Source organism: Hordeum vulgare, chromosome 2H, assembly GCF_904849725.1.
Source record: "Hordeum vulgare subsp. vulgare chromosome 2H, MorexV3_pseudomolecules_assembly, whole genome shotgun sequence".
In the NCBI taxonomy this organism is placed as follows: Eukaryota; Viridiplantae; Streptophyta; class Magnoliopsida; order Poales; family Poaceae; genus Hordeum; species Hordeum vulgare.
In genome coordinates, this window is record NC_058519.1 from 96,852,918 (window position 1) to 96,925,006 (window position 72,089).

At 43.6% G+C, this 72,089-nt stretch overlaps 2 protein-coding genes across 2 annotated transcripts; one reads left to right on the forward strand and one right to left on the reverse strand.

The window, feature by feature from the left end:
• Window positions 1-28,045: 28,045 nt before the first annotated feature.
• On the forward strand, window positions 28,046-33,661 carry LOC123425293 (alanine aminotransferase 2-like). Its single transcript, XM_045108975.1, has 15 exons — window positions 28,046-28,389; window positions 28,703-28,753; window positions 28,960-29,010; window positions 29,110-29,175; window positions 29,256-29,317; window positions 30,979-31,057; window positions 31,129-31,233; window positions 31,384-31,494; window positions 31,582-31,719; window positions 31,934-32,008; window positions 32,099-32,219; window positions 32,303-32,457; window positions 32,533-32,607; window positions 32,778-32,981; window positions 33,089-33,661. The coding sequence occupies exons 1-15, from the start codon at window positions 28,171-28,173 to the stop codon at window positions 33,248-33,250; spliced, it is 1,674 nt and encodes a 557-aa protein (XP_044964910.1). The 5' UTR covers window positions 28,046-28,170; the 3' UTR covers window positions 33,251-33,661.
• Window positions 33,662-36,004: 2,343 nt separating this feature from the next.
• On the reverse strand, window positions 36,005-37,938 carry LOC123425294 (F-box only protein 13-like). Its single transcript, XM_045108976.1, has one exon. It carries the CDS (start codon window positions 37,557-37,559, stop codon window positions 36,300-36,302), a length of 1,260 nt encoding a protein of 419 aa, XP_044964911.1. The 5' UTR covers window positions 37,560-37,938; the 3' UTR covers window positions 36,005-36,299.
• Between the last annotated feature and the right edge of the window lie 34,151 nt (window positions 37,939-72,089).

The following is a 72,089-nucleotide window of genomic DNA, read 5'->3' on the forward strand; positions in this document are numbered from 1 at the left end:
GTAGTTTAGAGCGGTCATTTGTATTTTTGCGTGTGGGGAATTGCCGCTAATTTATTTTCCCGCGTATAGGTTATTTTCTCGCATTTTTTGTGTGGCATTATTTTATGTTGCAACCCACATATTTTATATGTTCCCGGGGTAGAAAAATCCATGGGATTTTTCTGTGCAATTAGTTTTAGCTTTTGAGTAAGTTAGTTCGCGCGATATATTGCCGTGATGCCCTTTTGTTTAATTCGTAGGATTTATTCCGTGCTTCATTTGAAGGAGTTGTCAACTAGGAAGTTGTTCTTGGATGTTTTGTCTAGCTCCTGGTATTTTTGGTTGCAATAGAAATGCATGTTTAGGTGTGTTTTGCTTGCTCTCAAGTTGCTAGGAATAGTGCTGTTTTAGAGGAGCTGAAATATTTCTAAGTCTGGAATCTGTTATATTTTGTTGTTGTCTTGTCTTGCTTGCATCTTGTGATCTGTAGCTCTTTTGAGGTTGGTCCAATGGAGTTAGTTGTACCCCTTGTGTTTCTCTAGCATGCTGTAAATTTGCTTGCCATTTGGAGTTCTGTAGCTATAGGTTTTGCTGCTTTCAATATGCCTTCAGATCGAAAACTGCACTTTCATGAGGTGTAATTTTCACCAAGTCTGAAATAGAGTGTGGGATGCCATTTTGTGACTTCTTTTCCTAGTGTTCCTTGCTGCCATGCTAGATGATGTTAGTTGTTTGTAGTAGTGCTTCTTGCCCTCTTCCGTGCCATGCCTTGCTTGAGCATATCGGAGTTGTGTAGCTCGTAGTTGTGGGGCGTAGAATATGCTATGTGGCTGATTTTGGCAGATTGTAGTCATGTCTTGTTTTGCTCGTAGTTTTTGAACCGTAGCTCCGTTTTGATCGTGTCCTACATGAAACTTGCTTAGAATCTCGTGTAGTTTCATTTTCTCTTGCTGGTTGTGTGTTTCGAAGTGCTCGTGACCGTCGTTGCACACATATTGCATTCATGCCATCATATCTTGCGGTGCTTGTATCTTTTGATCCGTAGCTCCGTTGGAGATGTTCTTTATGTGTAGATTGCTTGTCTTGACTCGTAGAATCACGTGAACCTATTTGTTTTTTTGTTTAACAACCAATTAAATGTGTTAGTTCAGATCTGGACAGAATTGTAAATTAACATGTGAGGTCGTTTCGGAGGTGCTATATGACATTTCCGACCTCATTTAAAATGCCTAGATAGGTAGTTTAATTACGCTTCACCTCTTGCCATGTTTAACCACATTTAATATTGCCGTGTATCTAATCGGGACAGAACTAAATAAATAAATGTGGAGTTTCGTCAATATGCAACTTGTTGCATATTGAACTTCACTTAATGTGTAGTGATTGACTGCGTGAATTGTCATGCCGTGACTTGCAGGTATTCAGCCGCTCATGCATCATTTGTGTTGTGCATCGTGTGGTGAATTTCGGGTGTTGATTTGTGTTTCCGGTTTGCTTCGTCTCGATAGAGTTCCGCAAGCGTGTCGGATGTGAGGACCCGTTCGACTACATCGGTTCGTCTGTTTCGCGGAGGCATTCTTCTTCCAAGCGGGATCTCAGGCAAGATGGTCATTTCCCCAGATACCATTACTATCATTGCCATGCTTGTTTTATTGCTTCTATCGTTTATGTCTCGTTGCCTACCACATGTTAAATATTAGCCTCTCAACAATGCCATGAAACCTTCAACCTGTTCAACCTAGCAAACCACTGATTGGCTATGTTACCGCTTGCTTAACCCTGTGTTAGCGTTGCTAGTTGCAGGTGCATTGCTTCCATGCGAAAGCATGGGTTCCTTGTTATATCATCATATTAATGCTATTTAACTTAATGGACCTATATACTTGGTAAAAGGTGGAAGGCTCGGCCTTTCTAGCCTGGTGTTTTGTTCCACCTTTGCCCCCTTAGTTTCGGCTACCGGTGTTATGTTCCATAATTGAGCGCTCCTAACACGATCGGGGTTGTTATGGGGACCCCCTTGATAATTCGTTTTAGATTAAAGCTGGTTTGGCAAGGCCCAACATTGGTTTTACATTTGCCCAACATAATAATTTGATAATACTGAAATGCATAGGGAGTTAGCGCTACCCAAGGAGTAATTTTACATCAACAGGAGGGGCCAGTGCTGATGGTGTTGGTCCCAAACGGTCTGCGTGCGGGGCCACCACGGGGAAACTCGAGATTTGGCACCGTAGCTAGTTCCATCCGTCGTGTCCTGAGAACGGGATACGCGGCTCCTATCGGGATCGTCGACACGTCGGGCGGCCTTGCTGGATTAGTTTTACCTTTGACGAGATATCTTGTGCATCGGGATTCCGGTGATGCTTTGGGTAATCTCAGAGTTGAGGTTTTCCACTAGGGAATCCGACGAGATCGCGAGCTTCGTGATTGAGGATTTCTATGCGGCTTGTGGTAATTTGTGATGGACTAGTTGGAGCACCCCTGCAGCGTTAAATCTTTCGGAAAGTCGTGCCCGCGGTTATGTGGCAACGTGGAAGCTTTGTTTTAACACTGGTTCTAGATAACTTGAAGTTAACTTAATTAAAATATGCCAACTGTGTGCGTAACCGTGACTGTCTCTTTCGTGAGTTCTTACTCCGGTCGAGGACACGGTGGGGTTATGTCTGACGTAGGTAGGTGATTAGGACCATTCATTTGATCATCTGTTGTTCACGTCCGCTATGTGTAGGTCTTCCCCCTCTTATTTCTTGTACTCGTAAGTTTAGCCACCAAATATATGCTTAGCCGCTGCTGCAACCTCACCACTTAACCTTGCCTCACCTAATAAGCTTTGCTAGTCTTGATACCTTTGGAAATGAGATTGCTGAGTCCCCTGTGGCTCACAGATTACTACAACACCAGTTGCAGGTACATGTAAAGGTTACTTGACGCGAGCGCGTTGATTGTTCATTTGGAGTTGCTTCATCTTCTTCTTCGTCGTCGATCTAGGATGGGTTCCAGGCCGGCAGCCTGGGATAGCAAGGATGGACGTCGTTCTTATTTTCTCGTTTGTTTTCGTCCGTAGCCGGACCCTGCTCTTACTCTTGATGAATATGTAATGTACTGATGTGACTCTGATGTAGCTTGTGGTGAGTGTAAGCCAATTATCTATATATATATATCTTCTTTTAAGTACATGTACTTGTAACAATATCCATTCTTGCGACACGACGAGATGCGCTTCTATCCCTGACGAGGCCCCCGTGCCAAATTGAGGATAGGGTCGCATCTTGGGCGTGACATCTATCCGATGTAATCCTCTTTGGCGGTGTGTTTCTCAAGATCTGATGAACTGTAGATTTGTGATCAGATTATCTATGAATTATATTTGAGTCTTTGCTGATTTCTTATATGCATGATTTTATATCCTTGTAAGTCTCTCTGAGTCTTGGGTTTTGTTTGGCCAACTAGATCTATGATTCTTGCAATGGGAGAAGTGCTTGGTTTTGGGTTCATACCGTGTGGTGACCTTTCCCAGTGACAGAAGGGGCAGCAAGGCACGCATCATGTTGTTGCCATCAAGGGTAACAAGATGGGCTTTCATCATAGATTTGAGATTTTCCATCTACATCATGTCATCTTGCTTAAGGCGTTACTCTGTTCTTATGAACTCAATATACTAGATGCATGCTGGATAGCGGTCGACGTGTGGAGTAATAGTAGTAGATGCAGAAAGTATCGGTCTACTTGTTTTGGACGTGATGCCTATAGATATGATCATTGCCATAGATAACGTCATGACTTTGCGCGGTTCTATCAATTGCTCGACAGTAATTCGTTCACCCACCGTCTACTTGCTTTCACGAGAGAAGCCACTAGTGAACACTACGGCCCCCAGGTCTATTCACAACTATCATCTCAGCTTTTACTTTTACTTTGCTTTGTTTACTTTTTTGCTTTCAGTTCTCACTTCGCAAACAATCTATAAGGGATTGGCAACCCCTTCATAGCGTTGGGTGCAAGCTCTTTGTGTTTGTGCAGGTACTTGTGACTTGACGCGATCCTCCTACTGGATTGATACCTTGGTTCTCAAACTGAGCGAAATACTTACCGCCGCTGTGCTACATCACCCTTTCCTCTTCAAGGGAACACCAACGCAAGGCTCCAAGGCGGTGGGGGAATCCTTTGCATATTTGCCAAGGAAATCCCTATAGGTGTAGCCAAGCAGCAGAAGGATTTCTGGCGCCGTTGCCGGGGAAGGTCTTTTGTTGCAGTAGCAGAAGGATTTCTGGCGCCATTGCCGGGGAGAGATCAAGTCAAGATCTATCCAAGTAAGTGTCACAAACTCATCTCTTGCATTTACCTTTTTTACCAGTTGCCTCTCGTTTTCCTCTCCCCCACTTCACATTTGTCATTTTCATTTTCCTTTCTCCTTTGCCGTTTTCTCTTGCCTTTTGCCATTTTCCTTTGCCAGTTTTCTTGCTTGCTTTTGTTCTTGTTTGTTTGTTGAAGTCATCATGGCTGAAAACACCAAACTTTGCGACTTCTCGAATACTAATAATAATGATATTATTAGTACTCCGATTGCTCCCACCACTAGTGCGGAATCTTATGAAATCAACGCTGCCTTGCTGAGTCTTGTTATGAAAGACCAATTTTCTGGCCTTCCTAGTGAAGATGCCACATCCCATCTCAATACTTTCATTGCACTTTGCGATATGCAAAAGAAGAAAGATGTGGATAATGATGTTGTTAAATTGAAGCTTTTTCCGTTCTCTTTGCGAGATCGTGCGAAAACTTGGTTTTCTTCTTTGCCTAAAAATAGTATCGATTCTTGGAATAAGTGCAAAGATGCTTACATATCCAAGTATTTTCCGCCGGCTAAGATTATCTCTCTCTCTAACGATATCATGAATTTCAAGCAACTTGATCATGAACACGCTGCACAATCTTGGGAGAGGATGAAGTTAATGATTAGAAATTGTCCCGCTCATGGTTTGAGTTTGTGGATGATTATACAAATCTTTTACGCTGGTTTGAATTTTGCTTCTTGCAATATCTTGGACTTCGCCTCAGGTGCAACGTTCATGGAAATCACGTTAGCAGAAGCTACAAAACTCCTAGACAATATCATGACCAACTACTCTTAGTGGCACACTGAAAGGTCACCTGCTAGCAAAAAGGTATACGCTATAGAAGAAATTAACTCGCTTAGTGCTAAGATGGGCGAGTTGATGAATTTGGTTGCTAGTAGAAATGCTCCTTTAGATCCTAATGACATGCCACTATCTTCCTTGATTGAGAGTAGCAACGCTAGTTTGGACGTTAATTTTGTTGGTAGGAACAATTTTGGCAACAACAATGCTTTTAGAGGAAACTATGTTCCTAGGCCTTTTCCTAGTAACTCCTCTAACAACTATGGCAATTCCTACAACAACACTTATGGAAATCATAACAAATTACCCTCTGATCTAGAGAGTAATATCAAAGAGTTCATCAACTCTCAAAAGATTTTCAATGCGTCCATAGAGGAAAAACTACTCAAAATAGACGATTTGGCTAAGAGCGTTGATAGGATGCCTTGTGATATTGATGCTTTGAAAGTTAGATGTGTTCCTCCCAAGGTCAACTTGGATGAAACTTTAAAAGCTATGTGTGTCTCCATGAATGATAGCAAAGAAAGAACCGCCCAAATCCGCGCTAGGCATGAATGGTTTAAGAGGGTGCGTTCTAGTGATGCAAATCATGAAGATCTTAAAGTGCTTGGTGTGACCCCTCCTGAATCTTTGCTTTCGCGTGCCAAACCTATTGATGAAGGGGTTGGATATGAATCCACTTTGGTTGAAAAACGCCCCAATGATTCAGAGTCCACATATCTTGATGATAAAGGTGTGGAGAGTGGAGTAGAAGAAATCAAAATTTTGGGTAGTAATGAAACTCCCACTTTGGATTTCAAGGAATTCAATTATGATAATTGCTCCTTGTTTGAATGCATTTCCTTGATGCAATCCATTGCAAACTCTCCACATGCTTATAGCCAAAGCAAAGCCTTTACCGCACATATCGTAGATGTGATACGTCTACATCGTATCTACTTTTCCAAACTCTTTTGCCCTTGTGTTTGGACTCTAATTTGCATGATTTGAATGGAACTAACCTGGACTGACGCTGTTTTCAGCAGAATTGCCTTGGTGTTATTTTTGTGCAGAAATCAAAGTTCTCCAAACGTCCTGAAAATTTACGTGGAGCAGTTTTGGAAAATATCAAAAATATCTGCGCCAAGTTCCACCTCAGGGGGTGGGCTAGTGGGCCACAAGCCCCTGCTCCGCCACCACCCCCTGGTGGTGGTGGGCAGGCTTGTGGGGCCCACAGGCACCTGCTGCCCCCAACTCCGGCTCTATAAGTTGCCTTTCGTCCCAGAAAAAATAAAGAGAGAAGTTTTCGTCGCGTTTTTGATACGGAGGCGCCACCACCACCTGTTCTTCATCTGGAGGGCAGATCTAGAGTGTGTCTTGGGCTCCGGAGAGGGGAAATTGTCGCCATTGTCATCATCAACCTTCTTCCCTCTCCAATGCCATGAAGCTCTTCGTCATTCGTGAGTAATCTATTCGTAAGCTCGCTGGGCGGTGATGAGTAGGATTAGATCTATCATGTAATCGAGTTAGTTTTGATGGGGATTGATCCCTAGTATCCACTATGTTCTGAGATTGATGTTGCTACTACTTTGCCATGCTTAATGCTTGTCACTAGGGCCCATGTGCCATGATTTCAGATCTGAAATTATTATGTTGTCACCAATATATGTGTGTTTTAGATCCGATCTTGCAAGTTGTAGTTACCTACTATGTGTTATGGTCCGGCAACCCCGGAGTGACAATAACTGGAACCACTCCCGGTGATGACCATAGTTTGAGGAGTTCATGTGTTCACCAAGTGCTAATGCGTTAGTCCGGTTCTTTATTAAAAGGAGAACCTTAATATCCCGTAGTTTCCTTTTGGACCCCGCTGCCACGGGAGGGATGGACAATAGATGGCATGCAAGTTCTTTTCCCTAAGCACGTATGACGACACACGGAATGCATGCCTACATCACATTGACGAACGGGAGCTAGCCACTTATCTCTCCGTGTTATAGCTGTTGCGTGATGAATATCATCCAAACAAATCACCGACCCATTGCCTACGAGTTTGTCCTACTGTTGCTAATGTTGTTACTTGTCTTGCTCTGCTGCTGCTACCACTGTTGCTACTGCTGTTACTTGTCTTGCTCTGCTGCTGCTACTACTGTTGCCACTGTTGTTACTTGTCTTGCTCTCCTGTTGCTACTACTGTCGCTTGCTACTGTTTCTACTTGCTACTGTTGTCACTACTGCTGTTCCTTGCCGCTGCTATTGCTCGTTACACTGCCATTACTCGTTACTTTGTTGTTACTACTGTGCTTGCAGATACTAATCTTTCAGGTGTGGTTGAATCCGACAAATTCAGCTGCTAATACTTGAGAGTATACTCTCACCTCCTGACGGGCTTATCAACAAATTGGGTCAAATACTCTACCCTCGAAAACTGTTGTGAACCCACGCGTTGGTGGGCCATCAACAACATTCTTCCAGTTTCATTACCGGGGAGTGCTATCAGCATTCTTCTGGTGCCGTTGCAGGAGAAGGTTTGTTGTTATAAGCATTCGTCTAGTTAACGCCAGAGATTGCAATCAACATTTTTCTGGTGCCGTTGCCGGGGAGGTATTGCTATATTCTCTGAGTTACTTGGGATTTATATCTGCTGATCACTATGAAGAATCTGAAGGATCCGAAGACCAAAGTCTTGCCCTCAACTATGAGGGGAGGTAAGGAATTGCCATCTAGCTCTGCACTTGATTCACCTTCAGTTATGAGTAAGTTTGCGACATCACCTACTGCTAGAGATGCTATGCTTGATACTATGCCTGATACTGCTAGAGATACTATGCGTGATACTGCTTTGCCTGATGATGCTAGAGATGCTATTTTGGCGATGATACTATGCTTGATGCTATGCTTGATACTGCTAGAGATATTATGCCTGATACTGCTTTGCCTGATGATGCTAGAGATGCTATTTTGCCTGATGATGCTATGCTTGATACTGCTAGAGATACTCCTTTGCCTGATGTTCCACTAGGAGTGTTCCTTGATGCTCATATTGCTAGAGTTACTGCCAATGCTCGTGATGCTTCTGAAACTACCGATACTATTGAGATAGAACCTGCTTTTGCTCCTGCTAGATCTAGCTCTCCTAGATATGAATTGCCTGACATACCTGAGGGTTACGTTATGGAGGGAGAGATAGCTGAGGATTTTCTTGCGTGTAAGGATGCCTATGACGCTGAGAAATTAATTCTCAAGTGGAAGGAAAAATCTCGTGAAGCTAGGATGAAAAATGACCCGAAGTTTGCCACTTCGCCTATCTTTGTCACCGATAAGGATTATGAATTCTCTGTCGACCCTGAGATAATCTCTCTAGTCGAATTTGATCCTTTTCACAGTTATGAGTCTGAGACGGTCATAGCCCATCTTGCCAAACTATCCGAAATAGCCAACCTCTTCACTAATGAGGAGAAGATCTGCCACTACTAAATCCTTAAGTTGTTTCCTTTCTCTCTAAAGGATGACGCTAAAGCCTGGTTCACCTCTCTTGCTCCTGGATGTGTGAGTAGTCCCCAGGAGATGGTATATTACTTCTGTGAGAAATATTTCCCTGCCCATAAGAAGCAAGTTGCCTTGCAGGAAATATACAACTTTGCTCAACTCCAAGAAGAGAGTCTTCCACAAGCTTGGGGGAGGCTCTTCCAGCTACAGAATGCTTTGCCTGATCACCCTCTTAAGAAGAACGAGATACTTGATATCCTCTATAACGGACTTACCGATGCCTCCAGAGACCACCTAGATAGTTGTGTTGGTTGTGTTTTTAGGGAACGAACTGTAGAACAAGCTGAGACCCTGCTGAATAATCTCTTGATCAACGATAATGCTTGGACTATTCCCGAACCACCTCCTAAGCCAACTCCTAAGAAAAGAGGTATTCTATTCCTCTGTCCCGAAGATATGCAAGAAGCCCAGAAATCTATGCAAGAGAAAGGCATTAGATCTGAAGATGTCAAAAATCTACCACCTATCGAAGAGATCCACGGTCTCGACAACCCGACACAGGTAGTAGAAGTGAATTCTCTGCGTAGGTTTGATGAGAGAGATATTCCTTTTGATAAACCTGCTAGCCTATGCTTTGATGAATTTGACAACTTTGTTGCCAAACAACAGAGTTTCAATGATTATGTTAGCAGACATTTGGAACAAAGTACTCGTATGCTTAGCCATTTAAGTGCTTGTGTAGACAGAAATGTCAATGCTCTGAAGCTCCTGAGTAAACATGCCTCTATGATTACTACTCAGGTAGAACAAGTACTTAAAGCTCAGAATGACCTGCTCAATGAACTAAATGACAACTCTGTCAGAGTCATTACTAGAGGAGGCAAAATGACTCAGGAACCTTTGTATCCTAAAGGTCATCCTAAGAGAATTGATCAAGATTCTCAAGGAATCAATGCTGATACACCTAGTCATCCTAAGGAGAAGAAGAAGGATGATAGAAACCTGCACGCCAGTTCGCCAAATACTGTCACACCTGAAGAACCTAATGATATTTCTGCGTCTGATGCGGAAACAGAATCTAGTGATGAACATGAACCTGGTGACAATATGGACAGTGATGTTCATAATAATGCTCAACCTAGCAATGATGAAGATGTGGAGATTGAACCTATGGTTAATCCTGATAATCCACAACCTAAGAGATACGACAAGAATGACTCCACTGCTAGGAAGCATGGTAAAGAAAGAGAGCCATGGGTTCAGAGACCTATGCCCTTTCCTCCTAAGCCATCCAAGAAAAAGGATGAGGAGGATTTTGAGCGCTTCGTTGAGATGATAAGACTCGTCTTTCTGCAGATGCGGTTAACTGGTATGCTCAAGATGTCTCCGTATGCCAAGTACATGAAAGATATCGTGACTAATAAACGGAAGATACCAGATCTTGAGATCTCCACCATGCTTGCCAATTACACTTTCAAAGGTGGAACTCCTAAGAAACTTGGTGATCCCGGAGTGCCCACTATACCTTGCTCCATTAAAGGAAACTACGTAAGAACTTCCTTATGTGACCTTGGAGCCGTTTTAGTGTTATGCCACTCTCTCTTTATCGTAGACTTGAGTTGGATAAGTTGACACCCACTGAAATTTCTCTGCAAATGGCCGACAAGTCAACTGCTTTCCCTATCGGCATTTGCGAGGATGTGCCTATTGTGGTTAATAATACCACTATCTTAACAGACTTTGTCATCTTGGATATCCCCGAGGATGATGCCATGGCTATTATCCTCGGAAGACCCTTTTTAAACACTGCAGGGGCTGTTATAGATCGCAACAAAGGCAATGTCACTTTCCACGTCAACGGTAATGAGCACACAGTGCACTTTCCAAAGAAACGATATCCAGTACATTGCATCAATGCTATCGAAAAGACTTCATCGATTGTCATTGGGAGCTTTGAATGCCCTATTCCTCGTGTCAAGATGAACTATGATTTGCTTGTTGGGGAGATACATATCCCATTGAGGTGACTTAGTGGCTATTCGAAAATTCTCCGTTCTCTCTTGCAATTCGAGAAGGTTTTGTCATAAGGACTTGATCAATCCCATTGACGGATTTCTTTCGATGACCATGAAATGGATGAATCAGAGAGTCACATACATCTGTTTTAAGCTTTCTTTTTCTGTTGCTTAGAAGAAAAATGATAGAATTAGTTTAGCTTTTCCTGTTTTCTGTTTTAGCGTCCCGGAGAAAATTACCTCGAAAATAAAAGTTCTCCGATGGTCCTGAAAATTTAGTATGATTTTTTCTGGAATTTTTGAAAATTTCTGGGCCTGAGAGCTGGCCACGGGGCCTGACCAGTGGTCCACAAGCCCCCCCCACCACCTACCCCCCTGGTGGCGGGGTGCAAGCTTGTGGAGCCCACAGGCACCCCCTCCACTCATTCCAGCTCCCAGCCTCTTCTTCCACCTCCAGAAAAATTGTTTCGTAGCTCAAACCCGTGTTCTTGCTCATTTGGCTGTGATTTTCGATCTCCTTGCTCAAAGCACCATTCTCCGAACTGTTTTGGGGAAATTGCTCCTTGGTAAGTGACTCCTCCATTGGTCCAATTAGTTTTTGCTCTAGTGCTTTATCCTTCGCGAATTCTTGCTACCTTGGTGACCCTGTTCTTGAGCTATAAATGTTGATTTTAGCTGGTTCCAAGTAGTTTTAGCGCATGATACGGTCTCTAGGCACTAGTAGGAGTAGTTGCTACAAGTTGGGTTGATCCTTGTTCACTTTTCTTTCGAAGTCTCTAAAAATTTCAGAATTTTTCAGAGCTAGAAAAAGGAAAAGATGAGGAGGTTCTTAAGAGGCTCTTCAAGCCGTAACCACAAGGAGGATGAGAAGAACCACCCCAAGTACATAGTCCCTCGAGTCACAGAAGTACGAGCGTGCGAGTGGCCAAGTGATGAATTTTTGCGCGCCGCCGGACTTTATGCAGACTTTTATTACTTGATGGAGAACGCAGGTATTACTGCGTTCGTTGAAGATAAGTGCCCACAATATCTCCTCCTCGCCAATATTTTCGTTCGAAGCTTCAACTTTTATCCGAGGAAGAATCCTCCCATGGTTGAGTTCATGATATACGATGTTCCCCAGTGCATGACGCTACAGGATTTTTGCAATGTATGCAAATTACCTTATGTTGGGGATATCCGTGACCCTCGTCCATGGGACTTGGAGGATTTCATTGGTTCTATTGCTGTTGGAGAGGATAGAGGAGTGTATCGCGCTAGAATTGCTAGCATACATTTTCCTGTGCTTCGGTACTTCTCACTATTTGTGGGAAAATGTTTGATTGGCCATGGGGAGGCTGGATCACTTAGTTCTCCAGACCTTGCGGTTTTGCGCGAAGGCCTTTATAACGATAAGACCTATAGCCTGGGCGCTATAGTAGCTCAATGGTTGAACCTGAACCGTTCCAAGGGTGTCGTCTATGGAGGTATCTATGCTACCCGTCATGCCAGACACTTTGAGATACCCATTAGACTGGGAGAGGAAGGAGAGATGCTCCTCCCTGAGAGATATCTGTATTATGATAGCATGGTTCGCCATGATTTTCTGGATAGAGATGCTAGTAGACGGATGATTTATAACCTGGTATTTAGTCAGGGTACTCGAGAGACTATTACTTTGCCTGCTCCTTCTTTGTTTGATCTTCATGCAGGTAGGTACACTATTATGCCCGCGGACATCTACGCATATTGGGGCTTGGCCCAACCACAGGCACCCGTGCCCGAGCCGCCAGTCGAGTACCAGACGCCAGTTTATCAGTGGGAGCCAGAGGAGCTCGCACAGCAGTGGCATCTGCAGTCTGCTCCGGAGTATCCTGGAGCTGGTTATTTCCCACCATGGGAGTAGACCAAGCTAGGCCAAAAGCCTAAGCTTGGGGGAGTACGTGTTCTCACCGACTTTACATTCATGCTTATGCTTTCACTTTGTTAGTCGGTGTTTACACTTTTCCACTGTATTATCCATGTTAGTTTCTTTTCGTTTTCTTGTTTTTGTGTCCTTTTGAGAAAACCCAAAAAGAATTTTCTTTTTTCTTTTGCTTATTGGGAGCTTTCCCGTGTAAATAGCTTTCTTTTTCTTTGTGTCAAGGTAGAAGATATTGGTCACAATGTTTATTGGTTCTTGCATGCTTACCTGTTTAGCTTTCAAAGAGCCATATTATTTTGTCTTCTCCTTTGTGTTTGTCTGCAGATTCAGCTTAGTCCAATGCGCTTATTATCGTTTTCATCGTTCGATCGTGCAAATGAAAGGCAACAATGATGGTATATGATGAAGTGACTGAGACTGAAAAGCTGGTATGAACTCTATCTATTTTGTTTTTGTAAATATGACTAGCTTGTCGACCCAGATTTAGCTTTGTTGTGAGAAAACCATGTTTGCAATGACAACTTAGAGATCATAGTTTCTGATGCCATGCTTATTTAGCTGAGAGCTTATAACGGTTTGTCTTGATTGCCAACATAGATTTTGAGATGACTGTGATGTAGTATGATAGGATGGTATTCTCCTTTGAATGTTTCAAGTGGCTTGACTTGGCGCATGTTCATGCATGTAGTTGAAACAAAATCAACATAGCCTCTATGATGTTCATGTTCATGGTGATTTATATCCTGTTCATGCTTGCATCTAATGTTAGTCAAACTCATTGCATCTTGATGACTGTTGTCGCTCTCTAGTTGGTCGCTTCCCGATCTTTTGCTATCCTTCGCTTGTACTAAGCGGGAATACTGTTTGTGCATCCACTTCCATAAACCCAAAAGTCTTTCCATGAGAGTCCACCATACCTACCTATTTGTGGTATCTACCTGCCGTCCCAAGTAAATTTGCATGTGCCACTCTCTAAACCTTCAAGAAATAAATCTGTTTTGCATGCCCGAACCGCTCATGTGGTGACAGAGGGCTATTGGTATCTTCCATGCTAGGAGTGTTATCCTCGACATGTGTTTATTCACAGTCATTCATGAGAAAGGAGCCGGTATTTGGGATGCCCAGTTCCATGCTTAAATCGAAAACAAAACAGTAAAACAAGACTCCCCCCGGATTGATGTTAGTATGGACAGTACCCGAGGATTCGGCTAGCCGTGGAGTGTGATTGATTGGTGGTGGGGGAGTTAAAACTTTACTTTTCTGTTTGGGAACCGCCTATAGCATGAGTAGCATGGAAGATATTGCGAACTCTTGGTCATTGCGTTGACAATGAAAGCATGCCACCCAAAATTATTCTCTGTTTTCAAAGCTTGAGCTCTAGCACCTCTGCAAATCAATGCTTCCCTCTGCGAAGGGCCTGTCTATTTATTTTCCTGTCGAGTCATCCTCCTATTATATAAGCACCAATTAGAGAGCACCTCTGTCATTTTTATGCTTCGCTTTTGATTGATATTGAGTATGACTATGACTGGATCTTCGTTGCTATCAATTACAATGTTTAGTCAGCCCTTGATCTTTGAAAGTGCTCTGCATTTATGTTTTGCGGTCTCACAAAGAGCTAGCGAGATTCCACCTATTCATATTGCTTCATGCTTGTTTTGATTGAAGTGTTGGTATTTGAAACTCATTATTATTTGCTCGTTAGCTGATTATGCCATTGATATTAGTTTACCGTGAGACCTTCGTGTCATTTGCTTATGTGGTTAACTTGTGATCTTGCTGAAACTCTGGTTATGAGTTAGACATAGTTGCAACAACAAGATCAAACAGAGTTTGTCAAAGTTTTTATTTCTCTCTTAGTTTGTCAGCTGAGTTGCTTGGGGACAAGCAAGGTTTTAAGCTTGGGGAGTTGATACGTATCCATCGTATCTACTTTTCCAAACTCTTTTGCCCTTGTTTTGGACTCTAATTTGCATGATTTGAATGGAACTAACCTGGACTGACGCTATTTTTAGCAGAATTGCCTTGGTGTAATTTTTGTGCAGAAATCAAAGTTCTCCAAACGTACTGAAAATTTACGCGGGGCAGTTTTGGAAAATATCAAAAATATCTGTGCCAAGTTCCACCTCAGGGGGTGGGCCAGTGGGCCACAAGCCCCTGCTCCGCCACCACCCCCTGGTGGCGGTGGGCAGGCTTGTGGGGCCCACAGGCACCTGGCGCCCCCAACTCTAGCTCTATAAGTTGCCTTTCGTCCCAGAAAAAACAAAGAGAGAAGTTTTCGTCGCGTTTTCGATACTAAGGCGCCGCCACCACCTGTTCTTCATCTGGAGGTCAGATCTGGAGTCCGTCTTGGGCTCCGGAGAGGGGAAATCGTCGCCATCGTCATCATCAACCTTCTTCCCTCTCCAATTCCATGAAGCTCTTCATCGTTCGTGAGTAATCTACTCGTAGGCTCGCTGGGCGGTGATGAGTAGGATGAGATCTATCATGTAATCGAGTTAGTTTTGATGGGGATTGATCCCTAGTATCCACTATGTTCCGAGATTGATGTTGCTACTACTTTGCCATGCTTAATGCTTGTCACTAGGGCCCGAGTGCCATGATTTCAGATCTGAAATTATTATGTTGTCACCAATATATGTGTGTTTTAGATCCGATCTTGCAAGTTGTAGTTATCTACTATGTGTTATGATCCGGCAACCCCGGAGTGACAATAACCGGAACCACTCCCGGTGATGACCATAGTTTGAGGAGTTCATGTGTTCACCAAGTGCTAATGCGTTGGTCCGGTTCTTTATTAAAAGGAGAACCTTAATATCCCGTAGTTTCCTTTTGGACCCCGCTGCCACGGGAGGGATGTACAATAGATGTCATGCAAGTTCTTTTCCCTAAGCACGTATGACGACACACGGAATGCATGCCTACATCACATTGACGAACGGGAGCTAGCCACTTATCTCTCCGTGTTATAGCTGTTGCATGATGAATATCATCCAAACAAATCACCGACCCATTGCCTACGAGTTTGTCCTACTGTTGCTGCTGTTGTTACTTGTCTTGCTCTGCTGCTACTACCACTGTTGCTACTGTTGTTATTTGTCTTGCTCTGTTGCTGCTACTACTGTTGCTACTGCTGTTACTTGTCTTGCTCTGTTGTTGCTACTACTGTCGCTTGCTACTATTTCTACTTGCTATTGCTGTCACTACTGCTGTTCCTTGCCGCTGCTATTGCTCGTTACACTGCCATTACTCGTTACTTTGTTGTTACTACTGTGCTTGCAGATACTAATCTTTCAGGTGTGGTTGAATCCGACAAATTCAGCTGCTAATACTTGAGAGTATACTCTCACCTCCTGACGGGCTTATCAACAAATTGGGTCGAATACTCTACCCTCGAAAACTGCTGCGAACCCACGCACTGGTGGGCCATCAACAACATTCTTCCAGTTTCATTACCGGGGAGTGCTATCAGCATTCTTCTGGTGCCATTGCAGGAGAAGGTTTGTTGTTATAAGCATTCGTCTAGTTAACGCCAGAGATTGCAATCAAGATGCTATGATTAAATCTCTTGAAGAGAAACTAGAATTAGAAGTCTCTATACCTAGAAAACTTCATGATGAGTGGGAACCTACTATAAAAATCAAAATCAAAAACTATGAATGCAATGCTTTGTGTGATTTGGGTGCTGGTGTTTCCGCGATTCCAAAGTCTTTATGTGATATTCTTGGTTTTCATGAGATTGAAGAGTGTTCTCTTAATTTGCATCTTGCAGATTCTACTGTCAAGAAACCCATGGGAGGATCAATGATGTTCTTATTGTTGCAAATAAGAACTATGTACCCGTGGATTTCATTGTACTTGACATAGATTGCAATCCTTCATGTCCCATTATTCTTGGTAGACCTTTCCTAAGGACTATTGGTGCTATCATCAATATGAAGGAAGGGAATATTAGATTTCAATTTCCTCTAAAGAAGGGCATGGAGCATTTTCCTAGAAAGAAAATAAGATTGCCTTATGAATCTATGATGAGGGGTACTTATGGTTTGAGCACCAAAGATGACTATACGTGATTCCATCACCTTATACCTAGCTAAGGGCGTTAAACAATAGCGCTTGTTGGGAGGCAACCCAACGAATCTATCATTTTTCTTTCTGTTTTGTGTTTTACACACTTTCATAATTCTGTTATGATTGTGTTTTTTGTGTTTCTTTTGCGTTTGTGCCAAGTGAAACCGTTATGATTAGTCTTGGGGATGATCGTTTGGTCATGCTGGAAAAGACAGAAACTTTCTGCTCACGAAAAGAATTTTCATTTTTTTTCTGTGAGAGATTTTGAGTTGATTCTTTTTTCTGCTGATTGCTATGCAAATTCTTCAGTCTGTCGTAATTTTTCAGAATTTTTGAAGTACCAGAAGTATACAGATTGCTACAGACTAGTCTGTTGTTAACAGATTCTGTTTTTGTTGAGTTGGTTGCTTATTTTGATGAAACTATGGATAGTATCGGGGGTATTAGCCATGGAAGATTAAAAATACAGTTACCCAACATCAACATAAGTAGAATTTAAGTTTGCTACAGTACCTAAGGAAGTGGTGGTTTGCTTTCTTTTACTAATGTTATCACGAGTTTCTGTTTAAGTTTCGTGTTGTGAAGTTTTCAAGTTTTGGGTGAAGTTCTTATGGACAAAGAGATAAAGAGAGGGAAGAGCTCAAGCTTGGGGATGCCCAAGGCACCCCAAGTAGATTCAAGGATGCCGAAAAAGCCTAAGCTTGGGGATGCCCCGGGAAGGCATCCCCTCTTTCGTCTTCAATCAATCGGTAACATTACTTGGGGCTATATTTTTATTCACCACATGTTATGTGTTTTGCTTGGAGCGTCTTGTATCGTAGGAGTCTTTTTTTTGTCACAATCTTCCTTTCTGCACACCTAGAGAGAGATACATGCACTCACCGTGATTTTGTCGAGCTTCACTTATATCCTTTGATTAGGCAATTCAGCTCACATGTGTTTCACTTATATCTTTTGAGCTAGTTGATTTTGCTCTATGTGTTTCACTTCTATCTTTTAGAGCACGGAAGTGCGTGGCGTGGTAGTTGATCTATGCTATGAAAGTAGTCTCAAAGGGGGTACTTATCCAAAGGGATATGAAAACTTCCACCTTCATGTGCATTGAATAGTTAGAGAAGTTTGATTCATCTCAATTAGTTTTGAGTTGTGGTTGTGGTAATATTGAAGTTATATTAGTAAGGTGTTGTGGATCTAGAAATACTTGTGTTGAAGTTAGTGATTCCCGTAGCATGCACGTATGGTGAACCGCTATGTGATGAAGTCTGAGCATGATTAGTTTATTGATTGTCATCCTTTGTGTAGCGGTCGGGATCGCGCGATGGTTTATACCTACCAACCCTTCCCCTAGGAGTATGCGTTGAATGCTTTGTTTCGATTACTACTAAAACTTTTGCAACAAGTATATGAGTTCTTCATGACTAATGTTGAGTCCATGGTTTAGATGCACTTTCACCTTCCACCATCACTATCTTCTTTAGTGTCGTGCAACTTTCACCGGTGCATAAAACCACCATTAGCCTCCCTCAAAACAGCCACCATACCTACCTACTATGGCTTTTTCAAAGCCATTCTGAGATATATTGCCATGCAACTACCACCATGACATGTGCCACCACTCCTACATTGCCATTGCATGATCATCAGATAGCTAGCATGATGTTTCCCTTGATGTCTATGCCATGCTAGATCATTGTCGTGGTACACTACCCAAGGCATTCCTTATAGAGTCATCATTGCTCTAAGTTCTGAGTTGTAAGTGTGATGATCATCATTGATGGAGCATTGTCCCATGTGAGGAAATAAAAGAGGCCAGCGAAGCCCATTTACAAAAAGAGGCCAAAGATGCCCACAAAAATAATATATATATATATATATATATATATATATAAAGAGGCCAAAGAGACCACCAAAAAATGAGAGAAAAGGAGAGAAGGGACAGTGCTACTATCTTTCCACACTTGTGCTTATTAAGCACCATGATCTTCATGATTGAGAGTCTCTCGTTTTGTCACCACCATATAGCTAGTGGGAAATTTTCATTATATAACTTGGCTTGTATATTCCAATGTAGGCTTCCTCAAAATTGCCTTAGGTCTTCGTGAGCAAGCAAGTTGGATGCACACCCACTAGTTTTCTTTAAGAGCTTTCACATACTCTTAGCTCTAGTGCATCATTTGTATGGCAATCCCTACTCATTCACGTTGATATCTATTGATGAGCATCTCCATAGCTCGTTGATATGCCTAGTCAATGTGACCATCTTCTCCTTGTTTGCCTTGCAACCTCCACCACACTCCATTCCACTTATAGTGCTAAAACCATGGCTCACGCTCATGTATTGCGTGAGAGTTGAAAAGGTTTGAGAAAGTAAAGGTGTGAAAACAATTACTTGGCCAATACCGAGGTTGTGCGTGATTTAAATTCGTTGTGCAAGGATGATAGAGCATAGCCAGACTATATGATTTTGTAGGGATAACTTTCTTTTGGCCTTGTTATTTTGAAAGTTCATGATTACCTTGCTAGTTTGCTTGAAGTATTATTGTCTCCACGTCAATAGCAAACTATTGTTTTGAATCTAATGGATCTGAACATTCACGTCACATAAGAGGAGTTACAAAGGACATCTATGCTAGGTAGCATGAAAGCATCAAAAATTCATTATTTATCACTTCCCTACTCGAGGACGAGCACGAGTTAAGCTTGGGGATGCTTGATACGTCTCAAACGTATCTATAATTTTTTATGGTTTCATGTTGTTATCTTGTCAACTTTGGATGTTTTATATACCTTTTATATCTTTTTTGGGACTAACTTATTGATTCAGTGCCAAGTGCCAGTTCCTATTTTTTTGGTGTGTTTTTGACTCGTTTCAGATCTAATTTTGGAACGGAGTCCAAACGGAATAAAATCCCCGAAATAAATTTTTCCAGAACGGAAGAAGATCGGGGGACTTGAGGGACAAGGCAGGGGGCCCACACGGAGCCCACAAGCCCTGTCGTCGCGGCCAGGGGGGCCGCGGCCACCAGGCTTGTGGCCTCCCTAGCGCTCCCCTGCCCTAGCTCTTTGGCCTATATATTCCCTAAAATCCCAGAAAAATTCAGGGTCCACGAAACCACTTTTCCGCTGCCGCAAGCTTCCGTTTCCGCGAGATCTCATCTGGAGACCCTTCCCGGTGCCCTGCCGGAGGATACTTTGGAGCTGGAGGGCTTCTACATCAACATCATTGCCTCTCCAATGACTCGTGAGTAGTCCACTTCAGACCTATGGGTCCGTAGTTAGTAGCTAGATGGCTTCTTCTCTCTCTTGGATCTTCAATACAAAGTTCTCCATGATCTTCATGGAGATCTATCCGATGTAATCCTCTTTGGCGGCGTGTTTGTCGAGATCCGATGAATTGTGGATTTGTGATCAGATTATCTATGAATTATATTTGAGTCTTTGCTGATTTCTTATATGCATGATTTGATATCCTTGTAAGTCCCTCCGAGTCTTGGGTTTTGTTTGGCCAACTAGTTCTATGATTCTTGTAATGGGAGAAGTGCTTGGTTTTGGGTTCATACCGTGCGGTGACCTTTCCCAGTGACAGAAGGGGCAGCAAGGCATGCATCGTGTTGTTGCCATCAAGGGTAACAAGATGGGCTTTCATCATAGATTTGAGATTGTCCATCTACATCATGTCATCTTTCTTAAGGCGTTACTCTGTTCTTATGAACTCAATACACTAGATGCATGCTGGATAGCGATCGACGTGTGGAGTAATAGTAGTAGATGCAGAAAGTATCGGTCTACTTGTTTTGGACGTGATGCCTATAGATATGATAATTGCCATAGATAACGTCATGACTTTGCGCGGTTCTATCAATTGCTCGGCAGTAATTTGTTCACCCACCGTCTACTTGCTTTCACGAGAGAAGCCACTAGTGAACACTACGGCCCCCGGGTCTATTCACAACTATCATCTCAGCTTTTACTTTTACTTTGCTTTGTTTACTTTTTGCTTTCAGTTCTCACTTCGCAAACAATCTATAAGGGATTGACAACCCCTTCATAGCGTTGGGTGCAAGCTCTTTGTGTTTGTGCACGTACTTGTGACTTGACGCGATCCTCCTACTGGATTGATACCTTGGTTCTCAAACCGAGGGAAATACTTACTGCCGCTGTGCTACATCACCCTTTCCTCTTCAAGGGAACACCAATGCAAGGCTCCAAGGCCGCGGGGGAATCCTTTGCATATTTTCCAAGGAAATCCCTATAGGCGTAGCCAAGCACCAGAAGGATTTTTGGCGCCGTTGCCGGGGAAGGTCTTTTGTTGCAGTAGCATTATTCCACCGATAAAAGAAAAGAGCACTATGTTCTTGGGCTGCTTTGGGCCGAAAGTGGCCGTTGTTGCCGCGAGCACTGCTACTGCTGTCCACTTGGCCGGCCCACTCGTACCCCCATCGCTTAAAAAATGGAGGGAGGGTACCAAGTCGCTGCCAGATCGGGCCCGCTCGCAGGGCCTTCGTCCTCCTCCCGCGTCTGCATGGCAGAGGAGAGGAGTGGCTCCCGACGACGATTGCCGGAGCCACAAGCCTTCCCCGGTGACGCTCGACCTAGGGATGGGTTCCTCGCAGGGAGGCGGATCCAGTGGCGTAGGACTCAGATACCAAGGAGCTCGAACTTGAGTAGAGCATGGGCGGCAGCGGACGGCGGTACTAGCCAGATCAAGCCTGAGTCCATGGAACTTCCAGGAGAAAAATTGAGGCAGGGTTCTCGTCGTGGTGGTGGTGAGGGTCTACGGTGGTGGTGGGAGAGAGAGAGAAGAGGCGGGGTTCGCCGGAATTTAGCTGGAACCGAGCGACGGCCCCGACAGCCATTGGAGGCTAGGAGAGGCGGTGGCAATGGGTTGAGGGGTCGGGGAGGACCATAGGGGAGTGGCGAGGCTGGTGGTGAAGACGAGAGGGACTAGGGGGCTTTTATAGGCGGGGCGACACAGGTGGCCGAGCACGGGCACAGTGGCGCAATAAGCACGACCGCGGTGGCGGTTTTAGCCGTGCACTCACGCTCCAGGGCGACGTGGCTGGCTGGTAGCGGCGTCGGGAGGCTTCATGGAGGGTTGGAGGGGTCTCAGGGGTGCTCCGGAAGGCTCGGGGAGGAAAACGACGATGGCGGACACACGCAGAACAGGGCGGAGCTCGTCGCGGCGTGGCGAGGAAGAAGATGGAGGGGGAGAGGGGTCTAGGAGGAAGGAAACAACAAGGGGAAGCTGCTGGACATGCCTAGGGGGCGAAGGAGAGGAGGAAACCGACGACCCCGAGGGCCCCAATGCACAGAGCGCGCGAATGGCATGCCAAAGGCGTGGTCACCACGTGAATTGGTGCACACGGTGCACCCTTGCATGCAGCACCATGTCTAGCAGATAGTCCTTGCAAGGAGGGGTCCTACTGAGGTGATAGATCACCATTAGACACCAAGAGATGATGGGAGGCTTCACTGGAAGTTGGTTGTAGCAAACTTGGTCCTATTACTGAGATCAACAGGGAGGAGATAAGGGCCAAATAAGATGTCTGGGAGGTTTAGGGTGGGAAGGACTACTATTCTGTGGAGTTTGAGGAGCACAGGACCAAGATTTAATAGGGTTGCTTTGCAACTCACTAATTTGGTCGAGAATAAAGATTTTGATGTGGCACTCACATACTGGCTTGGATGGAGCTGAAACTTGGAGGATATGAATTATTTTGGATTATGAAGACACTATATAAATTTCATACCATCTGGATACACCAAAGTGGTACTTCCTTCACACAGTATCCCACTGGACAAAATCTTAGGAAAATTACTAGGAAGAAATGGCTAGATAAAATGAGCTCAAATTTGGTGGAGAGATGTTTTATAGATAGGAGAATGTCCTGGTATAATTTCAGAAATTATGGAGCAACATAAAGCATAGTTGCTCCACAATCCAAAATAATGACCAGAGACAAAGATTTGATACTATGGTTACATGGTTGAAGGGGTGATGCTCAAATTTGGTGGAGAGTCATTATTTGAGCATATTGAGATGATGGCAAAGTTTCAACTCATTTGCATACTCTTAACTAGCACTTGCTTCACAAAGCTTGCTCTGGATCAGAAACTTTGGAAATTTGCCAAGAATTATTTACTAGCCAAATTGAGTTGAATTTTGGCATGAGGCAATGATATGGATAGGAAAGAGTTCCCACAAATTGTGAGAGCAAGCAAGCACATATAAAGGGTACTTGCTTCACAACTTGACAACTAGGGCAGAATTAGAAAAGGAATATTTGAGGAATATTTTTGAATATGGCAAGGAAGGATTTTGTCATATGTGAGGAAGATATGTCCCAAGAGATTTATGAGAACTATTTGGGAATTTTTGGAATGATAGAAATGTGGGCTTCTTCACAACCCAGAACAACAGGGTTATTCCTTTAATAGGAAAAAGGAATATTCCCAGGGAAAATATGATGGGGAACGTCGCACGGGAAACAAAAATTTTCCTACGCGCACGAAGACCTATCATGGTGATGTCCATCTATGAGAGGGGATGAGTGATCTACGTACCCTTGTAGACCGTACAGCAGAAGCGTTAGAGAACGCGGTTGATGTAGTGGAACGTCCTCACGTCCCTCGATCCGCCCCGCGAACAGTCCCGCGATCAGTCCCACGATCTAGTGCCGAACGGACGGCACCTCCGCGTTCAGCACACGTACAGCTCGACGATGATCTCGGCCTTCTTGATCCAGCAAGAGAGACGGAGAGGTAGAAGAGTTCTCCGGCAGCGTGACGGCGCTCTGGAGGTTGGTGATGACCTTGTCTCAGCAAGGCTCCGCCCGAGCTCCGCAGAAACGCGATCTAGAGGAAAAACTGTGGAGGTATGTGGTCGGGCTGCTGTGGAAAAGTCGTCTCAAATCAGCCCTAAAACCTCCGTATATATAGGTGGGAGGGAGGGGACCTTGCCTTGGGGCTCAAGGAGCCCCAAGGGGGGAGGACTCCCCCCCCAAACCGAGTTGGACTTGGTTTGGTTGGAGGGAGTCCCCCTTCCTTCCCACCTCCTCCTTTTTTTTCTTTCTCTTTGATTTTTATCTCTATGGCGCATAGGGCACTTGTGGGCTGTCCCACCAGCCCACTAAGGGTCGGTGTGCCTCCCTCAAGGCCTATGGGCTTCCCCGGGGTGGGTTGCCCCCCCGGTGAACTCCCGGAACCCATTCCTCATTCCCGGTACATTCCCGGTAACTCCGAAAACCTTCCGGTAATCAAATGAGGTCATCCTATATATCAATCTTCGTTTGCGGACCATTCCGGAAACCCTCGTGACGTCCGTGATCTCATCCGGGACTCCGAACAACATTCAGTAACCAACCATATAACTCAAATACGCATAAAACAACGTCGAACCTTAAGTGTGCAGACCCTGCGGGTTCGAGAACTATGTAGACATGACCCGAGAGACTTCTCGGTCAATATCCAATAGCGGGACCTGGATGCCCATATTGGATCCTACATATTCTACGAAGATCTTGTCGTTTGAACCTCAGTGCCAAGGATTCATATAATCCCGTATGTTATTCCCTTTGTCCTTCGGTATGTTACTTGCCCGAGATTTGATCGTCAGTATCCGCATACCTATTTCAATCTCGTTTACCGGCAAGTCTCTTTACTCGTTCCATAATACAAGATCCCGCAACTTACACTAAGTTACATTTCTTGCAAGGCTTGTGTGTGATGTTGTATTACCGAGTGGGCCCCGAGATACCTCTCCGTCACACGGAGTGACAAATCCCAGTCTTGATCCATACTAACTCAACTAACACCTTTGGAGATACCTGTAGAGCATCTTTATAGTCACCCAGTTACGTTGCGACGTTTGATACACACAAAGCATTCCTCCGGTGTCAGTGAGTTATATGATCTCATGGTCATAGGAATAAATACTTGACACGTAGAAAACAGTAGCAACAAAATGACACGATCAACATGCTACGTCTATTAGTTTGGGTCTAGTCCATCACGTGATTCTCCTAATGACGTGATCCAGTTATCAAGCAACAACACCTTGTTCATAATCAGAAGACACTGACTATCTTTGATCAACTGGCTAGCCAACTAGAGGCATGCTAGGGACGGTGTTTTGTCTATGTATCCACACATGTAAATGAGTCTTCATTCAATACAATTATAGCATGGATAATAAACGATTATCTTGATACAGGAATTATAATAATAACTATATTTATTATTGCCTCTAGGGCATAATTCCAACAAAATATTATTTGGGATTGGCTCAAGATGAAATGACAAGGTCTTGGGAGGGTTTGGAGGTTGGAAAGCCACTAGGAAAGAAGAATTAAGGGTGATATCTTCAGGTTCCAAAACTATGAGGCCAGAGAAAAGCAGAACCAGACCAAAATCAAAAGAAAAAGGAATGGGCAAAATCCAGAGTGTTACATATACTATCGATACATGATCATGGAAAGCATCCACAACACAGAGCACTGAAAGTAAACTACTGAAGGTATTGCAGTAGGGCTATAATGAAACAGTGGTGCTCAATGGAGATAGGGGGTTTGGTAGACCAGTTCACTCTTTTGCAAAAGAGCTACGTCTGGTTGGAGGGACTTTTGGTTGAACACGCGAGAAAACATCTCTCCTCCTATTCTCCTTCAAATGGAAGATGGTCAAACTTTAGTTGAATTCACTCGAGGTATTACTTGTCGATGATCTACAAACCTTCACAAACTTCTTTGCAAACCGCAATTACTATTGGTTGTTGAAGACTTTGCTTGGTGAACATGTAAATACTCAAGCCGACACCTATCCGTCTAGAGAGTTTGCAGCTCTCAAGAGTAATAAGTACAAGATTTCTAACTCAAATTTACTGTGATGCTCAACCATTGTCCAAGTTTCGGCTCTTGATTTTTCTCTTAGTGGATCTTAAACTCAAATCTCCCAAGAGGGGTGTTCAATCAATCTTCTTACATTCTGAAGCCAAGCAGCCAACGATCAACATTGGAGCGGGGTGTCTATTTATAGTTGCATCCTTCCTTGATGGGAAATGACCATTTAGGACATGAAGCCCAACCAATGGCCAACAAACACATTTTCAACGATCAGATTTTGAGCACAACAGTAACATTCCTTATGGAGGAAGTAATGTTAACTCCTCTATCCGGAAGATATCTCTTGCAACACAGAAGACCATCGTCTCTGGCTGACAAGTAATTATCTGGAGCACAAATAGATTTCTCTTAGTCTTTCATAGCTTTTGACTAAGCATCGCATCAATCCTAAGTTTCGAGAACCTATACCCGTCCTATCACTCAAAAGTGAAAGAAGAAGTACGAAACAAATGCTATGTCTTTGCTTCGCCTTCAAACCTCTTGACTATAGACATTGTTCTTCGGATACACCGAATGGAAATTGCTTTACGTGAGCAATAATTTTAAGGGTCAATTTCTTCACACAATCTTCTCGTTGTCATCTCTTATAGAAAAGTATCTCTTCCTTCTTTGCAGTGCAAATGATCTTCGGTGAAGTTCTTCGAACTTCAAGACAAAATATAGCATTCTTCTTGGATCTCCATGGACAATTTCTCTCTGTGTGCACTGGCAAACAAATCAGTCCATGACTATTTCTGGCAGCAATCTCCAAAACACAAGGGGGCTAAGATATTGCACCAACATGGATCTGATAAAGTAACACTATAGAATGGTAAAGCATATATATTTGTCGACAAACCAAATGTCACGTCAGCCGCGCATGATTCCTCCATGCATCCCATGCAGGGTCCACCACTGCTCTTTCATCCTATCTCCTCTCGAAACGTCCTGGTCCACTATTTTTCCTCCCTACAAGTCGTCTTCTAGCTCCCAACATATCCATCATGTAATTAAAAACACATATCATCGATCACCTCCCCATCCCCTTCCCCTTCTTCTTTCCTCCATGAAAAGAAGTCACCACGTCGCGCTCCTTTGATCTCACCCATGCGACTATGATCCCGCATTGAGACGTTGCAACTGGTGGTGCCGCCACACGCGATGGGGTGCGGCCGCGACATAGATTGGGGGAGGCACATATATGATGTGGGCGATGATGCGAGCAACATGAAGCTTGGGGTGGGGGCGGCGGCCGACAACGCCGCAAGACAACCAAGGGTCGGTGATAAGGTGTGAGGAAGGATGGGCGACAAAGTGCTACCGACACAAAGGGCGACGAGTTGTCACTGTGGTCGTCCGGTGTTGCGGCCGATGAGGTGGATTGTTCAAACTAGTGATGTCAACCGTTGTGATCGGCGTATAGGGATGTTGCAATCCAGGAAGATCACACCGTGAGAGGTGTTGGCGGCGAGGTGGACTGCTAGAACCATCGATGTGAATCGTCGGGACCGACGTATAGGGTTGGTGCAATCTAGGGAGACCGCTCCCGCTGAATGCTGGAACCGATGGCGTCAACCGACGAAGTGGATTGTTGAAACCAGCCATGTCAACCGCTGAGACTGGTGTATGGAGATGTTACGATCTAGGGAGACCATGACTGCTAGATGTTGGAACCAAGAACGTCAATTGCCGCAAGCAGCAACGCCGGGTGCTAAGATCGCAACAAAATTGCTGGCTGATGCGGTGACGACAGACGAATGCCGTGAGGGGGGGGGGGGGGGCGAGGACGACACTGTTGCGATAACATGCAATTGATGATGTAAGGTCGCGTGATGATGCTACGACAGTGGGATGTAGGAGCAGCCATTGTGTGCGCAACGAGTCGCAAGCTGTGACGGACGTGCAACAACACCGATGATGTTCCAACTGGGGCACATCGATACTGCAATAGGTGGCGAAGATGAAAGCCACGGAGGACGACTATTGACTGACAAGGGGCGGCGACGTGTTGTACGTGTGTGCAGACAAGTGATGTGCGTGTGAGGGGTTGAGAAAGGAAATAGAAAAGTGAATCGAGCAGCGACAAAGGAGCGTACATGAGGTTCCGATCCTAAGTACGTGTGAGGAGGCATCCAACGTGTGTATCCAAGGGTTGCGAAAAAACTAGATCGGACGGCTCATGAGAGAGGTATTATTGAGCAATAGATCTCTCCCATTCTTTCTTCAAAAGAAAACGATTCATGTAAAAAATCAATAATTGTAACATCCAAATTTCCATTTATTTTTTTATATCAAACAGACCCTAAAAGGTTCGGAAATAACCAGAAGAATAATGTCATATTTGTAACGCCGTTTTCTCGAGCAATACGCCTGTAAATAATACATGTCTCCCTTTGTCGTTTTGGTTTCAGGCAGGAATCAGTACTAGCTGTGTAATTTAGACCTGTAATTTAAATACAGATGTATTTAAATACACCCCATCCAAGCACGCCCTAAATTTAAACACTACTCCGTATTTTCTTTCCGGCCAAGCAATTTTTTTATTCGAGGAATTTACCGGCGTAGTCTCATTTCTTTCTTGCAGGGGACGCAAAACTGACCCCAAAAAAAGGGGTCGCGTTGTGCTCTGACCACCTCCGCATCCCCCTCTGCAATAGCCGTCGCGATCTCTGCATCGCCCGAAGCATCACCGCCGCCGCTTGCAGTCGCTCCTCCTCACCATGCGGCGCTTCGTCACCGACAGGGCGCGCCGCGCGGTGTCCGCTTCCCTGCGCGGCGCCACCAGACCAGCCGCGCCGTCTCCTGCTCCAGCTGCGGCACCGGCGCTGTCTCGACCTTCCCCTTCTGCTCCTTCGGCGATGGCGGCCTACATGGCGAGGGCCATGTCCACTTCGGCCGCCGGTACGCCGCCAGTGTCACTTGACACCATCAACCCCAAGGTGCGACCTTAAACTTTTTACCTACTCCTTTTATGCTTGTTGGGTTCGTGGTCAAACGAGCAATCAGGCCCTAGGTTAGGTCGTTAGGAGTGACAAATTTCCGACGTCTGCTAGAGGATGCTAAAGTCAGTGATTCGATGTTGATACGCGTGAAAGTGGAGCTCGAATCTGCTTGTGTACTGTATAATTTGGCATAAATAGCATGTGTACTTCTCAGCAGCGATGGGATTCTAATAGCACAATTTTAAGCTTTAGCGTTCATACTGGCACATGGCATTATCTTTTTTGATGTGATTTGGTCTGTTCTATTTAGGTCTTGGAGTTCAAATACGCTGTTCGTGGAGAGATTGTTACACATGCTCAGGTATGTTGAATGTTTTCCTCAGATTTAGCAGTTTTTTGTTGTTGTCCCGAGTATATTTACAGATGTCAAATACGGAGTACCAATTAGTCTTACTGCCGTACTCAACTGCAGAATTTATACTTATTTGTGCTACTTCGTTCCTATGTTTAATTCTAGTATGATTGTTTGGAAACCTGAATCATGGTATTTGTATCTTTGTCTTGCAGAAATTAGAACAAGAGTTACACAAAAATCCAGAATCGCTTCCTTTTGATGAGGTTTGATTGTTATTCCATCAACTTGTCTCTTGTTGGAAGGTTTTTCCACTACACTTACTCTATCGGTAGATTTACCTTCGGTTATCTAATTTGATGCAGATGCTCTATTGTAACATTGGAAATCCTCATTCCCTTGGTCAACAACCTGTGACATTTTTCAGAGAAGTGAGTTTGTCCTCCTTGGATTGTAGTTGTGTGATGAATGCTTGTTCCACTTTTGCTTATTTGCTCACTGCCTTTGTCAGGTCCTCTCTTTATGTGATCATCCAGCTCTCTTGGACAAAAGTGAGACTCATGCTCTATACAGGTATGGAAAGTTGGAAACCACTCTATACTTGGATGAGTATAAGTAGATTAGTGTTAAATATTTGCTACTCCCTCCGTTCCTAAATATACTCCCTTCGTCCGGTAATAAGTGTACTTTTTCCTTTTCTGTCAGTCAAACTAGTTGAACTTTGACTAACTTTATTGAAAAAAGTGCTAGCATTTATGACATCAAATTAGTATCAATAGATTTGTCTTTACATGAAGTTTTCAAATATATCATTTTCATGCCATATATGTTGCTACTATTTTCTATAAAGTTGGTCAAAATTTAAAAAGTTTGACTAAGTGCAAATCTATATGTACACTTATTTGTGGACGGAGGGAGTAAGTCTTTTTAGAGGTTTTACTGGGGAACTACATACGGATGTATATAGACATATTTTAGAGTATAGATTCACTCATTTTGCTCCGTATGTAGTCCCCTAGTGAAATCTCTTCAAAGACTTATATTTAGGAACGGAGGGAGTATATTCTTATATGGTAGGTGAATTTACATGAGTCTTAAGCTGACAAAGTTACTGTATCGGTCTTTTCGAACAATAGGCTGTCTCAACACTAATAACTGATGATTTTACGGTAAACTTAGCAACATGGCCTGCAAGAAGTACAGTAGCTGCTCTGCATACCCATTTAGCTATGTAGCCTGCCCTTTGCTTGGGGAAAAGTTCTTTTTATTTTCTTCACTATCTTACTGTAGACTTTTGTCCTAGACACTTATTTTCTAGTGCATACACTGAATGACTGAAGGAAGATGAAGGGAACTAAATTTCTAGAGTGACGCGCTAAGCTAAGGCAGTTATGAAAATCCATAGGCCGGGGTTTTAGCTCATTTTTGACAAAAAATAATAATATGAAAGTCCATGTGATCTGTTCACCTTTTAGAAACCCGAACATTCTGTGATTTACAATCAATAACTACATCATATCCTCAGACTGGAGGATACTTTCCTCATTATGCATTGCTATGACACTGATTTGAAATTTCCCAGAAAGGAATTGTTACAAACTTACAATATCCTGAGTTTAGATGCATGCTAATAGCGAATATTCGAGGTTTGCCGCACTCCCCTGCATGTGTGCACTGTGATCAATAGCCGGAGTCCATGCAGCACCTGCTGGTAGGTTGCTCCTTGTCACGAGGCGCTTTTGTGGGTGTGACCCAGTAGTCCAGATCCCTCCATTGGTAACAACTTCTAGCACTGTTGGAAGGGCATTGCCTCTTTTATCATGCTCACAGCCTGGGCTTCTCTGGAAACATTGAAATGACTGTACTGTCAATGGCTCAATGCCAGACGTCAGCCGGCTGCTTTGTGCAATTCAAGATGAGGCTCAGGCTTGGTGCAGAGCTGGCGCCCTAGGGTTGTGCATGATCATCCCAGGAGAATAGCGGTGTGTGTTTGTATTTGGATGTCGGGCTTCTACCTCTCTTAGAGGCCTGTTTTGTAGAACTATTTCTCCCTCTCTTTTAATGAAATGATGCCAAAATCGTTTTACATGTTTGCGAAAAAATAGTGAATTCAGTTTTCAAATTTTAACTGATTTGTTTCACCAGGTTGTGGACCACTTTGGTGATAACTAGTAGCCTAACTGCTCATATTGCTTACTGCATTTTGGAATGTTGATATACATGTTTTCATACAGTTCAGATGCTATAGAGAGAGCATGGCAAATTCTAGAGAAGATCCCAGGAAGAGCGACAGGGGCATATAGCCATAGTCAGGTATCTACATACTATTGGAAGAATGTTGTTATGGTTCCGATCTTGACCATTCACGCAGCTGTCTATTTCAGGGTGTGAAAGGTTTGCGCGATGAAATTGCTGCCGGTATTGCTGCCCGTGATGGTTTCCATGCTAGTGGAGATAACATCTTCCTTACAGATGGAGCAAGCCCAGCAGTATGTATATTATATACTGGGTTAATATGAACATTAGTGAATCATTTTACTAGCAATAAGGACATTGATTCTTCCAGTTAGAAGTCAATGCCTGACTGTACATATCGTTTGAGCTTGTCATCACTAATCCACAGTTTCTTTTTCACCTAGGTCCACATGATGATGCAGTTACTGATAAGGTCTGAGAAGGATGGCATTCTCTGCCCTCTTCCACAATACCCGCTGTATTCTGCATCAATAGCGCTTCATGGTGGCTCTTTTGTATGTTCTACAACAATGCTTCTGATGCTTTGAAGTGTTGGATCTGCATGTTTGATGATTTAATTTGTGGAATATTTTTGGCTTCAGGTTCCTTATTTCCTTGACGAAGAGACAGGGTGGGGGCTAGAGGTTGACGAGCTTAAAAAACAAGTAGACGAGGCTCGATCTAAGGGTATCACCGTCAGAGCGCTCGTGGTCATAAATCCGGGAAACCCGACTGGACAGGTTATTAGTGATGAAACTTTTATCTGCAAAAAATCCGAAAAGACTTTATCAGTGATATACTCAGGAAGTTGTATGTCAGTAAGCTATTATTGCTGTGGTACATACTTACATAGATAGACCATGGCAGACAGATAACTTACCGACATATACTCTTTTAAGTCTTTTTCATGAAATTTTCGGTGGAGTGGTTACCTAACACTTTTACTTTCACAAGGTTCTTGCAGAGGAAAACCAAAAGAAAATTGTTGAATTCTGCAAGAACGAAGGACTTGTTCTTCTTGCAGATGAGGTGAGTCCAGAATCTTGCAGAAGCTACTAAATACCATATGAATTTGATGGGTATTCTAAGCGTACTTGTTCGTTTATTCATTTACCCTAGGTTTACCAAGAAAACATATATGTTGAGGATAAGCAGTTCCACTCTTTCAAAAAGATTGCACGGTCAATGGGATACACCGATGATGATCTTCCTTTGGTATCGTTCCAGTCAGTGTCGAAAGGTAATTGAATCCTTCTATTGTCTGCGGACCTTTTCCTTGTGCATCTCTTGGCACATGGTAAGGCTTTTTCTGTGTCCTGCTAGGTTACTATGGAGAATGTGGTAAACGAGGAGGCTACATGGAAGTAACTGGATTTAATGCCGATGTAAGGGAACAAATTTACAAGGTGGCATCAGTGAATCTTTGTTCCAATATCTCTGGCCAAATTCTCTCTAGCCTCATAATGAGCCCACCCAAGGTCAGTACATCATGTATGGAGCAGTTGCAAAGTGGAAAAATTGTGGACCTATATAGATGATTACTCATTTTACAGGTAGGGGATGAATCATATGAATCCTTCATGGTAGAGAGAGATGGTATTCTTTCATCCCTGGCTCGGCGTGCAAAGGTTTGTTCCGTGCTTTTTTAATGTTCCCACCTATTTTGATCTGTAAGATTAGTCGATGCTCCAGGTGAACTGCAACCTGACGCATAACTTCCCTTTTCCATCTTTTATGCTTTATCACTCGGAATATATATAAGGACCTTGTCGTTGTTAACTTTCTTCACCTTACATAGGCCTTGGAAGAAGCATTCAACAGTTTAGAAGGCATCACCTGCAACAAGGCTGAGGGTGCAATGTATTTGTTCCCTCGCCTTCATTTACCGCAGAAGGTGATTGGGGCTGCCCAAGCAGCTGGTGCTGCCCCAGATGCATACTATGCTCTCCGCCTTCTTCAAGCCACTGGAATTGTCGTCGTTCCTGGATCTGGATTTGGTCAGGTTGGTAATCTGGAAGCGTCACCAAAAGCTATAAGGTTCCTTTTGGGGGTTCAGAGCATAACCTAAGTTTTCACTAACATTTTCTGTTGCATCTTAATTTTGTGAAGGCTCCTGGAACGTATCACTTCAGATGCACGATCTTGCCACAGGAGGACAAAATCCCTGCAATCATATCCAGATTCAAGGAATTCCATGAGAAATTCATGGAGGAATACTGTGATGTTAGCTGTGATGAAGCACCCACCAGTACTACAACTGAAAGCGGATGAGATTAAACGGGCAATTCAAAACTTTGTCAAAATAATAAAGATGATGCAGTCGTGCCACCCCCGTTTCAACGGATGAACCAACCTAACTTGCCCAAGCTTCTGTTACATGCAGGCCTTGAATCAAACCGTACAAAATCTCGAGAATTGTATATTTGCAAAACCATGTGCTTTTTGCCTTGTTCTTAGGGCATGGCAGATGCAGGATTTCACTAAACCTTGATGCCAACTGAGATGTTGCATCGGCAGCGCATCCCTGCCTGGGTAATGTTATGGGGGAAAATCTTACTGTGTACATGTTCGGTTCTTTGATCGGTGTTGGAGTTTCTTCATTGCTCCTGGACCATGCTACTTGTAAAAGATACACTGCACGCACACCATGTTATAAAATCAGAACTGATACTGGATGTTTAATCAGCGGGCCTATCAGTTTACATAGGACGATTTTCCTAGGACTAGGAGCCGTTGTTACGAAAGCGAACGCATCCTTGTCCGAGGCTTTGATGATCATACTTTGAAACCTTTTTTTGTTTATTTCTTGCGACACGGCATACTTTAAAACCTGTAAATGTAAATGCACGTTTAACCGCATAAAAGGAGCAATGAGCGCGGTGTTAAAAGAGCAATGATACTGTATTTTTCCAGGGACCGAGACACTCTCCAGTAGACGGGTAGAAAAAATCGCATGTGACTTGAGTGGCCACCCACTTGTTGTGGGTTTGGTCCACCCACAGGCCACAGCGGCATACATTACACCGATGGGCCCAAAAGCGGCCACCGTCCTGGACCAGCAGCAGCCTGTCCTGCCTCAACGCTTGATGAAGCAGCAGCATCATGTTGTCATTACATCTCACCCCCAACGGTAGATTCAGACTGAGATTGTCTGCCTGTCAAATGTTAGTTACCACCACGGAAAGAGCCTAGCTTAGGCCCTGTTTGAAACCACCTAGATTATATAATCCAGTTTTTATAATCTATTATGTTTTCAAATAGGACAACTTATAGTGTAGATTATAGAAACTAGATGGATAAATTATTAAAAACTCATAATCTACTCTATACCAGCTAAAATCAGTTTATAGATTGCTAATGACCCACCCTTGTAAAGTTGGAGATAATAACATTTCTACCACCGCTACCCTCCTCTTTTAAAATAAAACAGAGGATAGACAGGTCATTATGCAATGTAAAACCTAGATTATAGTTTATATAATCTGGCCTCCAAACATGTTCACCTACATTATTTTTATAAACCAGATCATATAATTTATCTTCATAATCCAGATTATCATAATTCAAACAGGCCTTAGAGTAGAGAGTCCACAAGTCAGCGGTGACGCTAGGTTTAGCCGTGGATGATTGCGGCTCTGCACGCCCAGCAGCTCTAAGGCCAAAACGGAAGAGGAAAAGGGCGGAAAAACGCGGTGGCTTTTGCGGTTCTGCGTGTCCCTGGATGGGTGGCCGCGAGATGTAAGCGCAATGATACGGTGGCGGATGACGGATGATAAACCCCCCCGACCCCCGCCGTCGCCTTGTCAACCGCTCCATCATTTTCCTTTGCGTGGCGTCATGATTCCCGGTCCCCCGCCCCCACACACCGCCAAAGTCCACCCCACGCCACGCCACGCCCGCTCGCTCGATCCAGAACGGAACCGGGTAAAATCATGCGCATCTACTACGTGCATGCGTTGCCGGCCCATGGATCGCGGTAGTAATTCACGCCCACGCGAGCCCGAGATCGAGATCCCGATCGGTGGCGCTGGACGCTGGAGGGAGGGACCGGGGACCGGGAACAGGCGCACGGGAGCGGGTTACTGCGGTGAACAGGCGCTCGCTGTCACTGGTGTTGGTGGTTAGAGGCAGAAGAAGGAAAAAAAAAGAATGCCGTTTTAGCCACTAAAGCTGCGTAAGCACGCTTTGGAGGAGCTTTGGTTTGCACTTGCGGCTAAAGCGGCCTCCGGCGCGCAGCCGCGGCCCAAAGCAAAGCCGTGGAGGAGCAAAAGCGAGCCAACACGCACGTACGTACGTACGTACGCTAGGCGCGCACGCAGTGCCAGCCTAGCGCGCGAGCGACGCATGCCCCGCGCCCAGATCTCGCCCCGCCCCGTCCCGTCTTCTTTTCCTTCGCCCTGCTGAAGGAATCCAAGCAAGCAAGCAGAGGGCGGCGCCGGGGGCAGGTAGGAGGCAGACGGTATCCCCGTGGGGATTCGGCTGCCGGCGACTTTAGCCAGCGGGCCGGCCGGCCGTCGTGTCTCGCGGCGAGCCGAGGTCTGACGGCGAGCGAGAGACACCGTGTCAGTGGCGGCCGGCCGCGCTGCCCCCCACCCTGCCTGGGAAGCAAAGGCTCTCGCTCGCTTTCGCTGTTGCATGGACGGGTTGGGTGGGCGCGCACTTGCGCTGCGCCAAAGACAAAGGATCTCACTCCCCCCCCGCTCTTCCTCTTCTATTCTATAGTGCTCTCTCCGTTTCCTCCAATCCCTTTTCCTTTTTCTCTCCTAATCAAACTCAACTCGTTTAGTTCCTTGGACAATACAGTGGATAAACATAACCAGGGTTGTTGCACGCATCTCGGTGTTATTTGCTTCATCTTGATGTGTTGCTAGTATTTGTTTAAGAAGAGATGCTAAAATTTGGCAGAACGCGCCGGTACCTCAGCTGGCCGGTTCTGGTTCATGTGCTTTCAGCAGGAGAGTGTAACAGTGTTTCTTTTCAACTCCATGGTCTGAAGATGAAAAAAATATAATAAAAGATGTCCTATGACGCATGGAATGGTCAATTGCTTGTTAAGGAAAGAAGAGAAGAGCAGTCAGTCGCCAGTCGCCACTGAGCTCTGCCGTCGGCACGGGAATCAAGAAAAACAACGGAAGTCGGTGGCATCTACTACTACAGAATTGGCGACACATGCGCACATCCCAGGAGACAGACGGGTGATTTGATCTCCATGGAAAACATCTCCCGAATTACTGCAATGCAACAAATCATCCTACTAGCACTACTACTACTACTACGTACGCTACGCACATCAATCGGAAGCAACGGCGGGGGGATCCGGTCAGACGGCGACCTCCATTCTCGGCTCGAAGGAGAAGGCGGCCACGAAGTCCATGGCCTCGCCGTCGCCGCCGGCGCACCGCGGCAGCTCCTCCCACGCGTTGCTTCCCACGTCGCACATGAAGCACCCGTTGGCGTCCGCGTCGCCGGAGCTGACGCAGACCATCACGCGCCCGCCGTGCCCGACGCAGTTCACGTCCGCCTTCTTGCCGTACAAGGCGTGCGACATGGCCGGGGGCATCGCGGCCACCTGCCGCCACGCGCCGTCGGAGAACTCCCACACGCGCAGGCTCGCCGTGTCCAGGTACTCCGAGAGGACCACAACGTAGGCCCGGCCGTCGCAGGCCACCACGTCGATCGAGTACTCGGAGTGCACCGGCAGGATCCGCGGGAGCTCCGAGAACACGCGGCGCGCCAGGTCGCACGCCACCACCGCGCCCGAGTGGCTCAGGAAGTAGGCCACGGCCTCGCCGCCGTCGCTGCGGCACGTCACGGCGGACGAGTACTGCCTCGACGCGCTGCGCTGCGTGCTGGACACCATCACGTCGCCGGACTTGCTCAGGTAATAGACCGCGCCGTCGCCGTCGCCGTCCATGTCCTCGTCAATGTCGTCGTCGCCGTCGTCGTGCGGCGCTTGCACGTCCGCGGGCGAGGCCTCTGTCTTCCGCGACAGAGGCACGGCGTCCTCCCAGGCGTTCTTGGAGGAGTCGAACAACGTCATGGACAGGTGCGGAAGGTCGCCCAGGATGAGGACCACGCGGTAGGGTGACCCGTACATGGCCACGGCGTAGAGCGCGTCTGGTGCGGCGGCCGGAGGCGGCGGCGGGAGCGCCCGGGAGACGCCGCTGAGCGGGTTGGCCACGGTGAGCGCGCCGGTTTCAGGTGCGCGGTAGAGCACGAGCCCACCCGCGGCGGCCACCGGCACTGGGCCAGGAGCGCCACGGCACCGCGCCCAGGTCTTCTCGGCGGCGTCGAACGCGACGGCGGGGCAGGGTGGGCGCTGCTCGTCCTCCTGTTGGTCGGACAGCATGAGAAACCAGGGGTCCCGGGAGGGGACGCGCGCGCAGGCGGCGAGGAAGGCAGGCGACCCCGCGGCCTCGCTCCACCGCCGGCACACGCCGCGGAGGCGGAAGAAGCTGGCGGGCGGGAGGCGCGCGAGCACGCGCTCGAGCATGTCCTCGTGGAGCTGCCCCAGCTCAGGCGCAGACAGCTCTTGGCACTTGCGCTTCTTGCCGCCGCTCGCAGCCAGTGCCGCCGCCATGTCCAGGATCTTGGAGCGGACAGAGGAGAAAACACAGAGAGGAAGGGGGTGGAGGAAGCTGGCACTAGCGGTGCGAGTGAGGTCGCCGGCTTTATATCTGCGGCCCGAGTGAGTGGAGGCGCAGAGAGGTGGCGGTGGTGGTGGTGGGGAGGAAGGTTCGTGCGGAGGAGACGGTGGTGGTGGAGGTGGAAGAGGAGGTTCTTTTTGTTCGCGTTGACATGCAAAGCGAAAGAGAAAGATGCACTTTGGGAAGGAAGGCGAAGTGAGGTGTGGGGAGGAGAGGGGAGAGGGAAGGAGGAGGTCGCTGGCTGGGTGCGCGTGTGGGCGTGGGCGCGGTCGTGGTGGTGGTGGGGTGAGCGTGGCGCGTGCACTGCCTGTGCTCTGCTCCTGCCGTCGTAGTCGTCGGCATATATAGCCGAGCGGCTGAGGGCTGAGGCTAGGCCCCAGCGGCGCGGCGCCGGTGTGGAACGGCAATTGACAGCGAGGAGAGACTGCTCGGTAGTTTTTTCTTTTTGGACTTGGAGTGCCCAGTGGTTAACGAACGGCGATGCACGTTTTTTATGGCACGGATTCTCCGTTAAACTTTTTTTTGATTGCATTTTTTGCTGATAGCTCAAAAAAAAAAGTTTGACGGAGTTTTGATTCAACTATTTTCGCAAATTCCTTTAATTTCTTTTATTAGCACTAATCTTTATTTTTTGATTTTTAAATCAAAGGCAAAAACTTTGGGCACACCTGCCAAACAAAACTATGAAGATTCTAGCACCGGCAAAACCGAATAGGAAGCCTCCTCCTTGTTTTTTGCAAAGACAATGCTTGGCGTCATGTTTAGTTGATTTGGGTTCGTTACTTTGATGACTTTATATTTGGATGTTGTTCTTACTTGAACAAACAACCCACCTATGATTATTCTTTCTCGCAAGCATTCACAACTACGAAAGAATATTTAAGATAAATATAACCATAACATGAAACATATGGATCCAAATCAACCCCTTACGGAATAACGTATAAAGTAAGGTCTAAGCTTATGTCACTGTAGCAACCCGTCATCTACTTATTACTCCACAATGTCTTTCCTTAGGCCCAAGTATGATGAAGTGTCATGTAATCGACGTTCACATGACAGCACTAAGCGAAGCAACAGCATACTCATCAAAATGTCGAACGAATACCAACTTTACATGATCACTTATAATAAGACTTCATCCATGTCCCCGAAAACAAAAGTAACTACTCACAAAGCATGTTTATGTTCAAGACCGGAGGGGTATTGAGTACCATTAAGAATCTGAGCATATAATCCTCCACCAAATAAGCCAACCAGTATCAACTACGAGATGTAATCAACACTACTAGCAACCCACATGTACAAGTTTGAGGTTTTGAGACAAACATTGAATACAAGAGATGAACTAGGATTTGAGATGAGATGGTGTTGGTGAAGATGTTGATGAAGATTGATCCTCCCATGAAGAAGGAGGCGTTGGTGGTCACGATGGCTTCGATTTCCCCCTTCTGGAGGGAATTTTCCCGGTGGAATCTCTCCACCGAAGAGCAAAAGTGCTCATGTCCAGGTTCCGACTCGAGACGACGACGCTTCATCCCAAAAGTCTTCTCTCTTTTTTCTCTAGGTCAAAACCTTTCATATAGTAGAAGATGGGCACCGGAGGCCACCGGTGGGACCCACAAGGCATCAGGGCGTGCCCAATCGCCTTGTGGATACGTGGTGGGCCCTGTGTGGTATTTCTTTGCTCCGGTATTTTTTATATATTCGGTAAAAAATATGTGAGAAGTTTCGATCATTTGGAGTTCTGTAGACTAGGTATCTCTCTTGTAGCTTTTCAGGTCCAAAATTTCAGCTGCTCGTAATCTCCCCCTCTATGTAAATCTTCCACATTAAGAGAGAAAATGAACTAGAATTGCATTATAAAGTGAAATAATGACCAAGAACAATATAAACAACAGTATGAAATCATGATACCAAATGAACGTATCAACTCCCCCAAGCTTAGACCTTACTTCTCCTCAAGCGAAATCCGAACTCCATAGTAATGACCACATCTTTAGAGAGAGTGGTGTCGATAGAAACAACAATATGGACATGATAGCATCATGATCACTATCATAGCTGCAATATATCATCATAAAACTTCTCATGAATAAGTGGTAATCTATTCACACGCTAAAGTATAAACCACAAACCTTATTAGAAACCAACAAGCTATGTTCTTAGTTACTGAAGCAATTGCAATTCATCATATTTCAAAATGAGTCTATGCTAGAGCTTTGTTTAGCAAGTTCACATACTCAACTATCATTTAGTATTTTATGATTGCTAACACTCACGTCATATTTGTGAAACAAAAAGCATAAATCAGACACATAGGAAGCTAGAGGTTTATAGTTTTAACCACCCAACTACTTAAAATGGAGGATAATGTGAACAATAATAACTCATGATCACCTACATCCAATTGGATATATATGCGTGGATCTTTCTCCACCACATGATTCTTGCCAAGTAGAGGGTAAATAAGGATGGAGTAGAGATGAACATTAATTACTCTTGCATAAAAGTAAATACATGAAAGTAAGAGATAGGTCCTTCGCAGAGGGAAGGAGAGGTTGTCATGCACTTTTTATTTGGATGTGTGAACTCCTAATGGAAAGGGACATCCTTTATATTGCCCCTTGTGGTAGCAACCTTCCTTATTCAGTCCGTCGCTTTTATTTCTTTGCCATCACAAGTTCGTACAAAGCTTATTTTCCACTACAATAAAAGACCACAACGATTCAGGAGCAATTTTCTTTTGCACCAATGACAACTTACTTGAAGCATCTTGTTCAATCCATAGGTAGATGTGATGGACTCTTATGGAAAGAAACTAGGTTCAAGGGTTTTTGTATGCACAAGCAATATCTCTACTTGGTGCGTAGTTTTGGCTAGCAAAAGTTATGAGCAAGCACCACATGTTGGAGGATCCATAACAATATAACTTTTTTGTGAATATAAGAAATCATAACTCATTACGTCGTCTTCCTTGTACAACGTTAACTAGTTTATCATGCATAGAATATTTAAAGGGAGCTCACAAGCATAAAAGATGTCCAAGATGGTATATTTGTACGTGATACCTCTCTTTCATTATTACCTTTTCACGAATTGCATCAATGACTAATACTATGCTTGTCAACTACCAACAAGTTTTATCAGTCATACTCCTTTAGTGTGAAGTCACCACTCCCATGGGGTTAGCATATGATATTTTATTTATTATTTTTATTTCTACGATTGATGCAATAAGGTAAAGCAAGAAAGCTCAAACTAATCTTTATTATATAACTCTCAAACACGATTATAAAGATATATCATGAAGAAAGCACTCAAAACTAAATCATACTATAAATTTACTATTCGGAATTTTTGGATAACTACTAAAGTAGGTGGTGATGGTGATACGATACTGGGGCACCTCCCTCAAGCTTGGAACAAGCCAAGCGTGGTTCCCATACCCGTGTACCCAAGTTTCCATCTTGGGTGATGCTGGTGATGAAGTAGTAGGCTTGTCCTCTGTCTTCCATGGCATAGGCTCCCTGTCGAAGAAGGAAGAATGTGCATTCGGAATTCGGAAATCAGCGACTATGCTCATCCTCTTGAAATGAGATTCATACTCATAGTTTTGGTTTTGTAGACCGTAGATTGTGGGATCGAGAAGGGGTGACTAAGAGGGGGGGGGGTGAATAGACTACTTGTCAAAATAAAAACCTAACCTTTTTTCCAATTTTATTGGTTGGCAAGTTTTAGCAATTCTAACAAGTTTAGTGCAATCTACACATGCAAGTCAACGAGTATATCAGCGGAAAGTAAAGATATGTGCATGTAAGTAAGGAGTAGAGATAGGAAGATCAAACCCAAAGTTAACACGGTATTTTTTGGCGTGGTTTCGATAGGTGGTGTGATCGTACGCCCACGTTAATGGAGACTTCAATCCACGAAGAGCAATGGTTGCGCAAGTCCATGTAGGGATTCACCCATGAAGGGTCCTCAAAGAAGCAACCTTGTATGTTCCACCATGGCTTATGTCCACAAAGGACTAGCCTCACTCGGGGTAGATCTTCATGAAGTAGGCGATCGCCTTGCCCTTACAAACTTCTTGGTTCAACTCCACATGATTTGGAGGCTCCCAAGCGGTACCTAACCAATGTAGGAGATCTAAACACATGGGTAGGTGGTTCTCTCTCAGAAAATGAATGTGGCAAGTGTTTTCTTGTTCTGAGTGTTGTCTTTGCGAAAAAGAGGAAGGGGGGGGGGTATATATAGGCATCTCCAAAAAACGAACCATTACAACATTATTGCCCAACTCGATGGAACCGAAGTAAAAACTCAGTTAGATCGACCAGCGCAAAAGGGTGCAACGTTTGTCTTTACGGTGAAACCGATTCGGCTGGCCTAGGCAGTTCACTAACTCGGTGGCACTGATTTGTATAACTCAGAAATTCTGTTTTTTAGCAAGTGGATACCACAGAGTTTGTCACCGGATTTAGGCTGTGCCGAGATTGTACTTGGTAGCACTGAGTTGGTAGAGTTTGGCTCTGGGATCTGTGTAAGGAAAACTCGGTATGGACGAATGTGGAAAGTTTGAGGCACCGAATTTGTCTTTTGGGATTTTGATAGAATATATTGTCAGAGAATTCATGAGGGTTTTTGGTGACTAATCTCTAAGCACTTGAGCAACCAGATCATCATAGATACTTCATGCCCTTTTAATAGTATTAGCTTTCCTATGGAATCAAGTGTGATTTCTCACATAAACGCAAAATGCAGACTCTTGAGACTTGAAGATTAGCCAATCCTATTCCTCTTATTCCTTGGTGTTTCTCCTAACATGCCCAACCACATCAATCCTTTTTGGACTTAATGCGAAACACTAGGTAAAACCAATAGTCGAAGAGATAATGTATGTTGTCATGAATTATTAAAACATCCAATGGAGCATATGTGCTTTCAATCTCCTCTTTTTTTGTAATTAATGACAACATACAATCAAAGCTTCAATTTAAAGTAAGAAGTAGAATATGACAGCTTTGACAGACATATGAGCAAGACAAGCTCCCCCTCAATGTGTGCAATCCCCTTTAAGGAATAGTTGCTTTGTAATGCATGAGTGCACACACATAGTAGAGAAGAAATGACAGGTCATATGTTCCTTGGTTATATGCATCAGATAAATGAGAATAAAAAATTTCCATGTTCAGGGCTCATTCTTGCAAAACAACATGTGCAAGAAGCAAGAGGTTGTCGTGACCAAGGGAATGATGCATATACTTACCTTGAAGTTCTCGAGCATTTCTACTTGAGAAAACAAGGTTAGATAACACGAGAATATTTCTTTCAAAAAGATGCAAGGAACTTCAACTTCACCAAGGTTTGGAAGACATGTAGAAGATAGTATTTTTTTCAAAGTCAACATGCATCCAAAAGTGATTTTATAGCTTTCTTCCCTGAATGTAGATTTTAGTTTCTCCTCTCCCCCTGAATCTTAGAATGTAGATATTGGGAGTAGGTAAGGTGAGACAAGCCTAGCAATAATGATATAACAGTGCAAAACACATGAATCCAAATTACTCAATCTTTTATATCTCTCTCCTTTTAAGAATATTGAAATGAGTTGATCTCTCCCCCTTAATGATTAGCTTTGAGCTTTGAGATTCTCCCACTAAAGCTTTGAATTGAGGCATTGATCTTTCTCCCCCTTTGGCATTAATTTCCAAGAAGGATAGGAGGGTAAGGGATCCTTCATAGTAAGGGTCATAGAGAACTTTCTCTAAAAAATGTCAAGGATATGGCAAAGAACTCAAGTAGTAACAAAAGTCGAAGACTCCGAGGCAAAACTGATTGGTAAAACCCCTAACCTACCAAAATCTGCTATATATAGACCCCCCCCTGCCCAAAAGGGAAACCCTAGCCTTCTTCCACCTCGAGCTCCGCACCCCACCAGTCCAGCCACCGCCACTTGGCGCCGCCTGAAGGGCCTGCTGCCACCTGCGCCGCCGCCAGCCACCCCTGTGGCCAACAGGAGGCCGCCACCTCGCCTCGAGCTGCCAACCCCGCCGCCATGACCCATTGAGGCCCATCGCGAGCCCGTCCCAGGCCCAAACCGGTCCGAAGCAGCCTGCGTGCCGTCGCCCACGAGCCTCGCTCGTCCTAGCGCTCGGTGCCACCCGCTCTTGGCCGCGCCGCCCGGGATCGCCCGCCGCCACCGCGCTCCGCCTCGACTCGAGCTCGTCGGAGTTCCCCGCCGGGCAAGACGCCACACCGCCTCGACCGGACACGCCTCCTCATCGCCTGACCCTATTGCCATGATGTCTGTCGCTAGATCCTAATCGTCCTACCGCCGGAGGTCCCCGCCTGCCCCGCCTCCGGCCAGATCCAGGCCGGCTCGCCACGGATCCGGCTGCCCACGTCACCCCGTCTCCGTCTACCCCGGTTATGGCCACCAGCACCGTGGTCATCGTCGTCCTCGGACGGCCCCGTCGCTAACTGCGCCGAGATGGCCCCGTCCTCGGGACCCTACCAGCGAGGGATCCAAACGCCCCGACCCAGATCCGTGCGTCAGATCGCGACAAGTTATATATGTAACTTGGCTAGAATTTCACGTAGATTAATATTTTCCAACTCTCATGCCTATTTTAAACTGTTAGCCATGTGATGTCTACGCATGCTTCTATTCTTGTAGACTATGTTGGGCCTCCAAGCGCAGAGGTTTGTAGGACAACAACAATTTCCCTCAAGTGGATGACCTAAGGTTTATCGAACTCAGGGAAGTAGAGGTTGAAGATGGTCTCTCTTAAGCAGCCCTGCAATTAAGAAACAAGAAGTCTCTTGTGTCCCCAACACACCTAATACAATGGTAAGTTGTATAGGTGCACTAGTTCAGCGAAGAGATGGTAAAATATGGGTGATAGGTGTGGCAAAGCAAGGTAATATAAATCTGTAATAAAAATTACAACAAGGTAGCAAGTGACAAAAGTAAGCATAAACGGTGTAACAATGGTGAGAAACAAGGCCTAGGCTTCATACTTTCACCAGTGGCAACTCCCAACAACATTAACATAGTCTAATCACATGATATTTCCACTAAAACATGCAATGGAGACGTACTCGAAGGTCATTCCTTTGTGATCAAGAGAGGACGAGAATTATGTAGGGCTACAAAAGCACACCTTGAGTTCGTAGTTCTCATCTATGGATTTCCCAATGTCACCGCGACCATCCAAAGAGAGTACCACAATCACCACAACGTATCTCAAGGATAGTCAAAGAGAAGCACCAAGAGACTCTCAATCTTCAATCAATTGACAAAAGAGGAAATCACTCATGAAAATATTCTTCTAATCCATGTCCAATAGACCGTTGTCACCATGGTCTCAGGGATTATACTAGATAAGAGCAAGTGAGTACATCAATCCAATACATAGAAGAAAGGGAAACATCATGGGATCACCCTAGATTAACATGGCCTATGATCACAATCAAGATCACATCATGGGTGAGATAATTAACCACATAGCTACTGTAGAAGACCTCAGCCCCGAGGAGGAACTACTCCCACTTCATGGAGGGAGGAAGCAACGTCGATGGAGATGAACCCGGGGGAAATTCCCCATCCCAACAGGGTGCCAACATAGGAATTCGGGTCCCCCAAAACTTGATGGCGATGGCGGCGGAGATTGGAATTGCTTCTGAAGAAAAGGGTTCCGGAATTAGGGTTTCCTCCACAGGGGTAAAAATAGGGGCCAAGGTAGGGCACCAGAGGGGGTGGCCCCATGTGGCCTCCTTGCGCGGCCAGGGCCAGGCCGTGCCACGAGGGCGCCTGGGGGCCTGGTGACCCCCCTCTGCCCCTCCTTCCGCCGTTTGGAGTCTTCTCGAATGCTGATTTTTTATATATTTTTTGTGTAATTTTTCGGGCACTGTAAATATGGGTATAAACCTACAATTCACAGACATGAGCAGACAGAAACTGGCACTGGGTGCACTGAGTTAGTAGGTTAGTCCAAATATGTTGAAAAAGGTATGAAAGTGTACAAAACATATAGCAATATCACTCAAAACTTGCATGGAGCAAGCAGAAATTATAGATACATTTTGGACGTATCAACATCCCCAAGCTTAATTCCTACTCATCCTCGAGTAGGTAAATGATAACACAAATAATTTGTGTGGTGACATGCTAACACACATATAAGAACTTCAAAGTAAAGAAAGTAAGATATGCAATTCAAGTCAAGACAATAACAAGCAAGAGTCTATATCTAGTATTGAAACTAGCAAAGTAAGAACATAAAGGTGCAAGAGCTCTCGCTGTCCGTGACTCGAATGTCTCCAAATGGTGTTTGCGTGCAAGAAGTGGGAGATGGGTTTAGATCATAAAAATAATATATAGTTTAATTGAGAACTCAATCTACTAAAACTTCACACTTGGTCTCCTTCGGAATCTTATTTTAACTCATCCCGAGACCACTTGTTAGGCACAAGTCAAAATGATCCTCTCCCTTTCGACTTTGAGCACTCATGCAATGGATGAGCGCAAGGAAGATATGTTGGCACTTAGGATGGCAAATAGAATAATGATGGGGAAGGAAGACAAAAAGGTGTGAACGGCTCACATCAATGAGGACAATCATAAGCGAGAGAAAGCCAAACGATAGATATGATGTGAGGAGTAGGGATTGCCATGCAACAGATACACATATGAGCTAAGGCAAGCTCTCCAGTGGAACTAGTGGGGGTGCATCAAACTTGCTTGCTCATGAAGAGCTATAGCTTATTTGAGGAGGCTCATCATTGGAATATACAAGCCAAGTTCTATATTGTAAGGGTCCCCACATAGTTATGCATGAATGATAATCTCTATGGAGTACAGATATAACAATGGAGTACGAGTGTGGATCTTTAAAGAAGAATAGTAGTGTTCCCCCCTTCTCTCTTTTCCTTTCTTTTTTTCTTTCTTTTTATTTTATTTTTTGTGGCCTCTTTGGCTCTTTCTATTTATCTCTCATTTGTCCTCTTTGGGATCTTTTCATGTGTCCTATTTTGGGATCTTTTAGTTTGTCCTCTTTGGGATCTTCTCCTCACTTAAGGGCAACACTCTATATTTTACAAGAATAAAAAGAAGATCTTCACACTTTATAAGAAGTACTCAACATAAAGATAAATGAAAACTATCATGATGTATGCAAATGTATGCCTCTGCCAGTGTAGCAGGATATGCAATGATACTAGCGCGTCATGTAGCAATAACAAGGGCAAGGCCCAACTAGCATGCGGCTCCTCGATCAAGAAAAAGCATGTATGACATGAAGATAAAGTCATGAGATGGTGGATGTTGCATGGCAATGTATCTCGGAAAGGCTATGGAAATGCCTTAATAAGTAGGTATGGTGGCTATTTTGAGGAAGGATATAATGAGGCTTATGATGACAGAGCGTATCATGCCAAGGGTTTGGATGCACCAGAGAAGTATGCACCGACTCTCAAGATGAGAAAGGGCAATGCAGGGTACCGAAGAGGCTAGCAAAATATGGATGGTGGAAGTGCCAACAATCGAATACTCGCATTAGTCCAAAGAACTCATGCAATTATCTAGTCAGGAGATTCACAAAGGGACAAGTACCCCAAGGAGGAGTGTTTGGGGGTTTGGTTATCCTTGCGCATCCTCGGCCGATGATAACGTGAGGGTACTCTATATATTCCAACCCCTCGAGAGGTTAGCGATCCATCTAGTAGCTAGAGTTATCAACTAATTTTTTTGTAGTTTTTGAAAATACACACGGATTTCCCAAAATACAACACTTATCACTAATAGTCTCAAGATCTTGACACAAAAAGTCCAAACATTACTCAAATCAATACCTCAAAACTATTGCAAGTTACTACTATACTTAAATAGCAATCTCAATTACCTACTCATGCAAGACACACAACTCAATGCAACAAGCCAACTCTCTAAACAAGATAAGCATGATAACTCAAGAGATTTCCAAAAGCATCTAAATAAAAGCTCTTAAAAAGATAAAGCATGAAAACTAAGAGCTAAGCACGACAATAGCTATGAAAAGATAAAGAACACACAAAAAGATAAGCATGCAAACCTATGTTATGTTCTATGGTGGAGTGGAGGGTGTTTCTATCCCAAACAAAGAAGGCTAGGGTCCAACTTGTTATGAACAGCAAGCAAAACTAAAACAAACTAAAAAGTAAAGATCGGGACGCTCCAAGCATAGCACATAATATATGAAGTGATAAAAATATAGCATGGAGAAGGACGAACTGATGATTGTTGATAGAGAAGGGGATGCACGGGGGCATCCCCAAGCTTATACACTTGAGTCTCCTTGGATATTTCTTAGGGGGTGCATGGGGGCATCCCCAAGCTTGAGCGTTTGACACTCCTGGATCTTCTTTCATCATCTTCCATCGCATCCTTGAAAACTCCCTTCATACCAAACTCATCATAAGCTGATTAGAGTGGTTAGTACCCATAATAAAATATTTTTTCTCCACTGTAAATAAATATTTTCATGAAGATATACTGTTTCTCAAGATTTCCAAAAAGTTTTTGCAAATAAAAAGCAAGCTTAAGATTCACAAAACGATGAAAACACAAAACGTGGCAGAATCCGTGAAAAACAGACCAACAGGTAGTAAATAATTTTTTCATGGCACTTCTGCAACTCAAATAAAAAAACTCAGAACAGAAGCCAGAAAAGCCAATTGTATAGATCATACTTTCAAAACAATTCAGATAAAAAAGATGAACTAGTGATTTTTGGTGAATTTGTCCATCAAGCAGACATAATCTGTTTCTCGACAACATGTCACAACTTTTGAACTTTCTTGCAATCGGAGGCTAAAACTTGGCACAAAGCTTAAAAATAAAGATACAATGATGTTGCTACAGTAGTAACACACATCCAGACCACTAAAAACTGAAAGTAAAGATAACAAGGATTGTCTCCCTAGAGCTCTTTCTTTATAGCCATAAAGATAGGCTTAAGATTTTAATGATGCTCTCGTAGGAATAAGAGTTGTAGAACAAAAGAGAGAATCAAGAAGAAAATACCAAACACATTTAAGTCTAACATGCTTCGTATGCATAGGAATATTGCAATATAATAATTCATTGAAGCACAAAGCAATAAGCATAGGAAAGCAAAACAAGTGCAGCTTCAAAACCTTCGACATAAAGAGGGGAAACTTCTTATTTTTTACATATTTAGAACCATGTCTCCCCCTCTCATTATAAATTACAGTGGCATCATGGATGATCTCAGCAATATAACTATCACATAAGGCAATATTTCCATGATCCAAAAGCATAAAAGTATCATTACTCTTCTTATAAGCAAAATCTTTATTATTAGGAATAGTGAGAGTAAAACAATCGTTATCATCATGGTAATCATCATATTTAGGAAGCATAGTATCATCAAAGCAAATTTTCTCCTCAAAAGTCGGGGGACTAAAATATCATGTTCATCAAACCCAGCATGCCCAAGCTTAGAGATTTCCATGTCATTAGCAATATTGATATTGAAAGAAATCATACTAATAACCTAGTCACCATCATAATTGTTATGTAAATAATAAATTTCCACATGTTTTTTAATTTTCTCCTCAAACACTTCATGTCCTAGTTAAAGATAAAGTTTATGAAGCTCTCTCATATTTTTGTTGTTTTCCATTAAGACTAACTAGTGAAATAAAAACAAGAAACAAAAAGATTTAATTGCACGGTCTAAAGATATACATTCAAGCACTCGCTTCCCTGGCAACTGCGCCAGAAATAGCTTGATGTCTACGCACGCTTCTATTCTTGTAGACTATGTTGGGCCTCCAAGCGCAGAGGTTTGTAGGACAACATCGATTTCTCTCAAGTGGATGACCTAAGGTTTATCGAACTCAGGGAAGTAGAGGTTGAAGATGGTCTCTCTCAAGCAACCCTGCAATTCAGAAAAAAGAAGTCTCTTATGTCCCCAACACACCTAATACAATGGTAAATTGTATAGGTGCACTAGTTCAACGAAGAGATGGTAAAATATGGGTGATAGGTGTGGCAAAGCAAGGTAATATAAATCTGTAATGAAAATTATATCAATGTAGCAAGTGACAAAAGTAAGCATAAACGGTGTAACAATGGTGAGAAACAAGGCCTAGGCTTCACACTTTCAGTACTGGCAACTCCCAACAACATTAACATAGTTTAATCACATGATATTTCCACTAAAACATGTAATGGAGATGTATGATGACCCACAAGTATAGGGGATCAATCGTAGTCCTTTCGATAAGTAAGAGTGTCGAACCCAACGAGGAGCAGAAGGCTCTGATAAACGGTTTTCAGCAAGGTAATAACTGCAAGCATTGAAAGTAGCGGTAACAAGTGATGGTGTAGTGAGGTGAAACGTAGTAGGTGAAAAGTAACAAGTAACAAGTAGTAGCAACGGTGCAGCAAAGTGGCCCAATCCCTTTTGTAGCAAGGGACAAGCCTGCAAAAAGTCTTATAGGAGGAAAAACGCTCCCGAGGACACACGGGAATTTCTGTCATGCTAGTTTCATCATGTTCATGTGATTCGCGTTCGTTACTTTGATAGTTTGATATGTGGGTGGACCGACACTTGGGTACTGCCCTTACTTGAACAAGCATCCCACTTATGATTAACCCCTCTCGCAAGCATCCGCAACTACGAAAGAAGAATTAAGACAACGTCTAACCATAGCATTAAACTAGTGGATCCAAATCAACCCCTTACGAAGCAACTCATAGACTGGGGTTTAAGCTTCTGTCACTCTAGCAACCCATCATCTACTTACTACTCCCCAATGCCTTCCTCTAGGCCCAAATATGGTGAAGTGTTATGTAGTCGACGTTCACATAACACCACTAGAGGAAAAGACAACATACAACATATCAAAATACCGAACGAATACCAAATTCACATGACTATTATTAGCAAGACTTATCCCATGTCCTCATGAACAAAAGTAACTACTCACAAAGCATAATCATAATCATGATCAGAGGTGTAATGAGTAGCATCAAGGATCTGAACATAAACTCTTCCACCAAGTAATCCAACTAGCATCAACTACAAAGAGTAATCAACACTACTAGCAACCTTACAAGTACCAATCAGAGTCGCGAGACGGAGATTGGTTACAAGAGATGAACTAGGGTTTGTAGAGGAGATGGTGCTGATGAAGATGTTGATGGAGATGACTCCTGATACGTCCATTTTGCATTATGCTTTCATATTGATATTTATTGCTTTATGGGCTGTTATATTACTTTATGGTACCATATTTATGCCTTTTCTCTCTTATTTTGCAAGGTTTATTTCAAGAGGGAGCATTCAGGCAGCTGGAATTCTGGACTGGAAAAGGAGCAAATCTTAGTACACTATTCTGCACATCTCCAAATGCCCTGAAAAGTTACGTGGATATTCTTGGGATTATATAAAAAATACTGGGCGAAAGAAGTACCGGAGGGGGGCTGCCAGGGCGCCACAAGCCCTGCCACCGCCACCCCCTGGTGGCGGAGTGGGGGCTTGTGGGCTCCCTAACGGCCCACTAGCCCCCCTCTTTTGCTATATGAAGGGTTTTCGTCCAGAAAAAATCATTCGGGAGCTTTTTCGTGGTTTCGCCGCCGCCACGAGGCGGGACTTGAGCATATCCAATCTAGAGCTCCGGCAGGACGATCCTGCCGGGGAAACTTCCTTCCCGGAGGGGGAAATCGTCACCATCGTCATCACCAACATTCCTCTCGTCGGAGGGGAGGCATCTTCATCAACATCTTCATCAGCACCATCTCCTTTCCAATCCCTAGTTCATCTCTTGTAACCAATCTTCGTCTCACGACTCCGATTGGTACTTGTAAGGTTACTAGTAGTGTTGATTACTCTTTGTAGTTTATGCTAGTTGGATTACTTGGTGGAAGAGTTTATGTTCAGATCCTTGATGCTATTCATTACAACTCTGATCATGATTATGATTATGCTTTGTGAGTAGTTACTTTTGTTCCTGAGGACATGGGATAAGACATGCTGATAATAGTCATGTGAATTTGATATTCGTTCGGTATTTTGATATGCTGTATGTTGTCTTTTCCTCTAGTGGTGTTATGTGAACGTCGACTACATAACACTTCACCATATTTGGGCCTAGAGGAAGGCATTGGGGAGTAGTATGTAGATGATGGGTTGCTGGAGTGACATAAGCTTAAACCCCAGTCTATGCGTTGCTTCGTGAGGGGCTGATTTGGATCCACTAGTTTAATGCTATGGTTAGACTTTGTCTTAATTCTTCTTTTGTAGTTGCTGATGCTTGCGAGAGAGGATAATCATAAGTGGGATGCTTGTCCAAGTAAGGGCAGTACCCAAGCACCGGTCCACCCACATATCAAAATATCAAAGTAACGAACGCGAATCATATGAACATGATGAAACTAGCATGACAGAAATTCCCGTGTGTCCTCGGGAGCGTTTTTCCTCCTATAAGACTTTGTTCAGGCTTGTCCCTTGCTACAAAAGGGATTGGGACACTTGCTGCACCGTTGCTACTACTTGTTACTTGTTACTTTTTGCTTGCTACGTTTCACCTGCTACACAATCACTTGTTACCGCTACTTTCAGTGCTTGCAGTTATTACCTTGCTGAAATCCGCTTATCAGAGCCTTCTGCTCCTCGTTGGGTTCGACACTCTTACTTATCAAAAGGACTATGATTGATCCCCTATACTTGTGGGTCATCAAGACTCTTTTCTGGCGCTGTTGCCGGGGAGTGAAGCGCCTTTGGTAAGTGGAAATTGGTAAGGAAACATTTATATACTGTGCTGAATTTTTTTGTCACTTGTCACTATGGAAACTGTTCCTTTGAGGAGTTTGTTCAGGGTATATTCACCACGAACGGAAGCACGAGGAGTTGTTCCTCAACCTGAGGTACCTACTGAAAATATCTGTTATGAAATCGCTTCGGGTATGCTTGAGAAACTGCTGGCTAATCCTTTCACAGGAGATGGATCTTCACATCCAGACTTGCATCTGATCTATGTAGATGAAGTTTGTGGTTTATTTAAGCTTGCAGGTTTGCCCGAGGATGAGGTAAAGAAGAAAGTCTTTCCTTTATCTTTGAAGAATAAGGCGTTGACATGGTATAGGCTATGTGATGATACTGGATCATGGGACTACAATCGGTTGAAATTGGAATTTCATCAAAAGTTCTATCCTATGCATTTAGTACATCGTCATCGGAACTTTATTTATAACTTTTGGCCTCGTGACAGGGAAAGCATAGCTCAAGCTTGGGGGAGGCTTAAATCAATGCTATATTCATGCCCCAATCATGAGCTCTCGAGAGAAATCATCACTCAAAACTTTTATGCTCGGCTTTCTCATGAAGATCGTATCATGCTTGACACTTCTTGTACCGGTTCTTTTATGAAGAAGGATATTGATCACAAGTGGAATTTATTGGAGAGAATCAAAGGCAACTCTGAAGATTGGGAGCTGGAGGAAGGTAAGGAGTCAGGTATGAATTTCCAGGTTGATTGCGTTAAATCTTTTGTTGAGACAAACACTTCTAGAGATTTTAGCGCTAAGTATGGACTTGACTCTGAGATAGTAGCTTCTCTATGTGAATCTTTTGCTGCTCATGTTGATCTTCCCAAAGAGAAGTGGTTTAAGTATCATCCTCCTGTAGAAGTCAACATAGTTAAACCCAAACTAGTTGAAGAGAAAGTCATTGCTTTTAGTGATCCCGTTGTTCCTTGTGCTTACATTGAGAAACCACCATACCCTGCTAGGAAAAAGGATTATTCTAAAGCTCCAACTATGATACGTAGGGGTTACATTAGACCATTTGCATCCCCTGAGGAGATTAAAGTTGAACCTAGTGTTGCTATTATCAAAGATATCTTAGCCGAAGACATATATGGGCATGTTATCAAATTCTGTGAGGACTCCGCTAGAATTGCTAAACCTCACGCGAAAGACAAACACGGACCTGTAGTTGGCCTGCCCGTCGTTTTTGTCAAGATAGGAGATCACTGTTACCATGGTTTATGTGATATGGGAGCTAGTGTTAGTGCGATACCCCGTTCTCTATATGATGAAATCAAAGATGAGATTGCACTTGCTGAGTTAGAACCCATTGATGTCACTATTATGCTAGCTAATAGAGACACTATCTGCCCTCTGGGAATTGTGAGAGACGTAGAAGTCCTGTGTGGTGAGACGAAGTATCCTACTGATTTCCTCGTCCTTGGTACTGCACAAGATAGCTTTTGTCCCATCATATTGGGTAGACCCTTTCTCAACACTGTCAAATGCTCACATTGATTGCATTAAGCAGACTGTCACAGTTAGTTTCGAGGGTGTGTCTCATGAATTTAACTTCTCCAAGTTTGGAAGACAACCCCATGAAAGAGAGTCGTCTGGTAGGGATGAAATCATTGCTCTTGCCTCTATTGCCGTACCTCCTACGGATCCTTTAGAGCAATATCTGCTTGAGCATGAAAATGATATGCATATGGAGGAGAGAGATGAGATAGATAAAATTGTGTTAGAACAATATCCTATTCTCAAGAATAATCAGCATGTTGAACTGCTTGGGGATCCTCCCCCACTAAAGGGTGATCCTGTGTTCGAGCTTAAACAGCTGCCGGATACTCTTAAGTATGCCTATCTTGATGAGAAGGAGATATATCCTGTCATTATTAGTGCTCTCCTCCGAGAGCACGAAGAGAAGAAGTTACTAAGAACTCTGAGGAAGCACCGTGCTGCTATTGGATATACTCTTGATGATCTTAAGGGTATTAGTCCTACTCTATGTCAGCACAAGATTAAAACCGATCCTGACTTTAAACCAGTTGCTGATCATCAAAGGAGATTGAATCCTAAGATAAAAGAGGTCGTTAGAAAAGAAATATTAAAGCTTCTGGAAGCAGGAATCATTTATCTTGTTGCTCATAGTGATTGGGTAAGTCCAGTACATTGCGTACCTAAGAAGGGAGGTATCATCGTCGTTCCTAATGATAAGGATGAACTAATCCCACAAAGGATTATTACCGGCTATAGGATGGTGATAGACTTCCGGAAACTGAACAAGGCAACCAGGAAAGATCATTATTCTTTGCCGTTTATCGATCAAATGCTAGAAAGGCTATCAAAACACTCACACTTCTGCTTTCTAGATGGTTATTCAGGTTTCTCGCAAATACCTGTTGCACAATTTGATCAGGAGAAAACCACTTTCACCTGCCCCTTCGGTACCTTTGCCTATAGACGTATGCCTTTTGGCTTATGCAATGCACCTGCCACCTTTCAAAGATGTATGATGGCTATATTCTCCGACTTTTGTGAAAAGGTTGTCGAGGTTTTCATGGATGACTTCTCCGTTTACAAGTATTCCTTTGACGATTGCCTTGGCAACCTTGATCGAGTCTTACAGAGATGCAAAGATACCAACCTCGTTTTGAATTAGGAGAAGTGCCACTTTATGGTTAATGAAGGCATTGTCTTAGGACACAAAATCTCTAAAAGAGGCATTGAAGTTGATAAGGCTAAGGTTGAGGCAATTGAGAAAATGCCTTGCCCCACAGATATCAGAGGTATACGAAGTTTCCTAGGTCATGCTGGTTTATATAGAAGGTTCATTAAAGACTTCTCTAAGATTTCTAGGCCTCTTACCAACCTCTTGCAGAAGGATGTTCCTTTTGTTTTTGATGAGGATTGTGAGGAAGCTTTCGAAATACTTAAGAAGGCCTTGATAATCGCACCTATTGTTCAACCACCTGATTGGAACTTGCCCTTTGAAATCATGTGCGACGCTAGTGATTATGCTGTTGGTGCTGTTCTAGGACAAAGAGTTGACAAGAAGTTGAATGTTATTCACTACGCTAGTAAAACTCTAGAAAGTGCCCAGAGAAACTATGCTACTACGGAGAAGGAATTTTTAGCAGTCGTGTTTGCATGTGAAAAGTTCAGATCTTATATAGTTGACTCCAAAGTCACTATTCACTCTGATCATGCTGCTATTAAGTACCTCATAGAGAAGAAGGACGCTAAGCCTAGACTGATCAGATGGGTACTCCTGCTACAGGAATTTGATTTGCACGTCGTTGACCGAAAGGGTGCTGATAACCCTATAGCAGATAACTTGTCTAGGCTAGAGAATGTCCTTGATGACCCACTACCTATTGATGACAGCTTTCCTGATGAGCAATTGAATGTCATCCGCACTTCACATAGTGCACCGTGGTATGCCGATTATGCAAACTATATCATAGCCAAATACATACCACCCAGTTTCACCTATCAGCAAAAGAAGAAATTCTTCTTTGATTTGAGACACTACTTTTGGGATGATCCTCACCTTTATAAGGAAGGAGTAGATGGTGTTATTAGACGTTGTGTGCCTGAACATGAACAGGGACAGATCCTACAGAAGTGTCATTCCGAAGCCTAGAGGACACCACGTTGGAGATAGAACTGCCCATAAGGTATTGCAATCAGGTTTCTATTGGCCCACTCTCTTCAAGGATGCCCGTAAGTTTGTCTTGTGTTGTGACGAATGCCAAAGAATAGGGAATATCAGTAAGCGTCAAGAAATGCCTATGAACTATTCACTTGTCATTGAATCATTTGATGTCTGGGGCTTTGATTATATGGGACCCTTCCCGAGTTCCAATGGGTACACTCACATCTTGGTTGCTGTGGATTACATTACTAAGTGGGTAGAAGCTATCCCCACTAAAAATGATGATCACCACACCTCTATTAAGATGCTTAAAGAAGTCATATTCCCAAGATTTGGAGTCCCTAGGTATCTGATGACTATGGCGGTTCACACTTCATTCATGGTGTTTTCCGCAAGATGCTCGCTAAGTATGATGTCAACCATAGAGTTGGATCTCCTTATCATCCTCAGTCTAGTTGTCAAGTGGAGTTGAGTAATAGGGAGATCAAATTGATCCTACAAAAGACCGTCAATAGATCTCGAAAGAATTGGTCTAGCAAACTTTATGATGCACTATGGGCTTATAGGACTGCTTATAAGAATCCCATGGGCATGTCACCGTATAAAATGGTTTACGGTAAAGCCTGTCATTTACCTCTTGAGCTGGAACACAAAGCTTATTGGGCAATCAAAGAGCTCAACTTTGATTTCAAACTTGCCGGTGAGAAGCGGTTGTTTGATATCAGCTCGTTAGATGAATGCAGGGCCCAGACATATGAGAATGCCAAGTTGTTCAAGGAAAAGGTTAAGAGATGGCACGACAAACGAATACAGAAACGAGAGTTCAATGTAGGTGATTATGTCCTGCTATACAATTCTCATTTGAAATTCTTTGCAAGCAAGCTTCTCTCTAAATGGGAAGGTCCTTATGTTATCGAGGAAGTATATCGTTCCGGTGCCATCAAAATCAATAACATGGAAGGAAATTTTCCTAGAGTGGTAAATGGGCAAAGAATCAAGCATTACATCTCTGATACTCCCATAAATGTTGAGACCAATATCATCAATGTCATAACTCCAGAGGAGTACATAAGGGATGTTTAGCAACCTGTTTCAGACCCTGAGAACGAAGAGGTATCTGTTTTGGTAAGAAATTGGACTCCGATGCTTTTCCAATAGGAAATTTCCTCCGTTTTGGAATATTTGGAAAATTAGAAAAATAAAAAGCAGTCCGGAGAGCGCACGAGGCGACCACAAGCCCTGCCACCGCCCCTACCCCCTGGAGGCGGAGGACAAGCTTGTGGGCACCTCGTGTGCCTCCCAGACTCCATTTTCTTGCGGAGCACTCCTTCTAGTCCAGAAAAAATCAATATATACTCGCCCGAAGGTTTTGATCTCCGTATCGCGCAGTTTTCCTGTGTTTTCATTTCGAGCTTATTGTCTGCCGCAGATTTAGAGCAAAGATGTCTCAGGAATCTGTTGGGGAGAATGATCTTAACCAAGTTCATGAAGAAGTAGATGCTGATCTGAAAAGAGTAGAAGTCACGGAAGCAAGGGAAAAGCTAAGGAGAAAACCCAAGCTAGGGAGGAAGTTCAACCTATGTTCAACATTGAGGACGTTGAAGGAGTAGATTTTCTCCAACCCTCCCTCCACGTGCTGTCTCCATCCTTCATTGAACTCTTGAGGTTTTGTGAAACAACTCGTGCTCGCAATATTTCCCTTTCTCGTGAAGTTGTTTTGTTGGAAATCCATGTCACAGATCTCAAAGGTATAAATCAAAGATTGATAGCCCTCTTGGAATCAAAGGCAACAACTCCACGACCATCATCGCCAAAGGAAGACAACTAAGCATTGGTATGGGCAATCCCCTTGGCTTCTGCCAAGCTTGGGGGAGTTGCCCTGGTATCGTATCACCTTTATATCTTTTGATTTTACCTTTGTTTTAGTTCTTTCCTTTTCAGTTTTTATTTCTTCTCTTAGAGGAATAAGTCTTTAGTGTTTAGTTTGAGTCTTTTGCTTTTGTCTCTCCCCCGATGTATTCGAGCTTACGAGCTATATAATAAAGAGTATCTTAGTCAAGGGCTTTGCTTTGTGCCATGATCAAAAGTATGAAAAGAACGATAGCATGAAAGATCATGAGACGATCTTATGGAAAGTGATAACTTCACTTATGACACGTATGGTGATTGAAACTTGTTGAGAATAAATCAACATAGACCTCAGTCATTGTTGCAATTAATAAGAAGTAATAAGGAAAGAGAGGTTCACATATAATTATATCATCTTAGACACTTTTTACAATTGTAAGAACTCACCAAACTATTACATGCTTAGGAGTAGATGTTGGACAAGGAAGACAACACAATGAATTGTGTTTGCTTGGTTCCAAACAATGTTATATGATTAGAGATCCCTTAGCATGTGACGATTGCTTCCACCTCATATTAGCCAAAACTCCTGCACCAAGTAGAGATACTACTTGTGCATCCATAAACCTCCAACCCAGTTTTGCCATGAGAGTCCACCATACCTACCTATGGATTGAATAAGATCCTTCAAGTAAGTTGTCATCAGTGCAAGCAACAAAAATTGCTCTCTAATATGTATGATCTATTAGTGTGTGGAAAATAAGCTTTGTACGAACCTGTGATGAGGAAGAAATAAAAGCGACAGACTGCATAATAAAGTTCTTTATCACAGGAGGCAATATAAAGTGACGTTCCTCCGCACTAAGAGGACACGCATTCAAAACTCAAAAGTGCATGACAACCTCTGGTTCCCTCTGCGAAGGGCCTATCTTGTAGCTTTACGAATTCCCTATTTTGCCTTTGTCTTGGCTACCGTCACATGCTTGGGAAAGATCTATATTCATATATCAACTTGGAGTTGAGTACTCATGCTTTATTATTGTTGACTTTACCCTTGAGGTAGATCGTTGGGAGGCAAAACTATAAGCCCCTATCTTTCTCTGTGTCTAGCTGAAACTTTGACACCATGAGTACCACGTGAGTTGTAACAATTGTGGAAAACAAAAGAGATGATTGAGTATGTGGATTTGCCTTACAAGCTCTTATTTGACTCTTTCTGATGTTGTGATAAATTGCAATTGCTTCAATTACTATGGACTATTGTTGGTTACTTCTCGGTAAGGTTTTTGCTTCATGCTTTGCTTTGTGAAGGAATTGTTACTTTCTCATAAGAATCTTTATGATGTATTGTTGTTCTATGTGTGATCATGATGCCCTCATGTCCGTATTATGTTTTATCGACACCTTCGTCCCTAAACATGTGGACATGTTTATGGAACTTGGTTTTCGCTTGAGGACAAGCGAGGTCTAAGCTTGGGGGAGTTGATACGTCCATTTTGCATCATGCTTTCATGTTGATATTTATTGCTTTATGGGCTGTTATATTACTTTGTGGTACCATATTTATGCCTTTTCTCTCTTATTTTGCAAGGTTTATTTGAAGAGGGAGAATTCAGGGAGCTGGAATTCTAGACTGGAAAAGGAGCAAATCTTTGTCCACTATTCTGCACATCTCCAAATGCCCTGAAAGGTTACGTGGATTTTTTTGGGATTATATAAAAAATACTGGGCGAAAGAAGTACCGGAGGGGGGCTGCCAGGGCGCCACAAGCCCTACCACCGCCACCCCTGGTGGCGGAGTGGGGGCTTGTGGGCTCCCTGACGGCCCACTAGCCCCCCTCTTTTGCTATACGAAGGGTTTTGGTCCAGAGAAAATCATTCAGGAGCTTTTTCGTGGTTTCGCCACCGCCACGAGGCAGAACTTGAGCACATCCAATCTAGAGCTCCGGCAGGACGATCCTGCCGGGGAAACTTCCCTCCCAGAGGGGGAAATCGCCGCCATCGTCATCACCGACACTCCTCTCATCGGAGGGGAGGCATCTTCATCAACATCTTCATCAGCACCATCTCCTCTCCAATCCCTAGTTCATCTCTTGTAACCAATCTTCGTCTCACGACTCCGATTGGTACTTGTAAGGTTACTAGTAGTGTTGATTACTCTTTGTAGTTGATGCTAGTTGGATTACTTGGTGGAAGAGTTTATGTTCAGATCCTTGATGCTATTCATTACACCTCTGATCATGATTATGATTATGCTTTGTGGGTAGTTACTTTTGTTCCCGAGGACATGGGATAAGTCATGCTGATAATAGTCATGTGAATTTGATATTCGTTCGGTATTTTGATATGCTGTATGTTGTCTTTTCCTCTAGTGGTGTTATGTGAACGTCGACTACATAACACTTCACCATATTTGGGCCTAGAGGAAGGCATTGCTGAGTAGTATGTAGATGATGGGTTGCTGGAGTGACAGAAGCTTAAACCCCAGTCTATGCGTTGCTTCATGAGGGGCTGATTTGGATCCACTAGTTTAATACTATGGTTAGACTTTGTCTTAATTCTTCTTTTGTAGTTGCGGATGCTTGCGAGAGAGGTTAATCATAAGTGGGATTCTTGTCCAACTAAGGGCAGTACCCAAGCGCCGGTCCACCCACATATCAAAATATCAAAGTAACGAACGCGAATCATATGAACATGATGAAACTAGCATGACAGAAATTCCCGTGTGTCCTCGGGATCGTTTTTCCTCCTATAAGACTTTGTTGAGGCTTGTCCCTTGCTACAAAATGGATTGGGCACTTGCTGCACCATTGCTACTACTTGTTACTTGTTACTTTTTGCTTGCTATGTTTCACCTCGCTACACAATCACTTGTTACCGCTACTTTCAGTGCTTGCAGTTATTACCTTGCTGAAATCCGTTTATCAGAGCCTTCTGCTCCTCATTGGGTTCGACCCTCTTACTTATTGAAAGGACTACGATTGATCCCCTATACTTGTGGGTCATCAACTCCCCTCCGATGAGAGGAGTGTTGGTGATGACGATGGCGACGATTTCCCCCTCCGGGAGGGAAGTTTCCCCGGCAGGATCGTCCTACCGGAGCTCTAGATTGGTTCTGCTCAAGTTCCGCCTCGTGGCGGCGGCGAATCCACGAAAAAGCTCCACCCTGATTTTTTTCCGGACGAAACCCTTCATATAGCAGAAGAGGGGGGCCAGTGGGCCACGAGGGTGCCCACAAGACCTGTAACCACCGCCAGGGGGGCAGGTGGCGGCTACTGATACGTCTCAAACGTATCTATAATTTTTGATGGTTTCACGCTGTTATCTTGTCAACTTTGGATGTTTTGTTTACCTTTTATATCTTTTTTTGGGACTAACTTATTAACTCAGTGCCAAGTGCCAGTTCCTATTTTTTCTGTGTTTTTGACTCTTTTCAGATCTGATTTTGGAACGGAGTCCAAACGGAATAAAATCCCCGAAATGATTTTTTCCAGAACGGAAGAAGATCGGGAGGATTGAGGGCCAAGCAAGTGGGCCCACAAGCCCTGTTGCCGCGACTAGGGGGGAGGCCGCGGCAACCAAGCTTGTGGCCCCCCTGGCGCTCCCCTGCCCTAGGTCTTTGGCCTATACATTCCCTAAAAATCCAGAAAAAATCAGGGCATGCACGAAAACACTTTTCCGCCGCCGCAAGCTTCCGTTTCTGCGAGATCTCATCTGGAGATCCTTCCCGGTGCCCTGCCGGAGGGGACTTTGGAGTTGGAGGGCTTCTTCATCAACATCATCGCCCCTCCAATGACTCATGAGTAGTTCACTTCAGACCTACGGGTCAGTAGTTAGTAGCTAGATGGCTTCTTCTCTCTCTTGGATATTCAATACAAAGTTCTCCATGATCTTCATGGAGATCTATCCGATGTAATCCTCTTTGGCGGTGTGTTTGTCAAGATCCGATGAATTGTGGATTTGTGATCAGATTATCTATGATATATATTTGAGTCTTTGCTGATTTCTTATATGCATGATTTGATATCCTTGTAAGTCTCTCCGAGTCTTGGGTTTTGTTTGGCCAACTAGATCTATGATTCTTGCAATGGTAGAAGTGCTTGGTTTTGGGTTCATACCGTGTGGCGACCTTTCCCAGTGACAGAAGGGGCAGCAAGGCACACATCATGTTGTTGCCATGAAGGGTAACAAGATGGGCTTTTATCCTAGACATGAGATTGTCCATCTACATCATGTCATCTTGCTTAAGGCGTTACTCTGTTCTTTTGTACTTAATACACTAGATGCATGCTGGATAGCGGTCGATGTGTGGAGTAATAGTAGTAGATGCCGAAAGTATCGGTCTACTTCTTTTGGACGTGATGCCTATAGATATAATCATTGCCATAGATAACGTCATGACTTTGCGCGGTTCTATCAGTTGCTCGACAATAATTCGTTCACCCACCGTCTACTTGCTTCCATGAGAGAAGCCACTAGTGAACACTACGGCCCCTGGGTCTATTCTCACCTATCGCTTCCACTTTCGCTTTTACTTTGCTTTGTTACTTTGTTGCTTTCAGTTCTCACTTGGCAAACAATCTATAAGGGATTGACAACCCCTTCATAGTGTTGGGTGCAAGCTCTTTGTGTTTGTGCAGGTACTTGTGATATTCCTTCACTGGATCAATACCTTGGTTCTCAAAACTGAGGGAAATACTTACCGCCGCTGTGCTACATCACCCATCACCCTTTCCGCTTCAAGGGAACACCAACGCAAGGCTCCAAGGCCACGGGGGAATCCACTGCATACTTGCCAAGGAAGTCCCTAAAGGCATAGCCGTAGCAGAAGGATTCCTGGTGCCGTTGCTGAGGAGTATCAAGACAAGAATAGTCTCCCATCAACACGCTTGTTTCTGGCGCCGTTGGAAGGTCTTTTGTTGCAGTAGCAGAAGTATTTCTGGCGCCGTTGCCGGGGAAGGAGAGATCTATCCAAGTAGGTCTCACAAACTCATCTCTTGCATTTACCTTTTGTGCCAGTTGCCTCTCGTTTTCCTCTCCCCCACTTCACATTTGCCTTTTTTGTTCGCCCTTTTCTCTCGCTTGCTTTCTGTTCACTTGTTTGCCATGTGCCTTCAATATGCTTGCATCTTCGCTTGCTGAAAATCTAGTGATATGGATCCTCATCCACTTGCTAATATCTTTAAGAGATCCAATTATGTTGATCCAATTGCTAGTGAGTTGAGTGCACTTGACTATCTTTATGGAGTTTTGCTTGAGATGCGTGAATGTGAAAATTGTGAGGAAGAAATTTATGAAGTGATTCACGAGGGCTCCTTGGATGAAAAGCATGATTGCAATGGTTTCACTATAAATTCTATTAGTGACAATCATGCTAAAAATATGCAAAACCCTAAGCTTGGGGATGCTAGTTTTGCTGTGTCCACTACTTGTTGCAATAATCATGATTGGGGTGATGATCTTTCTTATGATCTTGAAAATTTGTTCAAACCTCATGATGAATATGATATTTGCAATATTATTGAAAGTGGGTTTGGAGAATTCATGACTTTAGTTGATGATAATCCCACTATTTTTGAAGAGCGTCAAGTTTGCATGCATGTGGATCATGAAAATAATATCCTCTGTGATAGTTACATTGTTGAATTCGAATATGATCCCACATGTAATTATTATGAGAGAGGAAAATATGGTGGTAAAAACTTTCATATCACTAAATCACCTCTCGTTATGTTGAGATTGCTATTGTCTCTTTCTTCTTCCTTGCATATGGTAACTATTGGTTGTCTTGACAATCTGTTTTCCTATAAAATGCCTATGCATAGGAAGTATGTTAGACTTAGATGTGATTTTCACATGCTTTATGATGCTCTCGTTGTGCTTCAATTCTTGTCTTTTGTGTGAGCATCATTGAATTATCAATGCCTAGCTAAGGGCGTTAAACAATAGCGCTTGTTGGGAAGCAACCCAATGAATTTATCTTTTTTTCTTTCTGTTTTGTTGCGTACACACCATCATAATTCTGTTTTGATTGTTTTTTTGTGTTTATTTTTGTGTTTGAGCCAAGCAAAACCTTTATGACTAGTCTTGGTAATGGTTGTTTGATCCTGTTGGAAAAGGACAGAAACTTTTCGCTCACGAGATGATTTTTCATTTTTATTCAGAAAGAGATTTTGAGTTGATTCTTTTTTCTGCTGGTTGATATGCCTTTTGCCCAGGCATTCGTAAGTTTTCAGAATTTTTGAGGTACCAGAAGTATACAAAGTATACAAATTGCTACAGACTAGTCTGTTTTTGACATATTCTGTTTTTGTTGAGTTGGTTGCTTGTTTTGATGAAACTATGGTTAGTATCGGGGGGTACTCGCCATGGAAAAGTGAGAATACAATAGCCCAACACCAATATAGATAGAATTCAAGTTTGCTACAGTACAAAAGAGGTGGTAGTTTTTTTTCTTGTGCTAATGATATCACGAGTTTCTGTTTAAGTTTTGTGTTGGGAAGTTTTCATGATTTGGCTGATGTTCTCATGGACAAAGAGATAAGGAGTGGAAATATCTCAAGCTTGGGGATTCCCAAGGCATCCCAAGCCAAATTCAAGGACACCAAAAAGCCTAAGCTTGGGGATGCCTCGGGAAGGCAGCCCCTCTTTCGTCTTCAATCCATCGGTAACATTACTTGGAGCTATATTTTTATTCACCACATGATATGTGTTTTTCTTGGAGCGTCTTGTATCATAGGAGTCTTTTATTTTTGTTGTGTCACAATCATCCTTGATGCACACCCTTTTGAGAGAGAGAGACATGCATTCATCGTGATTTTGCTAGAATGCTCATAGTGCTTCACTTATATCTTTTGAGCTAGATAATTTTGCTCTATGTGCTTCACTTATATCTTTTAGAGCACCGCGGTGCGTGACTTGGTAGTTGGCTTATCCTATGAAAGTAGTCCCAAAGTGATAGGTACCAAAAGAGGATACAAAAACCTCCATCTTCATGTGCATTGAGTAGAAAGAGAAGTCTTGATTCCTCTCAATTAGTTTTGAGACGTGGATTTGGTAATATTAAGAGTTATGTTATTAGGGTGTTGTGAATCTAGAAATACTTGTGTTGAAGTTAGTGATTCCCGTAGCATGCACGTATGGTCAACCGCTATGTTAGGAAGTCGGAGCATAATTGATCTATTGATTGTCATCCTTTGTGTTGAGGTCGGGATCGTGCGATGGTTAACACCTACCAACCCTTCCCCTAGGAGTATGCGTTTAGCACTTTGTTTCGATTACTAATGACTAATGGGAGTCCATGGTATAGATGCACTTTCACCTTCCACCATTGCTAGCCTCTCTAGTGCCGCGCAACTTTCGCCGGTACACAAACCCACCATATGCCTTCCTCAAAACAGCCACCATACCTACCTACTATGGCATTTTCATAGCCATTCCGAGATATATTGCCATGCAACTCCCACCGTTCCGTCTCATGACTTGTGACGTCACTCTCATATTGCCATTGCATGACCGTAAGATAGCTAGCGAGATGTTTCAACGTCATACGCCAAGCTAGATCGTTGCACATCCCGGTACACTGCCGGAGGCATTTCCTATAAAGTCATTTCTAAGCTTTCAGCTGTGAGTAAATAAAAGTGTGATGATCATCTTTATTAGAGCATTGTCCCATGTGAGGAATAAAAAAAAGAGGCCAATGTGCCCAATAAAAAAAAGGAGAAAAGAGAAAAAAGAGGCCCAATAGCCCAAAAAAGAGAAGAGAGAAAAAGAGAGAAGGGACAATGCTAGTATCTTTTTCCACACTTGTGCTTCGTAATAGCACCATGTTCTTTATGATTGAGAGCCTCTCGTTTCGTCACCACCATATGCTTGTGGGAATCTTCATTATATAACTTGGCTTGTATATTCCAATGATGGGCTTCCTCAAATTTGCCCTAGCTCTTCGTGAGCAAGCAAGTTGGATGCACACCCACTAGTTCTACTTTTGAGCTTTCACATACTTATAGCTCTAGTGCATCCTTTGTATGGCAATCCCTACTCATTCACATTGATATCTATTAATGGGCATCTCCATAGCCTTTTGATACGCCGAGTCAATGTGACCATCTCCTCCTTTTTGTCTCACAACCACCACCACCCTCTATTCCACCTACAGTGCTATATCCATGGCTCACGCTCATGTATTGCGTGATAGTTATAAAAAGTTAGAGAAAGTAAGAGTGCGAAAACAATTACTTGGCCAATACCGGGGTTGTGCATGATTTACATTAGTTGTGTGAGGATGATGGAGCATAGCCAGACTATATGATTTTGTAGGGATAATTTTCCTTGGCCTTGTTATTTTGAAAGTTCATGATTACCTTGCTAGTTTGCTTGAAGTATTATTGTTTTCATGTCAATAGCAAACTATTGTTTTGAATCTTACGGATCTGAACATTCATGTCACATGAAAGAAGTTGCAAAGGACAACTATGCTAGGTAGCATTCCACATCAAAAATTCATTCTTTATCACTTCCCAACTCGAGGACGAGCAGGAGTTAAGCTTGGGGATGCTTGATACGTCTCCAATGTATCTATAATTTTTGATGGTTTCATGCTATTATCTTGTCAAACTTTGGATGTTTTGTATGCCTTTTATATATTTTTTGGGACTAACTTATTAACTCAGTGCCAAGTGCCAGTTCCTATTTTTTCTATGTTTTTGACCCCTATGAGAGGAGGATTTTGAACGGAGTCCAAACGGAATGAAACTGCCAAAAAGATTTTTTCTGAAACAGAAAAAGATCGGGAAGCCGGAGAATCAGGGCAGGGGGCGTGCAGGGACCCCACAAGCCATCATGGCGCGGCCAGGGGGGCACGCGCCACCCTGGCTTGTGGGCTCCCTGGGCCACCTCTGCCCTAGGTTTTGCGCCTATATATTCCCTAAAATCCCAGAAAAAACCAGGAGATCATCGAAAGTACTCTTTCGCCGCCGCAAGCTTCTGTCTCCGCAAGATCCCATCTGGGGCACGTTCTAATGCCCTGCCGGAGGGGGGGTTTCGGACACGGAGGGCTTCTTCATCAACACCATGACCTCTCCGATGATGCGTGAGTAGTCACCATAGACCTATGGGTCCATAGCTAGTATCTAGATGGCTTCTTCTCTCTCTTGGATCTTCAATACAAAGTTCTCCATGATCTTCATGGAGATCTATCCGATGTACTCTTTGTTTGCGGTGTGTTTGTCGAGATCCGATGAATTGTGGATTTATGATCAGATTATTTATGAATCTTATTTGAGTTTTTTCTGATCTCTCTTATGCATGATTTCATATCCTTGTAATTCTCTTCGAGTTGTGGGTTTTGTTTGGCCAACTAGATCTATGATTCTTGCAATGGGAGAAGTGCTTGGTTTTGGGTTCATACCGTGCGGTGACCTCACCCAGTGACAGAAGGGGTAGCGAGGTACACATCGTGTTGTTGCCATCAAGGGTAAAAAGATGGGGTTTTCATCATTGGTTTGAGATTATCCCTCTACATCATGTCATCTTGCTTAAGGCGTTACTCTGTTCATCATGAACTCAATACACTAGATGCATGCTGGATAGCGGTCGATGTGTGGAGTAATAGTAGTAGATGCAGAAAGTATCGGTCTACTTGTCTCGGACGTGATGCCTATATGTATGATCATTGCCTTAGATATCTTCATGACTTTGCGCGGTCCTATCAATTGCTCGACAGTAATTTGTTCACCCACCGTAATATTTTCTATTTTGAGAGAAGCCTCTAGTGAACATTATGGCCCCCGGGTCTACTGCACACCATATTTTGAGCCTTACACTTTTCCTTCATTGCACTTTCCGCCTTCAGATCTCACTTTGCAATCAATCTTGAAGAGATTGACAACCCCTTTATAGCGTTGGGTGCAAGCTCTTTGTGTTTGTGCAGGTACTCTGGACTTGACGAGATTCTCTTACTGGATTGATACCTTTGTTCTCAAACTAAGGGAAATACTTACAGCTCATGTGCTACATCACCCTTTCCTCTTCAAGGGAAAAACCGACGCAAGCAAGAGAAGCAGCAAGAAGAATTCCTAGCGTTGCCGGGGAAGGACTTTTGTTGCCGTAGCAATTGCCATGCCATGCCTTGCATAATTTATACTCAACATGCATCATATTAGGGTGTGCATCATACCATGCATGTGCCGTTGTGGATAACGTGTGTTGATTCTTGTTTTCGGTTTGCTTCGTCTCGCTAGAGTTCCGCAAGCGTGTCGGAATGTGAGGATCCGTTCGACTACATCGGTTTGTGTGCTTCACGGAGTTCTTCTTCTTCCAAGTGGGATTACAAGCAAGATGACCATTTCCCTAGATACCATTACTATCATTGCCATGCTAGTTGTCTTGTTTCTTTCGCTATGTCTCATTGCCTACGACCTGTTAAATGTTAGCCTCCCAACATTGCCATGAAAACCTCTAACATTTCCACAACCCAGCAAACCACTATTAGTCTATGTTACCGCTTGCTCAGCCTTTGTTAGCGTTGCTAGTTGTTGGTACAGTTGCTTCCATGTGAAAACATGGATTCCTTGTTATATCACCATATTAATTTCTATTTAATTTAATGCACCTATATACTTGGTAAAAGGTGGAAGGCTCGGCCTTCTAGCCTGGTGTTTCGTTCCACCTTTGCCGCCTTAGTTTCGGCTACCGGTGTTCTGTTCCATAAATGAACGCTCCTAAAATGCCTTGGGTTGTTATGGGGACCCCCTAGATTCTCGTTTTGGGATAAATCTCGTCTGGCAAGGCCCAACATTGGTACTATATTTTCCCAACATAATAATTCTGATAATACTGAAAAACATAGGGTGTCATGAACCCGAGGAGTAATTCAACATAATATAGGGAGGGCGAGTGCTGATGGTGCTAGTCCAAAATAGATCATTGTGTGGTGCCAATGCGGGGCAACTCGAGAGATTTCTATCAGGCCACTATGCGCGTCACTCATCCGTCGTGTCCTGAGAACGAGATACGCGACTCCTATCGGGATTGTCGACACGCCGGGCAGCCTTGCTGGACTGGTTTTACCTTTCTCGAGCGTCTTGTGCGAGGGATTCCGAGGATGCTTTGGGTTATCTCGAGGTTGAGGTTTTCCAACCGGAACCCGGGGAAATCACGGGTTTCCCTGATCGAGGTCTATCCGTCGCAGCGTGTGGTAGTTTGTGATGGACTAGTTGGAGCACCCCTGCAGGGCTAAATCTTTCGGAAAGCCGTGCCCGCGGTTATGTGGCAACATGCAAACTTTATTTAACATCCGGTTCTTGATAACTTGAAGTAAGCTTAATTAAAACATGCCAACTTGTGTGTAACCGTGACTGTCTCTTTCGTGAGCTCCTTCTACGTTCGAGGACACGGTGGGGTTATGTCTAACGTAAGTAGGTGTCCAGGATCATTTGTTTGATCATTATTAGTTCACGTCCGATTATGCTTAGATCATCCCCCTCTTATTCTTGTACTCATAAGTTAGCCACCTCAAATAAATGCTTAGTCGCTTGGTGCAGCCTCACCACTTAACCATACCTCACCCATTAAGCTGTGCTAGTCTTGATACCTTTGGAAATGAGATTGCTGAGTCCCTGTGGCTCATAGATTACTACAACATCAGTTGTAGGTACAGGTAAAGAGTTACTTTGACGTGAGCGCCTTGATTGTGCTATTTAGAGTTTTCTTCTTCTTCATCGATCTGGGATGGGTTCCAGGCCGACAACCTGGGATAGCAAGGATGGACGTCGTTATTTTATCATTGGTTTTCCTCCATAGTCGGACCCTAATCTTCTTCATGTTGACTGATTATTTTGTTGTATTGATGTGACTCTGATGTAGCTTGTGGCGAGTGTAAGCAAATTCCATATACTCATCTATTATGTACATGTACTTGTAACAATCTCCATTCTTGCAAAACAAGGAGATGCGCTTCTATCCCTGTCGAGGCCCTCGAGCCAAAATAAGGATAGGATCACATCTTGGGCCTTACAAGTTGGTATCACAGCAGTACCGACCTAGGAGCCCCCTTGATTGATCGAACTTGGCTGAGTCATGTCTAGTGAAACATTACTTTGAATCTAGTTATATATCAGAGAGTAGGATTCTTTTTCCCCCTCTTCTATGCTCTGGTGAGGAATCTTGACGTAATAATTTTAATTCGACTCCTCTTCTCACTCAAATTTTTTTAGGATCACGTGGATATTTTTGGAATCTATATGATGTCGATGTGATGGAGTTCTGACTTGGTGCCTCCTGTTGTGTTTATTTTATTCTGGGGAGTTGAGCTCCAAGGGATTCTTGAGCACATCGTTATCATTCATATTTCTTAGTATCTCAGGACGGATGATGTTCGAAATTGCTTCAATACTAGTAGTGGCGAGATAAGCCCGGCACCCCCAGTAATGGTGCAAAAAGAGTTCGGGGGTACCGCCATACTTAGTATTGTTGTGATTACGAGGGTTTGAGATATATGAGTTTTCGAGATCTCTGGTTACGTGTTGACGGATGCGATACACTCGACGGGTAGTGTTATTGATAGGAGTTGAGTGATGGATTTTACTCCTTGTATCCATGGACCCGATTGCATGACCAGATATTTTTCGGAAGTTCTTAGGTGGGAATTCAAGTAGTTACTTATAGGAAAATCTTCCAACAGATGCATGATGTGAGGTTGGGGTTCGACTTCTAGTGGATTTGTTGTTGACGGTCGTCTTACAGCGGTTCTCGTTGTGTCTTAAAGAGTTCTTGTAGCATAGTACGACTCGGGGACGCTTCGTATGTCATGTGCACTGCCTTGTACATGATGGCTACTGTAGGATAGAGCCTGCACCATCCTATCCACGAAAATATCGGATGAAATCTCTGTCATGAATTTGTTCCGGCTTGTTTCGTAAGACTCATCCGTTGTTTTGTTGGAGTATGGTAATTTGAGTTGCTTCGATGTCAAGTGGTGATTTCATATCTTTTCCAAGAGGTGTTATCATAGTTTTATGGTCATGCTGATTCTTTTTCTAAATCAAGTTGTCTTATCAATTCTTTCATCCGGTGTGTTTCTCTTCAAGTCAATTCTATCCTTTCCAAGATTTGCAAGATCAATCTCTCATTTCTTTCCAAAGTTCGTCTCATCTGTCCTAAGTTGTCTTTGTTTTTTCCTGCCCTCCCGCCCTTTTTGGTTCAGCTATTAATTGTTATCTAAGTGACTTTGTTTTCATGTTGCTTCTGCTATCTTCTCTTCTATGTGGTATCCGATGATTCTTTGTGAAGATTCTCATGAGTTCAGAGTTCATCATTTTCATTCTTGTTTTATTCTCTGGTGGAGTCAATTCAACATTTTGGTGTCATAATATCCTTATCAAGTCTTTCTTGTTGTCATCCCTCTCTATTCTATCTGGAGTGCTGAAGGTATCTCAGAAGTTTCTTGTTTCCAGTCCTTTCAATTATTTCGAGGTTCCCAACCTCATCAAGTTTCAGTTATACCGGTGTAGTAGCTCTCTTTCTGAGCAATCTTTTCAACGGTGTTTCTTTTGAGTGGGCCCATAACCCACAGGTTTTCCCAAGATCTTATGTGGCTCTTCTAATCTTTTCCGAGAGATTTATAATTATTTTCAATTGTGACGTAAGTATGAATTTCATCAGTAATATTACTTCTCCAAGATTCCTTCAAATTAATTCTCATCTTTGGTTCAACCTTCCATTCTTCATTATTACGGGGTGTCTTAGTTATTCTTGGTGGTGTTCGCCTCATCATTTTCAGTTTGGAAGACCGAAGAAGTGTTTCTCTTGAATCTTATCCACTCTTTTGAATATTTTCATCTAGCTTCGTGCTATCTTCTCCATTGTTTCCATCATGAGAATTCCTTCCATATCTATCCGGTGCTTTGCAGAGTTGTTTCTTTCCTTGATCCTCCGAAGTCCATCATTTCAAATGATTTCTTTGTTCTCAGCTTTCAACTTTCAATCTCAAATTCTTCTCAATTGTTGTCTCTTTGTTCATATCTCAATTATTCTAGTGCCTTTTTGAAGTTTTCTGTTAGGCGGCTCAATATCTCCTCATTCTCAAGGTGTTCTTCAAGATTCTTGTGGTAGTACCTCAAGTATTCTTATCGTGCATTTCAAGTGC

Excerpts from the sequence above, each read along its gene's own strand:
- LOC123425294 (XM_045108976.1), bottom strand. The coding sequence starts at position 37,559 with ATGGCGGCGGCACTGGCTGCGAGCGGCGGCAAGAAGCGCAAGTGCCAA.
- LOC123425293 (XM_045108975.1), top strand. The coding sequence starts at position 28,171 with ATGCGGCGCTTCGTCACCGACAGGGCGCGCCGCGCGGTGTCCGCTTCC. Across the intron at positions 31,495-31,581 it reads CGCTTCATGGTGGCTCTTTT|GTTCCTTATTTCCTTGACGA; the intron begins GTATGTTCTACA and ends TTTTGGCTTCAG. Across the intron at positions 32,982-33,088 it reads CTGGATCTGGATTTGGTCAG|GCTCCTGGAACGTATCACTT; the intron begins GTTGGTAATCTG and ends AATTTTGTGAAG.